At 43.0% G+C, this 63,434-nt stretch overlaps 1 protein-coding gene and 2 long non-coding RNA genes across 5 annotated transcripts; 1 reads left to right on the top strand and 2 right to left on the bottom strand.

Moving 5' to 3' along the window:
- Positions 1-6,125: 6,125 nt before the first annotated feature.
- Positions 6,126-10,978, bottom strand: LOC116546802. Its single transcript, XR_004266845.1, has 2 exons — positions 10,490-10,978; positions 6,126-7,080 (listed from the first exon to the last, which is right to left on the bottom strand). It is a non-coding gene; the product is annotated as an uncharacterized LOC116546802 (long non-coding RNA).
- LOC116546789 lies at positions 10,978-39,085 on the bottom strand. 3 transcript variants are annotated; one of them, XR_004266839.1, is made up of 4 exons: positions 38,867-39,085; positions 38,231-38,657; positions 22,797-22,891; positions 10,978-11,015 (listed from the first exon to the last, which is right to left on the bottom strand). It is a non-coding gene; the product is annotated as an uncharacterized LOC116546789 (long non-coding RNA). The 3 variants fall into 3 exon arrangements; XR_004266842.1 differs by lacking the exon at positions 10,978-11,015 and adding an exon at positions 14,897-15,684; XR_004266837.1 differs by lacking the exon at positions 10,978-11,015 and adding an exon at positions 22,211-22,336.
- On the top strand, positions 21,060-23,835 carry FGFBP1 (fibroblast growth factor binding protein 1). Its single transcript, XM_032272945.1, has 2 exons — positions 21,060-21,254; positions 22,815-23,835. The coding sequence occupies exon 2, from the start codon at positions 22,835-22,837 to the stop codon at positions 23,537-23,539; it is 705 nt and encodes a 234-aa protein (XP_032128836.1). The 5' UTR covers positions 21,060-21,254; positions 22,815-22,834; the 3' UTR covers positions 23,540-23,835.
- Positions 39,086-63,434: the final 24,349 nt, after the last annotated feature.

The following is a 63,434-nucleotide window of genomic DNA, read 5'->3' as shown; positions in this document are numbered from 1 at the left end:
GAATAGTATATATTAATAAGAATAATGCAAGAAGAATATATTAATTATAAACTTTTATTCACCTAATAATAGAGCATCAGAATATATGAAGCAAAAATTGACATAATTAAAAGAAGAAATGGATAGTTTTACAACAATAGTTGAAAATTTCAATACCCATTATCAGGAGCCCAGTATCTCAGTAAAGATAAATACATGGACAATTATGAAAGCTAGTATTACTGTATTGACCATTTCTAACTTCGCTTATGATTTTCTACATGATTTCAGAGACTAACATGCTTAAATATAATCATTAGTCTAAAAACTAGTATTATTGTCACTTTTATTTGTAACTCCACATTTCTTTTGCTCCACAATATAAGAAACTAATGCATTTAAAAACAGTTATTAGTTTAAGTTTTAGGACACACAATGTATATAAAGATGTTGCTTTGTGATATCAACAACTGAAAGTGATGGGGACACAATCGTAAAGGAGTAGAAATATTTGTATGTAATTTAAAGTAAGATGGTACAAATTTAAATGAGTATTATGACTTTAGGAGGTTAATGAAATTTCTGTAGTAATCACAACAAAAATAGCTTTAGAGTATCCACAAAATAAAAAGAGAATTAAAAGATTTTACTACAGTAAATCAAGTAAACACAGAAGAAGGCTGTAATAAAGGAAATTAGGGCCAAAAAAACACTATGTAAAAAGGTATATGTAAAACAGATAGGAAAATGACAGAACTAAATTTCTTATTATCAGTAATTGCTTTAAATGTAATGGATTAAACTTTCCAAAGAACAGAGATTGGTTGAACAGATAAAAAAAATCCATGACACAAATTTATGCTATCTGTGGAGATTCACTTTAGATTCATAGACACAAATAGTTCAAAAGTGAAAAAACTATACATATATACATACATATATATATATATTCTATGCAAATAATAACCAAAAAGATCAAGGAAAATTTTAAAATATGGACAAATAAAAATGAAAACACAATATACCAAAATTTATGGTACTTATTAAAAGCAGCACTAAGAGGAAAATTTATAGCTATAGACTCTTAGATTAAAAAAGAAAGATTTCAAATTAGCAAACTAACCTTTAATTAAAATAAAACCAAAAACTCAAAGCTCAAAGGTAGCAGAATGGAAGGAAACAATAAAGATTAGGGATGAAATAAATGAAATAGAAAACACACGAGGCATGGCTGTTCAAGCCTGTAATCCCAGCACTTTGGGAGGCTGAAGTAGGTGGATCACCTGATCCCAAGAGTTTGAGACCAGCCTGGGCAACACAGTGAAACCCTGTCTTTACTATTACTACTACTAGTAGTAATAATAATACAAAAAATTAGCTAGGCACGGTGGTATGCGCCTGTAGTTCCAGTTACTTGGGGACTGAGGTGGGAGAATTGCCTGAGTCTGGGAAGTCAAGGCTACAGTGAAGCATGATCACACCACCAGACTCCAGCCAGGGTGACAGAGTAAGACCCTGTCTCAGAAGACAAAACAAAACAAACACAAAAATAGAAAACAATAAAAAAAAATCACTGAAATCAAAAGTTGGTTCTATGAAATAATCAACATAATTGACAAACCTTTAGCTAGGTGGAAAAAGACAAGAAGAGAGATGACTCAATTATTAAAATCAGAAAATTTAGTGAAGGTGGAACGCAGTGGAGCATTCCACCTTCAATTCCACAAAAATAAAAATTATTATGGAGAGCAAAATGAGCAATTATACACTAACAAATTAGAGAAATTTTAAATTCCTAGAAAAACAAAATCTACCAAGACTGAATCACAAAGAAATAGGTAAACTGAATATAGCTTTCTATACTAAAGAGATAGAAAGAGTAATAATAATAATAAAAACTTTCTTGACAAAGAAAAGCCTGGATCTGATGTCCAGGTGAATTGTACAAAACATTTAAAAAGACAACACAAATCCCTCTCAAATTTTTCAAATAATTGGAGAAAACAGAACATATTCTACCTTATTGTATGAGGCTAGCATTGCCTTAATACGAAAACCAGAAAAGATATGAAAAATTTAAAAAACTACAGACCAATATTTATTATGAATAATGATGGAAAATCGTCAGCAAATTTCTAGCAAACTGGGTTCAACAATACATTAAAAAGATTACACACCATGACCAACTTGGACTTATTTCTGGAAGTCAAGGATGGTTCAACATATGAAAACCAATCAATATAATACAACACATTAACTGAATGAAGGGAAAAGCTCACACACTAATTTCAACTGATGCAGAGAAAGCATTTGAGAAAAATTAAAAATGTTCATGATAAAATACATTTAAAAAATTAGAAAGAGAAGGTAAGTACCTTAACATAAAAAAAATCCATCTGTGTAAAACACACAGCAGATATCATATGAAATAATCAAACACTGAAAGCTTTTCCTATATAATCAGGGACAAGCTTACAATGCCTGTTTTTACCACTTCTATTCAATATTGTAGTAAAAATTCTATTTGAAGCAATTAGATAAGAAAAAGAAACACAAGCTATCCAAATTGAAAAGGTAGAAGCAAAACTATCTCTATTTGCAGATGATGATTACATGTAGAAAAACCCTAAAGATTTCACAAAAATACTCTGAGAGGCAATAAATGAACTCAGCAAAGCTGCAGAATACTCGTAAATACACACGCACAATAAAAAACCAGTGGCACTTCTGTACACAAACTATGAACAATCTAAAATAAAATTAAAAGAATTCTACATATAATTGCACAAAAAATAAAATACTTAATGAGTTAATGTATTAAGCAGGTGAAATACTTGTAGAGTGAAAACTGGAAAACATTGCTAAAAGATGTTAAAGAAGACCTAATAAAAGATATTCCATATTTATGGCATGGAAGTCTTAATATTGTTAATACGTCAATACTACTCTAAACAATCTATAGATTTGGTGCAGTCTCTTTCAAAATCCCAATGACCTATGTTCTTCTTTTGCAGAAATGGTAAAATTCATATGGAATCTCAAGGAACTCCAAATACCCAAAACAATCTTGAAAAAGAAAAAAAAGCTGGAGGACTTATACTTCCTCATTTCAAAACAGTACAAAACTATAGTGACCAAACACCCGTGGTTGTGGCATAAAGCAGATATACAGACCAAGGAAATCAAATAAAAAGCCGAGAGACATAGCCTTGCACGTACAATGAAATGATTTTCAACAAGGATGCCAAGACTGTTCAATGGGGAAAATATGCTCTTTTCAACAATATGTGCTACAGAAACTGGACATACCAATACAAAAAGAATGAAATCAGCCTCTTCTCATGCACCACATACAAAAACTAACATTAAATGGGTCAACCACCTAAATGTAAAAGCTAAACCTTTAAAACTCTTAGAAGAAAACATAGAGCATAAGCTTCATGACACTGGATTTGCCAATGATTTCTTAAATATGACACCAAAGACCACAGGTAACACAAATAATAATTAAGAAATTGAACTTCATTATGAAATTTTAAAACCTTTGTGTATCAAAAGACACTATCAACAGAGTAAAAAAGAAACCCATAGAATGGGAGAAACTATTTCAAAATCATAGATTTCATAAGGAATTAATATCCAAAATATAAAGACAACTCCACAACAGCAATGAAAACCAAACAGCACAAGACTTATGTAGACATTTCTCTGAAGAAGATATGTAAATGACCAATAAGAACATGAAAAATGTTCAACATCACTGATTATTAAGAAAATCAAAACCACGGCAAGATACCACCTCCCAACCATTAGGATGGCTGCTGTAAAAAAATAGAAAAATTGCAAGAGTTGGCAAGGATGTGAAAAAATTGGGACCCTCGTGCACCCTTGCTGGGAAAGTAAAATGGTATAGCCATTATGAAAAACAATATGGTAGTCCCTCAAAAAGTTAAAGAAAGAACTACTACATTACTACATGATTCAGCAATTTCATGTGTGTATATACCCAAAAGAATTGAGAGTGGGACATTAGTACAGTCATATTTATAGCAACATTATTTACAGTAGGTAAAATGTAGAAGCAACCCAAATGTCCATTGATGAATGAACAGATAAGCAAAACATGATATATACACACAATGAAACATTATTAAGCCTTAATGGCAGATAATTCTGACATACACTACAATGTGGACGAACCAGGGGGACACTATGCTAGATAAAATAAGCCAGTCACAAAAGACAAATACTGCATCATTCCACTGATGTGATGTACCTAGATGAGCCAAAAAATCTTAGAGCCAAAGTAGAATGTTGGTTTCCAGGGACTATGGTGAGGTGAGAATGGGAAGTTAAAGTTTAATGTTTACAGAGGCTTCATTTTAGAAGATTTTTAAAAGAGTTCTTGAAATGAATAGGAATGATGGTTGCATAACAAATGTAAATAATACTACTGAACTGTACACTTAAAATGATTAAGATGGTATACTTTATGATATATGTATTTTATTTGAATTTTAAAGAGAAATTTAAAAAAAGGGAAGTCTTTTCACCAAAAGGTACTGAAATAACAGCATATCCATAAGAAAAATATGAGTATCTACTATTACTTTATACAAAAAGTAAACTGAAATTGGTTTATATACTGAAATGCAAAAGGTGATTTCTCCCCAGTACTGGGGGTGCTCCTTTCCTTCAACAGTGACATAATCTGTTTGTTCTAATTCAGTAACTGCTATATCCATCTTTATTAATCAATTACTCGCCCTCACCCAGGCCTTCCTCATTGAGGGTCACCAATCATGAGGGCTGGGCACAGTAGTAGAAATGGGCCACTGAAAAAGTTCATTAGGGTTCACAAATTCTAGCAATTAATCATGGCCTTCCATATTCAATAACCCAAACAAGGTGGCGGTAGAAGCAACAGATTAGAGTCACCTCTTTGTGTTGTCACTGATGGTGTCACCTAATGATGAAACCAGCGAGGTTTCCCAGATGGTAGAGTTAATTTTAAAAAACAAACAGACAAAAAAACCAGTGGTTGAGATATTTTATGGAGAAATCACGGACATAGAGACCCGATCTCCCTGAATCCCTTCCCCTGTCCTGAATTTCTCAAATATCCTCCTCCAAATGGAGTGTTTCCTCTGAGGAGCAGCTGCATGTAATGCTCACACTGTCTGCTAAAGATGTGTAGGCCACAGTGCAGATAACATCATCTGTCTAGCAATTTTCTCAGCCACATCTTCCAAAGCCTATCTCACCACTTAAAAATGCCACCAAGTTGAGACCAAGGACATGAAATGTGCATTGAGTGTTTTGTCCATTAGCCCACTACTGGGGTCCCACTTGCTGTGAACAGTGTGGCATCACCTAACTACAAGTGAACCAGATACTAAGCAAGGCAGAGAGTAGTGTACGGTGCCACCATGGTGTGGCCAGAATCTTCCAGCTTCACAGAACGGCAACTCCATCATGATAGTTATTGATTACCACTGCATGCCAGTGGCGGCCACCAGGTGGCAGAAGAGGACCAATGTATTGTATTTGCCAGACAAGGGCAGGTCCTACCCCCAGAGCTAAGGATCCCTGTCACCTTTAGAGAGAGATCAACTGCTGAGAGGGACCATAGTCCCCACAGGCCATTTTACTCTCTGTGGCACTCAGGTGAGGCTTAACTTTTGAGCCTATTGTGTTAGTGGCAAGATTACCATCTCCAGTCCAATAATGGATTGAGGCAGTGATGTCGGACACCAGAGCTAGAGGGCCCAGTCACACACTTTGTTCCATGTTGTCTCACCTCATATACATCCTTCCCATGGCATCCACAAGGGCAACAAAAATGTCTCACGAGGCTGCAGTAGTGGGTATCAATAGCTTGTTGCCCCACAGAGGAGTGTCCTTAATATACTAGTCAGTTGTCACCAACCAGGCAGCTTGCTGGCTGTTCCCAACAATAGGTGAGAAGGGCATGTCTTGTTCTTACTAGCACTGATTAAGGTAAAGGTGATGGTTGGGCTATGGGCTCCTCCTGCAGTAGCTCCTCCAGAGTTGTCTCTGGGGCCAGGTGGCTGCTGCCACCAGGTGGACACCAGCACTTTTAGTTTTCAGTAAGCTGAGCCCCAGCATTCTCATGGATTTCTGGCGGGGGTGTTCTCCAGAGGGTCAAAAGCTGACCTTGTGAGTAATCAAGATAGGTACAAGAAGGCTCTAAAGGTGAGGTCCAACTTACTTGTGTAAAGAGAATTACCTATGAGACCAGACTTGCCCCATGAAGTGTTCCACTTCCATTTAATATGAGAAATCTGTGCATTTTCAATTCTGTCTTTAGTACACAAGGGGACCAATGCAAGATGGGAATATCTGGGTGCAATGATAACTAGGAGTTTTCTCTAAGGTTTAGGTGTAGGACAGCAGCGGTATCTCAAGCAGAAGGTAGCAGGGAGCCACACCCTTGAAATCAGTGCCCCAAGGGGTGTGATCTGGGCAGAGGCTGCCTCCCTTTGCTGCAGGCCCCATACAGCATAGATAAAAGTAAGATATACCTGTAGTTCCCAAAAGCCGTGGGGTTTACAGACCCAAATTAGGGGGCTGCCAACATGCCTATTAAACTATTTCCATTGTACCTGCTGCCCAAGTTACTCCCCACCAGGTCCCACCCCACCCTCCAAATAAATTTGGTGACAGATTTTCTTTGTCAGTTTGTACACAGAGCTGACCAAAATACCAGGGTAAGTCATGTTTCACCTGCAAACTCCAAACAGTCCCACTAAGTGCTAGGCTTTCTTTTAAAGTAGTGAGGTCTGTAGAGTGGGTATATTTCCCTTTACTGTCTCAGGAGAGGGTCTTTGAGCCTCTGTCCACATAGCTCCACAGACTTGACTTAGATATCTGGCCTCTGTATCATCTTAGGACTAATGAGCCACTCCTGGGCTTTCCTATAAGGCAGAGTCTACTCCAAAGCAGTTGCCAGCTGTTCTTTATTGGAGCTTATCAGTAGAATCTCATCAATGCAGTGGAATCACATCAGGTTCTGCAAGGAGAAACTCATTCTACATTTTGGTCCCTCTGTTTGTAGCAATATAGGAGAATTTAGTGCCCCTATAGCAGGACAAAAAACAGGTTTAGGAGGTTCGGGTGACCTTTGAGGGAAACTGATTATTGACACTTGGTGCCAAAAAGATTGGTGAAAAGCACTCACTAGCCATGCCCCAGACAGTGTACTGTCAGTTGAGCAGTTGATTTAACTGCAGACACAAAGTTTGCAAGAGTCAGAGCTAGTGCCAACAACTGATTCAATTGGCAATGATCCACTGTGGATGGAAACATCCACTTCAGATTTCCACTGAGACAGAAACAATCTTCTAGTATGTTAAGTCCCTGACTGGTGGGACTTTATTTTTTACAAATAAGGCAAATATTCGTCCAATTAATCAAATGGTGGCATTGACCTATATGATCTCCACTATACATTACTGTACTTACATTCAGCAATTCAAAGGTTATTTGATTTTGGGGGCATTTTGGACACTAGGACAATTATTGACATTTTTCACAATCATCAATCACATCTTCTGTAGAATGCATTTAAGTAATTCCAGATGATGCATAAATTATGGCACCTAACTGCTTTGAATAAAATGGCTAAGAAAAATGTGAGAATAAAACATCCTTTTCTAGGTGATACAGTTTGGCTCTATCGCCCCCAAATCTCAACTCGAATTGTATCTCCCAGAATTTCCATGTGTTGTGGGAGAGACCCAGGGGAGGTAATTGAATCATGGGGGCTGGTCTTTCCTGTGCCATTCTCATGCCAGATGGTAAGTCTCATGAGATCTAATGGGTTTATCAGAGGTTTCCACTTTTGCTTCTTCCTCTTTTTCTCTTGCCACCACCATGTAAGAAGCGCCTTTCATCTCCCACCATGATTCTAAGGCCTCCCCAGCCATGTGGAACTGTAAGTCCAATTAAATCTCTTTTGCTTCCTAGTCTCAAGTACGTCTTTATCAGCAATGTGAAAATTACCTAATACAGTAAATTGGTACCAGTAGAGTGGGGGCATTGCTGAAAAGATACCCAAAAATGTGGAAGCAACTTTGGAATTGGGTAACAGGAAGAGGTTGGAACAATTTGGAGGGCTCAGAAGAACACAGGAAAATGTGGGTAAGTTTGTAGTCCTAGAGACTTATTGAATGGCTTTGCCCAAAATGCTGATAAGCAATATGGACAGTAAAGTCCAGGCTGAGGTGGTCTCAGATGGAAATGAGGAACTTATTAAGAACTGGAGCAAAGGTGACTCTTGTAATGTTTTAGCAAAGAGATTGGTGGCATTTTGCCCCTCCCTTAGAGATTTTTGGAACTTTGAACTTAAGAAAGATGATTTAGAGAATCTGGCAAAAGAAATTTCTAAGCAGCAAAGCATTCAAGAGGTGACTTGGGTGCTGTTAAAGGCATTCAGTTTTAAAAGGGAAGCAGAACATGAAAGTTTGGAAAGTTTGCAGCCTGACTATGCAAACATACACACACAAAAAGCCCAAAAAACAACAACAAAAAAAGCATTTTCTGGGGAGAAATTCAAGCTGGCTACAGAAATTTGTATAAGTAGCAAAGATCCTAATGTTAATTCCCAAGACAATGGGGAAAATGTCTCCAGGCCATGTCAGAGACCTTCAAGGCAGCCCCTCCCATCACAGGCCCAGAGGCCTAGAAGGAAAAGTGGTTTAATGGGCCAGGTCCAGGGTCTCCAAGCTGTGAGCAGCCTAGGGACTTGATGCCCTGTGTCCCAGCCACTGCAGCCATGGCTGAAAGGGGCCAATGTACAGCACAGGGTGTGACTTCAAACAGTGGAAGCATCAAGCTTTGGCAGCTTCCATGTGGTGCTGAGTCTGCAGGTGCACGAAAGTCAAGAACTGAGGTTTGGGAACCTCCACCAAGATTTCAGAAGATGTATGGAAATGCCTGTATGTCCAGGCAAAAGTTTGCTGTAGGGGTGGGGCCCTCGTGGAGAACCTCTGCCAGGGCAGTGCAGAAGGGAAATTTGGGGTTGGAGCCCTCACACAGTGTCCCTACTGGGGCACTGCCTAGTGGAGCTGTGAGAAGAGGGCCACTGTCCTCCAGAACCCAGAATGGTAGATCAACAGCTTGCATCATGCACCTGGAAAAGCTGCAGATACTCAATGTCAGCCCATGAAAGCAGCCAGGGGGGTGGCTGTACCCTGCAAAGCCACAGGGGCGGAGCTGCCCAAGACCATGGGAATCAACCTCTTGCATCAGCGTGACCTGGATAGGAGATAATTTTGGATTGAAAGAAGATAATTTTGAAGCTTCAAAGTTTGATTGCCCATGGGAGTTTGGATTTGCATGGGCCCTGTGACCCCTTCGTTTTAGTCAATTTCTCCCACTTGGAATGGCTGTATTTACCCAATACCTGTACCCCCACTCTATCTAGGAAGTAACTAGTTTGTGTTTGATTTTAGAGGCTCACAGGCAGAAGGAACTTGACTTGTCACAAATGAGACTTCAGACTATGGACTTTTGGGTTAATGCCAAAATGAGTTAAGACTTTGGGGGACTGTTGGGAAGGCATGATTGGTTTTGAAATTCAAGGACATGAGATTTGAGGGGGCAGGAGCGGAATGATATGGTTTGATTATGTCCCCACTGAAATCTCAACTTGAATTATATCTCCCAGAATTCCCATGTGTTGTGGGAGGGACCCAGGGGAAGGTAATTGAATCATGGGTGCTGGTCTTTCCCATGTTATTTTCTCACAAAATCTGATGGTTTTATCAGGGGTTTCCATTTTTGTTTCTTCCTCATTTTCTCTTACCACCACCAGGTAAGAAATGTCTTTTGTCTCCTGCCATGGTTCTGAGGCCTCCCCAGCCATGTGGAACTGTAAGTCCAATTAAACCTCTTTTTCTTTCCAGTCTCAGGTATGTCTTTATCAGCAGCATGAAAATGGACTAATACACTAGGCATAAGAATGACACGATGGACTTTGGGGACTCAGGGGAAAGGGTGGAAAGGGGGTGAGTGATAAGAGCATACAAATTGGGTTCATTGTATACTGCTTGGGAGATGGGTGCACCAGAATCTCACAAATCTAAGTTACTGAAGAACTTACTCATGTAACCAAATACCACCAGTTCCCCCAAAATGTATGGAAATAAGAAAATAAAATCTAAAAAATTATTTGTTGTGTTTCTAATTACTAATATATAACATATTTTTGTGCCCCTACAATGATTACAGTTAATAATCAGCACAAAGGAACTCTTAAAGAACATATTTTGCCTCTAGAACAAGCCTAATGCCGTTCTGTAGGCAGCTGGGAGGTTTTGTAGCTATTCCTTAAGTAATGTATTTGTTACCTACTCATGAAGTCATTAAGTAACTATTGATATCTTAGAAATTAGAGCTGGGAAAGTCTTTAGACCTATTAAATGAGAGCGACTTGTTTTATGTGAGCACATATTCACCATCCCTCTCTAACCTTTGAATTACTCACCCATTGTCTCACACCTTCCTGGAAGTATCTGTTCCCTTTCCTTGTCTCCTTTTCTGTGGTCCTCTCTGTTCCTCAAATCCAAACCAGGTCAGGCTGTGAACTGAAGAGATACCAAGATTTTCCCTGTGCAGCTTTCTGCTGGATTCTTCCTAGAGGAATGTATCAGTTACTGCCAGATTTAGTTTTGGGTTGTGGCATCACTTTTCATCTTTTTCCATCAGAGTAAGAAAAAAAATACTGTACTTTCTTTACAAGAGTGAGAGATCTGGGTCCAACTTTAGCAAACTAGTGCTTGTTGAAATGAAATACCTCAACAAGCTTGAGGGAAGTAATAAAGAAGTCAGTTTCCTCATTTTGATTTCACGTGATAATAATGAGTACTCCTTATGGAGAACTGTCAAGATCTGATGGGGCTGGGCGCAGTGGCTCATGCCTGTAATCCCAGCACTTTGGGAAGCCAACACAGAGGGAGTGCTTGAGTCCAGGAGTTCAGGATCAGGCTGAACAAAATAGCAAGATGCTGTCTCTGAAAATATATATATATATATATATATACATATAATTTTAAAATATCTAATATAGTAATAATACACAGTGAAGGGCTTTGACAATGAAATTGTGCTATGCAGATGCACACTATGATTATATATCAGGTAGAGAGAGGTAAGCTTGATGAAACAGGAAGGAACAACTTCATACATCAGACTGACCTTCCTGGATAAGGTTGCACATGACATCTCCATGGAGTCACAGATGCTTCTGAAAACTGGAAATAGGAGTCTTGCAACCAAATCTGGGAAAGACATGAGCTGAAATCAGCCTGATCACTGCTAAATACGAAATCAGATCACTGCTAATTATGAAAACTTGTCACAACATTTTGTTAGTGTAAGTTCTAAGCCTAAAATAAATTAAGTCATTGAATTCATTCTGATAATTGTTTTAAAGGGAGACTGAAACAGGTCTCTGGCACCCTTTCTGTTTCAGGTTATTTTAATTGAGAAGAAGGGGGACCATGTTACTAAATCAAACCCGCTCCATCAAATTCTCTATCCCTTCCTTTGTCACTCTCAGATGACAGTGTCTCTCTGTAGGGCTTTTTGCCCCATGTTAGAAATGGCGTACAAGTTCTCAGGATGAGCTGGTCAGGGGATGCCTGCACTGCTTTTCCTCTCCCAGTCCCACAGTGGAATGTCATCCCATTGGTCATTCAGGAGTGGCAGCCTGTGTTATCTCAGAGTTTTCTAAGTGGCAATCCCAAAGGACTCCAGAGCGGGGCTGGCTTTGGGCAGGGAGAATAGAGGACATTGGGCTAGAAGGGGAGATGTTGTAGGGGTTCATGAGGCCATTAAATTGGTAGCACATTGCCAGGCACGCTGACTATAATCTCAGTGCTGTGGGATGCCAAAGCAGGAGGATCACCTGAGTCCAGGAGTTGGAGACAAGTCTGGGCAACAAAGCGAGACCCTGTCTCTACAGATAAAACTTAAAACTTAGCTGGGTGTGGTGGCGTGTGCCTATAGTCCTAACTACTCAGAGGGCTGAAGTGGGAGAATCACTGTAACCCGGGAATTCAAAGATGCAGTAAGTTATAATTGTGCCACTGCACTCTGGCCTAGGTGACAGAATGAGACCCTGTCTCTAAAAAACATTTTATTTCTATTTATTTATTTATTTTAAGATAGAGCCTGCCCAGGCTGGGGTGCAGCAGTGCAATCTTGGCTGACTGTGATCTCTGCCTCCCAGGTTTAAGTGATTCTCGTGCTTCAGCCTCCTGAGTAGCTGGGTGACAGGTGCTCATCGCTACCACCATCTAATTTTTTAAATTTTAGTAAAGACGAGGTTTTGCCGTGCTGACCAGGCAGGTCTCAAACTCCTGGCCTCAAGTGATCTGCCCACCTCAGCCTCCCAAAGTGCTGGGGTTACGGGCACAAGCCTCCATACCAGGCCTAAAAAATATTTTAAAAGGAAAATTAAAATGAGTAACATTTAATGTAAATATATGTACAATTCATTTTCAAATGGCAGTATATAGTATTGTAGTAAATAAAATGCAACTGTATTTGAAAGCATTACCAAGATCCCATGTGCTTTCGTGGCACTTTTTTTTTTTTTTTAATGGAGTCTCACTTTGCTGCCCAGGCTTGAGTACAGTGGCACAATCTCAGCTCACTGCAACCTTTATCTCCTGGGTTCAAGTGATTCTCCTGCCTCATCCTCCCATGTAGTTGGGACTATAGGTGCCCACTACCACGCCGGGCTAGTTTTTGTATTTTTAGTAGAGAGGGCTTTTCACCATGTTAGCCAAGCTGGCTTCTAACTCCTGACCTCAGGTGATCCATTTGCCTCGGCCTCCCAAAGTGCTGAATTACAGGTGTGAGCCACTGCATCCAGCCGTGTGGCACTTTTTGATAACAACATAGGTTATATGAATACATTTTTTTGAATCAATGACCTGTTTGGACTCTGGCCCACCAGTCACTATCTGACTGGCCTTGGGTAATCGTTCATTTTCTCCTCTCCATCATGTGGATAATAACAGTACCTGTCTCCTAAGCATGATTCAAGGATTACATGAGATTATCCATGCAAATTGCAAGGAGTAATAGCTCAAGTGGAAGCTTCTGTCACCCTCACCATCACCTTATTTCTCAGTCACACTTTATGAATGAGTGCTGTGATGGGCAGGTCTGCACAGAGTGTGGATGTTGTAAAAGGATCCTTATCCTTGGGAAGATTGGCAGCCCCTGGTCTGGATGAAGCCTAAGGTGAAACCTTGAATGCTCCCCTGCAAAACTCTTTGTTGACCTTATCCATAGCTTCCTCCCAGTCCAGACATTTACATTATAGATTCTCTCCCTTCTGGGGACAGTGCTCTGCTTCTCTGAGAACAGGTGCTCCTCTTCCAGACCCAGCTGCCTGTTTCAGAGGTCTGGGCTGTCCATCAGAGAATCCTGCCCTTTGGCCATGGTTGACAAGTCCAATGGCAGGAATGAGACTCAAGACCGACCAATGGTATCTCTCCCTGGGATTTTTCACACTGCAGGTTGGCTTGGAACTGGTGACACCCATGTTACCCACACAGGAGAGAAAATTAGTCAGAGAAAACAAAGCACAAATGCAGAGAAAACCTGAGGTGATACAAAACCGAGCATGATGGTGACATTCAGGTTCCTTCATCTCCCTGACTGGGTGGTTGTATTCATCATGTGTTTTAATTTTTTCAGCTCATGCTGTTTGGTACCTTTGAGAGCCTTATAAATTCAGGGAGAGACAGACCATCCCTGGGTTAGCTAATTCCTAAAGATACTACAGTATATTTGGAATCATGCCCATCACATGTAAGTCAACCATTCCCTTTATCTAACCCTCACATACCAAACCAGTGTTACCCCTACCCTAAACGTACCCAGAGACAGGACCAGACAGCCAGACCATATGCCCCAGAGCCTGCTGGAATTATTCAGAACAGCACACCCTAGACAGTGTTTTCCATCCAGCCGCAGCTCTCCCTCGGAAACGGTGACCTCGGTGTTCCCTCGCTTCTGCCTTCACCACCTGACCCAAACCTCGTGTTTCCCCTGCTGAAGCCCTGTGTGCTGTGGCACGCCCCTTCTCTTTGGAAATGTAAGTACAGTCATGCTTAGGTATTTAAGGAGGATTACTTCCAGGACCCCAATGGGTATTAAAATTTGCAGATGTTAAGTCCCCCCTATAAAACGGCACAGTATTTGCATATAACCTATGCACATCTTCCTATACACTTTAAGTCATCTCTAGATTACTTACAATACCTAATACAAAATAAGTGCTATGTAAGTCATTGTTATAGTGTATTATTTATTTGTATTATTTTTCACTACTGAATTTTTTATTTTTTTTCCATTTATTTATTTTATTGCATTTTAGGTTTGGGGGTACATGTGAAGAACATGCAAGATTGTTGCATAGGTTGTTTTTATTTTTTAAAATATTTTTGATCTGCAGTTTCATTGAATTCACAAATGTGAAACCTGCAGATATAGAGGTAAGGGAAGGAGGTAACTGTAATACATTTTTTCAATGGCACCAGCCTTTCTGTGTCATCATTCAGTCACCTTCATGAGTTAAAATCCCACAGGTATCCCAGCACTTTGGGAGACCGAGGCGGGTGGATCACGAGGTCAAGAGATCAAGACCATCCTGGTCAACATGGTGAAATCCCGTCTCTACTAAAAATACAAAAAAAAAAAAAAAATTAGCTGGGCACGGTGGCGTGTGCCTGTAATCCCAGCTCCTCAGGAGGCTGAGGCAGGAGAATTGCCTGAACCCAGTAGGCGGAGGTTGCGGTGAGCCGAGATCACGCCATTGCACTCCAGCCTGGGTAACAAGAGTGAAACTCTGTCTCAAAAAAAAAAAAAACCCACAGGTACATTTTGGGACAGTCAAGCAGCCAGCAAGGTGACTCAGTGTTCCATATGGACTGTGCCTCCCACTGCTCTTGGCTCATTAACTGACTGTGCCAACCAGCAAGCTCTACCTGGGAGGGCACTGCCAGCTGGTGGGGTGCCTGTGCTCTGCCTGCTACTGACTGCCTTGTGCCACCTCTGTTGTGCCCTTTCACGGTTTTCTAGCCTAAACTGTGCTGAGGGAAGGACAGCAGATCTAGCCTTGCACAGGTAGTACCATTGGGAGTGAGAGAGGTCCCAAGTGCATACCTTATTAGACCTATTGACCAGGCAGATGTGAGGTTAAGCAGGCAATTTGCACTAATTAGCACAGTAAAGACTTCCTGGAGAAAGCAGGAGCAGGGAGTGGATGTCCCTAGGGTGCTTTGAGGGCACCCAGACTGATGATCTGCCTGCCAAGACCGTAGACAGGGCTCACCCCAGAGCATTGAGGAGCGGGCATTCAGGCCCAGGCACAACTTTCTTCTTGTAACAAATCTTCCCTTACTCTGGTGGACAAAGTCCTGGGCAAGTGAGGTCCTCCTTGAACAGTCCATCAGGGGCTGATATTGACTGCTGGGCCCCTGAGCATTGGGACCCTCTGAAGATACTCACCCATTTGATTCCAAATTTGGACAGACCCATCTCTAATGGTTGGCAGCTAGGTGTAGGTTATCTCCCCATGGCAAACCATGACTCCCAATATTGCTATATGGGCAAATCTCTTTGTTGTTTTGGCCTTGCTGCTATTGTGATTCGTTCCTTGACCTGGTGGGGTGCAAGGGATCACATCCCTGGAGATGGAAGGTCCAATTCTTCATGAAAGAGGAAAAGAGGAGTAAGAATTCCCATCCTGCTCTCCCTGAGATGCCTGGAGATGTTCCTCAGCCTATGAAAGCTTGTCAATCTTCTGGCCAACACGCTTAGGCACTCCTGACACCACAATTTCTCAATAGAAGAGCCTCTTCTTAAAACTCAATTGCCCCCAAATCAGAACTCTGCCATGACTGCCTTCTTGGACGTAGCTCCCAGGCCCTCTGAGGTTACTTGGGACACCCTAGAAAGGGAGGCCTTTGCCCACAGCAGAGGCCATCAGGACCACCAGGAGCTTGTCAGGTAAGCACTCAGTGGCAAAACAAACACAGCAACAAAAAACTGGTATTGAAAGGAGACCAGAAAAGAAAAGTAAAATGTTTAGCCATCTAGAAATGCAACCTATTCTAAAGATTTAATTTATGAGGAAAAAAAAGAAGAGGGAAGGTATTGATTATGCTTTGCATGGGGGCTGTGGCAGGGACCCTGGGCCCTTCCCCTCCTGCTCTCAGCTTTTCTCAAAATTACTCATTCTATCCAATCAACAACTGACAAATATTTCACTCTTACTAATGTGACTAACATGTGCTACTTAATGAAAATAAATCATTCTTTAAAAAATACCCCACATGCACTCATATGTTCATTATGGTACTATTCACAATAGCAAAAGCATGGAATCAACCTGGATGTCCATCAATGGTAAATTGAAAAAAGAAAATGTGGTACATATACACCATGGGATACTATCCATGGAGCCATGAAAAACAATGAATCATTTCCTTTGCAGTAACATGGATGGAGCTGGAGGCTATTATCCTAAGCAAATTAACACAGGAATAGAAAACCAAATGCCATATGCTCTCATTTATAAGAAAAAGGTAAATATTAGGTTAGCATAGACATAAAGATGGCAATAATAGAGCTGGAGACTACTAGAGTGGGGAGAAACGGAGGGGAGCAAGGTCTGAAAAACTACCTATTGGGTTCTATGCTTACTACCTGAGTGACGAGACCATTTGTACAGCAAACCTCAGTGACATGCTATTCGCCCATGTAATAAAGCTGCACATGCACCCTCTGAACCTAAAATAAAAGTTAAGAAATGTGTTAATATTACGTGGTTAATAACAACATTCTTTTTTTTTTTTTTGAGACAGAGTCTTGCTCTGTTGCCCAGGCGAGAGTGCAGTGGCATGATCTTGGCTCATCGCAACCTCCACCTTCTGGGTTCAAGCGATTCTTCTGCCTCAGCCCCCTGAATAGCTGGGACTACAGGTATATGCCACCATGCCAAGCTAATTTTTGTATTTTTAGTAGAGATGGGGTTTCACCATATTGGCCAGGCTGGTCTCAAACTCCTAACCTGGTGATCCACCCGCCTCCTAAGTGCTGGGATTACAGGTGTGAGCTACTGCGCCCGGACATAACAACATTCTTTCTGAGGTAAATAAACTTAGTTGGTTTTCACCTCGCAATCACACCCGGTATGATAGAATCCACACTTAACTATCTCTTCATTATCTAAAGAAATAAAACTTTTGTTGTCCTGAACAAGAATCCTGAAATCTCATGACGAATGAGCATGTTAAATTTGGAGAGCAAATTTTCTTGAGTAGGTCTAAGATTAATGCTTTTTGCCAGATAAATTAGATTTTACTGATGTTTATTTCACTAATTTCCTTATTCCCTGATAATAAATATTTTAATGCACATTATTTGCCCAACAAATTAATATTACTTTAGTGCAGCAGCTCAGCATTTGCTATGTCTTTTTATAACGTTACCTTTGAAGGAAGGGTTGAGTTTTGACGACTTTGGCCTGGTGGTAAGTTTGGCACAGTTAAGATTTATCTCAGAACCAAATTGCATCCATTCATATAATCTCTGGTGACTACATAAATAGGGCCAGGCCTCTAGGTCCAGAAGCTCCGTGGGAGTAACAGGCATGAGAGTAAAATCAGCTTCTGAATTTCACATCCCCAACTGATGACCAGACATGCATTCAATTACCAGCCTTACCCAGTGTGTTTTTACCAATTTTGTTCAGACTTCTTTTCACACTCCCAAATGATGAGAAGAATAACATGATCCTAATCTAACCAGAAAACACCAATTTCCAAATGAGAAACATTCTCAAAACACCTAACCAGTTCTTCTGCAAACTGCCATAGTCAGCAAAAACAAGCAACACCTGAGAAACAGTCATAGCCAAGAAGAACCCAAAAAGTCATGATCAGTAAATACAACATGGTGTTGAAGCAGGAGCAGCCACGAGAAACAGACCTCTCGGACACCGAACTAGGAAGGAAGAGGTGATTTATTCGTCCTGGAACAAGGCGACATAGTTGTCTAAGCCAAGCTCGTCTAACAAAGAGAAGCTCTACCTTTATATAGGCTTACAACTCTAGATATTACACGTGAAAGGGCCTTGGGCTTACAGCCTTAGAAATTACATGTGAAAGGGTCTTGGGTTTATAGTTTTAGAAATTTCATGTGAAAGGGTCTTGGTCCATAGAGTAGGCGTGGGGTGGGGATTTGATCTTGTTAAATAAAACAGTGCCATCCGGAAAGATTCCCCCATACTATGCCCGCTGTCTATAGGAAGATGATTTAGGAGGTGCTCGTTGGCCAGCCTTTTCTTCTACTGAAATGCAGTGTGGAAGTCAAGAGAGAGGTGATCATAGATGCTTGGGTCTCTTTCCTCACTGTCATGTTGGGATCCTGGACAGAAAAAGAACATTAGGAGTTGAAAATTTAAGTCTACACAAAACCTGCAGGTAAATGTTTATAGCAGCTCTATTCATCATTGTCAAAATTTAGAAGCATCTAAAATGTCCTAAATGAATGAATAAATGAACTCTGGTACATTCAATCAATGGAATTTTAGTAGCAGGTGAAATAAAGGGACTTGGATATATTCAATCATTGGAATTTTATCAACACTTAAAAGAAATGTGCTATCAAGTTATAAAAAACAAAGAGAACCCTTAAGTGCATATTACTAAGTTAAAAAGTCAATATATAAAGACTACATATTGTAAGATTCCAACTATATGACATTCTTAAAAAGACAAAACTATGGAGACAGTAAAAGGATCAGCAGTTGTCAGGGGTTGAGGGGACGGAGTGGTAAGTAGGCAAAATACAGAGGATTTTTAGGGCAGTTAAACTATTCTGTTTGGTAGCATAGTGGTGGGTATTGTCATTATACCTTTCTTAATTAATTGAGATTAACATGTCATGATACATTTCTCAAAACCCAGAGAATGTACAGCACTTAGAGTGAACCTAATGGAAACAATGGGCATTGGGTGATAATGACATGTTAATCATGGTAAATGTACTACTCTGGTTCACGATGTTGAAGGTAGGGGAGACTGCCTGCGTGTGGGGAGGTGTGCATAGGACTTTTGATACTTTCCACTCAACTGTGCTATGAACCTAAAACTACTCAAAAAATGAAGTCTGTCAATAATAATTAAAAATATAGAACAATAGGTAAATCCTAAGCAAGTCTGAATAAAGTACGGACTTCAATTGATAATAATGTATCAATATGTGTTAATTAGTTGTGACTGATGTATCATAGTAATGTAACAGATAAACAGGGAACCCAGGTGAGAAGTGGAACGATAACTATCTTTGCAACTCTCTGTAAATCTAAAAGGATTCTAAAACTTTTTTAAAAAATTAAAAAGGGAAGGTATGAAGGGACGGAGAGAGGAGAGTTCCACAATTTCCCAATGTATGGGTGCATTGCCTCATTTGTGTCTAGAATAATAGCAGTGACTTCCAGATAATTCTTCTCTAATTATGTGTCAGACACTGTGCTTGGGCCCCCTTGGCTCCACATCTGTCCCACAAGGACCTGAGCAGACTTTCTGCCTGGAGTTCTTGTGAAATGGGCCTTTGTGTACTCATGACTAGGAGTTACAGAGCCCCTTGGTCCTGGGAGCATGGGGAGGTGGAAGAGCCTGAACCTACAGGAACGTGCTATGCACTGCATGGCTGGGGCTCCACGTCCTCTGCAGTCTCCCCAGAGCCACTGGAAAAGGAACTCGTTTCCTAAGCTCATGGAGATGTGAAGAAAGCTTGGGGAAACAGCCTCAGCACAGAGCCTCGCATGATGTAAGCTCATTAGAGGAAGCGTGCGTTTCTCCCCGTGGACATCCATAACAGCGTGGGTGGTGTAGGGAGGATCAGGAGCCAGTGACACCAACAGAGAGGGGCTGGCATTGGAGCCTGGCCTGAAGGATGAGGTGGTGTGTGCCAGGTGGAGCGGGACAGGAAGGGGAGCCCAAGGACAGGGAACAGCAGAGGCAAAGGCAGGCAGTGGGAATGGGCACGGAGCATCTGGAAATGGTGGGACAGGGTTTCACTGTGGCCAGATTGCAGTGTGTGTGTTTGTACGTGTGTGTCTGTATCTCTGTGTATGCATCAGTGTTGCTGTGTGTGTCTGTGTGTGTGATTCTGTGTGTGTATGCTGATGAGTATGTGTGTTTGTGCATGTGTCTGTGTCAGTGTGTGGGTCTCTGTGTGTCTATGACTGTGTTTCAGTGTGTGTCTTTGAGTGTGTTTGAGTGTGTGTCAGTGTGTGTTTGTGTATGTCTTCATAGGTGTGTCAGTGTCTATGTGTGTGTCGGGGCGTGTGTACCTGGAAATGAGGTTGGGATGGCAGGACGAGCCAAGGAGGCAACTGCCCCACAGCCTGCTCTGATGCTGTGCCGCTGAGTCTAGTAGGGAAAGAGCAAAGCAGACGCTGGAAAGGGAGTCACATGAAGGAGAAGGGCCCTGGGAGCCAGTGGGGAGTATTTGGTGTCACCTGGCAAAGCTCAGAGAACCATTAAGACCCTCCTATGAGGCAAAATGATTCTGCTCCACTTTATGATAATAGCTTAGCCCAGTAAGAATTCCCGGATTCTACCAGGCCCTGAGAGGCTGGGAAAGAGGGAATTTTTAACATAAATTTCCCTACTGCTAGAATTAGGAAATCCTCTGTTTATGCAGTCACTTCAGATGCTAACAGGAGCTCAGACACTAAGAAGGCTTCCGCAGCTTCAGTCACCCATTCGACAAATATTTATTGAGAGTGGCAGGCAGGAAGAGATGAGACCATGGATGTAGAGAAGCTCACATTCAATCATGAGATCCCCCTTTTCCTGACTCTGTGAACTTGGACAAGCTATTGCATATCTCCAGTTACATATTACTAAGTAAAAAAGTACTATTTTTACATTTTTTTTTTTACCCAGAGTAAACAGGGAAGAGCCTAGAGGAAGCATTTAATGGCGCAGGTAACCCGCCTTTTCACTGGATTACATCCAGCACTTTCCCTGCAGGAACGGGCTCCCTCGGAGGGGTGTGGCTGGGAGGAGCTGTGAGTAAGGTGTCAAAGTAACTGTTATAAAAACCCAGTCAGCCTGGCTCCTGTTGAAGAGTCCACCCCCTTGCACGCTACCTGAGACAGTTGCAGCCTGCAATTCGTTCCTGGGATCGCACTGGACCTGTGTGCTCCGAACAAGGTAAGAGCCTTGCTCCTTTAACAGCTTTATTACATGCCACTGCTTCTCACTCCCCTGAGGGTCTGGAGTTCTTTGGGCCTGCATCCCATCATGGGCAGGTTGGGGGCTGAGCCCCAGGGCTGTGAGAAATGGCTGGGTGTCCCTTGGGCATATCTAGCCTCCTCTTCACTATTTATTGCTGTTCTCTGCCCTTTCATGATTGCCTTTCTCCTCGTTAACCCTAGAAGGAGGCCAGCTTCTAAGGTAGAAATCAGATCAGGATCATTTCCTGGGCCTGCCTGCCTCTTTTTATAAAAATTCTGTGTTTTGTTTTAAATGGAGCACAAATAATATAAATCATCTTATCATCATGCATTATATCAAACTAAATTGGCATCGTTCATAGTTGTTTTTCTTATTCTTTGCCAATGTTTTTAAAGGGCAGAGTAAACATGAAAAGCAAAAGGGATCAACCAGGGTGACAGAAAGGAATAAGGAGATTAATCTGACTACCCATACCAGCTTTGAGACTTGCCCACTATGAGATCCTGAGCAATTTATTTACCTGTCTGAGCCTTAAGAGTCAGCTGTCACCTGGAATGACATACTAATAGTTACTTAGAAGGGCTGTTGTGTGGACTTAACAAGATGGGAATCAAACCCAGGACCAGTACTTAGCACACAAGAGGCGTCGTATAGAAATGGACTTCTCTTCTGCTATTAAGCATGGGTTTTTATTGTGCACATGATCAGATCTGTGCAATTCAGTGTGACATTGATGTTCATCCTATTGGTTCAATGATTTCTCATGATCCGTGTCTTCGATCTTGCGGTGTGAACTATCCGGTTGAAATTCATCTCTCTCCACCCTGGTTCACTTTGCCCAGGCACATCAAACAACCTCCCCACCTCATGCCTTTCCTTTGGCTCTTACTTCCTCCCAAAAAGCTCCCCCACCCCCACAACCCCACCCACCACACCCAAACCCCAGGCATGTTCAACTCTGGGTCAACGTCACCTTCCATAGTGGTTACCACATCCTTTCTCATTTTGGGCATTTGTGTCCATATGGAGTTGTGAAATAGAAATCCAGCCCTTTGGAGCTGGAAGAGAGTTTGGAGCAGTAGCTTGTTTCAGATTAAGTTGAGGCAGAGATGATGGGATAGATTCCCTAATCGATGCCATTTAAATTCTCTCAAAGAGTGGCTTCTAAGCTCTCTCAAACCTGAGGTTTCTTGTTCGTGGTAATATCTTCAACACCTACTCTAGTGCTCAATAAATGCTTGTTGAATGAGTGAATGAAAGAATGAGGAGTGAGCAAGTACAGGAGTCGACGAGTGCATAAATGAGAAATGAGAGTTCGTGAGGCTCCAAAGAGTGGTAGTTTTGTGACACTCAAAACTCAAGTCAAGTGGAAATGTGAGTAGACAGGCTGCTTGTCTAGTGCCTCTAGGAGCCAGAAGCATTCTTGGTTTACTCCGAAATCAGGCAGATACCTGTCAGGGTGGAGGGAGGCCAGTGTGTAGTCCTGCACAGCCGAACTGCTGCCTGCCACTGACTCACCTGCCTTTTGTCAAACAGGTGCCCGCCCAGCTGCAGCCATGAGGATCTGTAGCCTCACCCTGCTCTCTTTCCTCCTACTGGCTGCTCAGGTGCTCCTGGTGGAGGGGGAGAAAAAAGTGAAGAATGGGCTTCACAGCAAAGCAGTCTCAGAACAAAAGGACACTCTGGGCAACACCCAGATTAAGCAGAGAAGGAGGCCTGGGAACAAAGGCAAGTTTGTCACCAAAGACCAAGCCAGCTGCAGATGGGCTGTGACTGAGCAGGAGGAGGGCATCTCTCTCAAGGTCGAGTGCACTCGATTGGACCATGAATTTTCCTGTGTCTTTGCTGGCAATCCAACCTCGTGCCTAAAGCTCAAGGCCCAGAGAGTCTATTGGAAACAAATTGCCCGGAATCTGCGCTCACAGAAAGACATCTGTAGATATCCCAAGACAGCCGTGAAAACCAGAGTGTGCAGAGAGGATTTTCCAGAATCCAGTCTTAAGCTAGTGAGCTCCACTCTACTTGGCAGCACAAAGCCCAGGAAGGAAAAAACAGAGATGTCCCCCAAGGAGCACATCAAGGACAAAGAGACCACCCCCTCTAGCCCAGCAGTGACCCAGACCGTGATCACCAAAGCTCCCGAGTGTACGGAGGACCCAGATGTGGCAAACCAGAGGAAGACTGCCCTGGACTTCTGCGGAGAGAGTTGGAGCTCTCTCTGCACATTCTTCCTCAGAATGATTCAGGACACGTCATGCTAATGAGGTCAAAAGAGAACGGATTCTCTTAAGCGATGTCATGTCATAAGTCCCTCTATATGCTATAAAGCTCTCTACAGTCCCCAACAGATAGGAAGTTTTGTGCTACGTGAGTGCAACAAAATATTTAAACAGATTTTGTAATTTTTGCTTTTGTGTTTTGGAATTTGCTTTATTTTTCTTGGATGTGATAAGTCTTTGAGCTGAATGAGCCAGAGTGATAATTTCAGTGCGAAGAACTTTCTGCTTAATTAACAAAGATAATAAAATTCTGGATGTTTTTCAGAAATACATTCAAACATTGCTTGGTTTCTCTGTGTCTGGTCCCAAATAAACTCATAAAGCCATCCCCATATATTAATGGAAAAACTATCTAAAAAGCAACTTCCAGTTCCCGACCCTTCCCAAGTTCTCTTTCCAGAATCGTTTATGTTTTTATCCATTGATCTGTGGTGTTTTGTGCTTGTTGAAGTGTAGTAATTAGGATCCCTATTTTCAGGTGGGACATCTGGTGCATGTTGTGATTAAATCACTTGTCAGGGACTCATAGATGGTAAGAGGGGAGGTAGGATTGGAACCCAGAAGTTCTGACAGCTGAATCTGCAGGGTTGAGGGACCTCCCCTACTGACTCATGTCAGAGCTGCCCATTCCCTCCCCTATCTGCAGGACCCTTGCCTTGCAGAGTGCATTTTTGGAGAAGAAATGAGCTTCATTTCTTCATTCTTGGAGAAGAAAACCCTAGTTAAGCACAGTGCCCATGATAAGGGCTGTAAAGGAAGCGGGAGAGAGCTACAAGGAAAACCGGAGAGAGGAGGCAGAAGATCTGGGCTTGAGCAGAGCAGGGAAGGTAATACGGGAGCTGGATTTTGGAAAGAGTATCTGTATAAATAAAATGGGGCAAAGTGGAGGCACTTTAGGTATTTGATAACATGAATGAAAGTGAGTAGATGGGAAGTTCCAGATTCTGGGAGAGGTCAGGCGGCTGGGAGGGGATGGGAAACAGGAATGGGACTACCGTTCTTCATTTATATGTTAGTATAAAGGATCTGAAAGTTTTATTTTAAGAGCTGAGGAGAGAGGATGAACTGTCCCCGGTGCCTTGTCACAATTCCACAGCCAGGGAAAAGGGGAGCAGAAGTTGATGAAAGCACAGTTCTTTAGCATGTCTGATGGTGGCAGGGAGGAATGGCAGGTGGGGTAGAAGGAAAGCCTTTTACATTCACCAACCTACCGGGATGTACACTGAGAATGTCAAAGGTCAATCCACAGTGCCACAGCCTCAGAGTGACATTTGGATGTCATCATCATCATCATCAATAAAACTAACACTTACCTGTTTTTATGGGTTTTTTTTTTTTTTTTTTTGAGATAGTCTCACTCTGTTGCCCAGCCTGGAGTGTAGTGGCATGATCTTAGCTCACTGCAACTTCTGCCTCCTGGGTTCAAGCAATTCTCCTGCCTCAGCCTCCTGAGTAGCTGTGACTACAGGCGCATGCCACCATGCCCAGCTGATTTTTTGCATTTTTAGTGGAGACAGGGCTTCACAGTGTTAGACAGGATGGTCTAGATCAAGGTGGGTGGAACACTTATCTCTGAACTGCTATGAGGAAGCACCGTGCTGCGTTCCCCACGGATGGTGCGTTTATTCACTTACTCAACATATAACTTACAGAGCACTGACTCATGCCAGACTGGGTTCTAGGTGCCAGAGATACAGCAATGGATGTACAAGAGATGAGTGCTCTGCCCTCATGGAACTTAGCAGTGGGGAAAGTGATGATGAGCACATGATTACACGTGAGTTAGAGAAGACTATTAAAGCAAGGGACGAGGAAAAGTGATTGAGGGTAATGAGCTTTAGATGGGGTGCTCAGGAATAGCCTCTCTGTGGAGGTGACTTTTGAGCCTAGATCTAAAAAGAGGGATCAAGCCAGGAGACACTCTTCAGTAAGAATATTCCAAACAGAGGGACTAGTCAGAACAACTGCCCTGAAATTGTGGTTAATTTACTTATTCCATCCTATCTGCTTCTTCTCTATGCGAGGAACTCTTCCAGAGGCAAGAAATGGCAACAAAAAAAAAGAGAAAAAAAATCCCTGTCTTCATGGCACTTCTATTCCCATGACAGGGATCATGCTTGGCATGTTCAAGAAATGTCCAAGAGGGTGGTGCCATTCATTGTAGGATGCAGGATGGGGCCTGGGTCCTGACCTGTGAACTCTGCACCAACTCCAAGAGCTCTGAAGCAACATTCCAGACTCTCCCCAAGATCCTTCAAGCCAAACAAAGAAAGGATATTTTCCCTTAAGGTCTACACTGGTTCTCAACCCGGTGGCCCCCTCCTCTACAGATATAACTTAATATAACATGCCCCTGAGATAGAAAACGACTGGTATTCTCTAGGAATCGTAAAACAGTCATCAGGTTTGCTCTGGGCTGGCATGAAAATTGGAGAACAGACCCAAAGCCTTCTTAAACTCCTCCAGGCCGTCAGTTGGTGGTTCTAGTTCACTCCTGGCCTCTGACCACTGGCAGAACTGGAAGGAGTTTTGCCTCCACCATGGACGGTAAGCTGGATATGGCCTCAAGGTTTGCTTCTGCTGATAGATAACCAGTCTCAGGGCCAATTATTTAATCTTCTGAGCAGAAATGAGCTCATCGTGACCATGGGATCATGAAACCCATACACTGTTAAGAGTCCTGAAACACTGACATTGGTCAATATCTCTGAATCTCTTAATACTATGCCAATAGTTAGATAACAGGTATTCAACACAACTGACAATTTCAAGTCCACAGCAGGAGACTGAATTGTAGAAGAAAGTCAAAATTCCCAATGAAAACTCTCTAACTGTGGAGCTTTTTGTTTTCTTTGTTTCTGTAGTGCAAGTGTCCAGAAGCTACTCTTATGGATCACTGACTATGTGCCAGTGGTTTTGCTCCATTGTTCCAGGAATCCCCCACAACCCCGTGTGGTAGGAGTCTCACCCTCATTTTCTAGATGAAGAAACGGAGGCTGAGAGACACTGAAGAACCTGCCTGGGGTTACGAAGTTATGAAATGGCAGAGCCTATAATGAGAATCCCTGACCGGAAGGTCCTAAGCCCTTTCTGCCTCTGAAGTGTGTGATTTTCTTCACTCAGTGACAGAAGAGTGACATTTATGGTCTCTGGATGTGGGCCAGACCTGACAATGAACAAGAGCCCTCAGTCCTTTCCCCATGTATATCCTCTTCTTTGTCTGTACAGAGAGAAAATTCTAGAAGTGAATGCTTCCATTGTATTCAGCCTCCCATCATAGTCACATGCTGAGGGGACATTTTTAGAACACAGTAAAAATAAATACGTAAATAGAGCCTCCACAGACTTTACATTGACTTCTTTTTTTTTTTTTTTTTTTGAGATGGAGTTTCGCTCTTGTCACCCAGGCTGGAGTGCAATGGCGCCAACTCAGCTCACTGCAACCTCTGCCTCCTGGGTTCAATTTCCTGCCTCAGCCTCCCGAGTAGCTGGGATTACAGGCACCTGCACCACTCCCAGCTGATTTTTGTGTTTTTCGTAGAGACAGGGTTTCACCATGTTGGTCAGGCTGGTCTCGAACCCCTGACCTCAGGTGATCCACCCGCCTCAGCAGCCAAAGTTCTGAGATTACAGGCATGAACCACTGTGCCTGACTACTTTGATTTCTATTCAACTTACTGCTATATATTGTCTCCTTAAGAACTTTCTGGACGTGAAGTAGAAAAGCCACCTTTCTCTGTGTGTGTGGACTTTAAGATATGACTTGTTTTGACAGCAAAAGATGGAAATTTTTAGGTAGGTAAGATGTGCTGAAGACTGGCATGTCTGTATCCCCTGAAGCCTCTCAGAAGTGGGAATGTCTCTCTTCTCTTATAAAACTGCCTCTCAGCAGAGAGAGGGAGTCTTCCCTCCAGCATCGCAGCTAATTGTGGTAACTGACAATCACATCAGTGCTGACTTGAATCTCTGGAATCCAATGTATCTCACCTAGCCTCCTTCCCCAGCCTCTCCCCTAAGTTGTTTTTGGCAGAACCAGCAAAGAATGCCAAAGTGTTTGGAGTTGAAATCTTTCAAGCAGATATGACGCTAGCCACCTCTGATGTGTTAGTTTTGGTAATTGCTGTGTACAATGCTCACCTTGAAATGTCTCACTCAAAAGTATTTCATGCAGAAATATGCAAGAAAATCCTTATGAGACTCCCTCTGAAGAATGGGAGGAATAGGGAGAAATTTCTAGAAGTAGGCTGACTTGGGACCTTGAGGTGGGCCATCCAGGGGAAGTTTCCATAGCTGAAAATGTATTATTATTATTATTTTTTTTAAGAACGAGAGAAAGGAAGAAAAAGAATAAAAAAAAGAAAAAGAATAAAGGAAAGGAAGAAAGAGGAAGAGGGAGAGAGAACAGGGGTGTTGCTTTATTGCCCCGGCTAGAATGCAGTCTAAAACTGGGTATGCCTGTAATTGTGTTTAATAATAGAGACATAAAAAAAAATGAGGGAAGAAAATAATTAACAAGCAGCCAACCAATATTTCATTTAAACCTGTAAGTACGTGTGATGTAGTATTGATAAGAGTGTATATTTTGTGTATTTAAAGTGGAGAGTTCTATGAATGTTAATTAAGTCTACTTGTTCTGGATCTGAGTTCAAGTCCTGGATATCGATGTTAACATTCTGTCTCATTGATCTATCTGAAAATGTATTATATGGTTTGGCTGTGCGGCCCCCCCCCCCCACCCAATCTCATCTTGAATTGTAGCTCCCATAAGTCCCACATGTCATGGGAGGGACCCAATAGGGGGTAATTGAATCATGAGGGGCAGGTCTTTCCCATGCTGTTCTCATGATATGAGCAAGTCTGATGAGAGCTGATGGTTTTTTAAAGGGTAGTTCCCTCCGCAAGCTCTCCCTTGCCTGCAGCCATGTAAGACACGACTTTGCTCCTCATTTGCCTTCCACCGTGTTTGTGAGACCTCCCTAGCCATATGGAACTGCAATTTTATTAAACCTCTTGCCTTTATAAATTACCCAGCCTCACATATGTCTTTATTAGCAGCGTGAGAACAGACTAATACAATGTGGGTAATAACACAGCAGACATGAAATCTATCTTGTCCACCACCAAATCCCTGATGCTCAGAGCATGCCCAGCACACAGTGGATCCTCCATAAATACTGGTTGAGTGCATGAAAGAGAAGGAGAGAAATCACTGCGGGGACAATGATTATGGGCTCCAGAGTAAAAGAATAGTGACCAGGGACAAGTTATTTTATCTTACACTTTCCATTTATAAAATGAGTCTGGAATATGTATCCAATAAGAACTATTCATAATCAAAATCCAACTCTTGGTCCTTACACATAGATATTCTCATCAAATGTTTGTTATAAGTAAGTAAATGAAAGAACCAATTCTCTGACAGAGGAGATAAGAAGGCAATGTTCTAGAAAAGCTACACCAGACTCAAGATAGGGCATGCCATGGACCTGCCTGTGAGATGGAGCCTGGCTGTGTGCAGCACGATTATGGGGTTCCTAAAGCCTCTGCCCAGTGGGCCTTAAGAACCCCATGCTCATGAGCTGCACAGAAGCGCTTTCCGTGAAGGGAGAAGATGAAAAAAAGCTGGCGCTTATGGGCAGCCTCTGCGACTTTCTTAACCTGACTTCCAGCTCACTTCCTACAGGCTCCTCCTGCTCAGGCTCCTGGGCAGCTGGTTGCCCTGGAGACCCTTCTTTGGGTACAGAGGCCCCCATCTTTACTGCTCTTAGATCTTGGTGCTCAGGGGAGCCACTGATAAGAATCAGGTTGCCACTTGCTGAGGGCGCTGAGTGAGCAGAGAATGAATCTGTTTCACTTCCCACTCTATTCTCAGCACCCACCCAGTGCGTGGCAGCTGCTCAATAAACCTCAGAGGTTACAGAAGGGTTTCTCAACCTCGGCACTGTTGACAGTTTGGACTGATAATTCCCTGTAGTAGAGAGCAGCGTGTTCATGCTATGATGTTGAGTAGCATCCCTGGCCCTTAGGCCCTAGATAAGTGTAGCAACCTTCCCACTGTTACGACAAACAAAAATGTCTCCAGAAGTTGCTAAATGCCCCCTGGGGACAAAACTACCTACAGTGGAGAACAACTGGACTGCGGTGAAGTTGTGGCACACTCACAATTCACTTCGGCTCCTTCAACAGTGTATGTCCTGCTGTGGAGGGGGAAAGAGAGAAGCGTAAAGATCTGAATCCTGTAAACAATTTAATCCACACTTGAGAGAGCAGATGGGGGTTTGCTGCTTTTCAATCTGTCTCTGGTCTTCCAGTGTTCAAAAATATGTATTTTATTTTTGTTCTACATGCAAACCAATGACTTTATCTGGTACCCAACAAAAGAAAGGTTGTTAAAGGTAATTTTGACTAAAATACATTTTTACAAACATAAGCACTGCCTCCAGAACCTGACTGCCAGGCACAAGGTGATTTAGTGGTGGCACATTTGTTACCAAATGCTGTCAGAACCATTATTCAAAGTAAAGCAACACCCCCTACTGACATCGAAAAGAGCCAAGGTGAGTGACGTCATGGGAGACTCCCGAAATATGTAGGACCACCCAAACCTGAAGGTGCAACCTCCTTCTACACCCACTCCCATTAACACAACTGTTAATTTAGTTCCTGGAATTGTCTTTCCTGGAACTGAGTATGAAGTTTGCTCTAAACCAAGTATTGGTAGCCCCAAGGTAAGCTGGGGCTTGGCAAAGGCAGGTGTCTAAGGATCCAGATGGGCCATCCTGGCATATGTGCCAATGTTGTTGGAAAAGCCCAAAGCCAACCCCTTGGACTCTGGGCAACCAGGCAGGGCAAGGTGGGGAGGGGAGTGGCCATGGCTTCAGAGCAGAAGCAGGTGTGGGGACCAGACAGGACAAAAGATTCCTAGCCAGCATTTATTAGGTGCTTCCTGCCTGCTAGAGGCAGTGGTTCCTAGCCCTGGTTGCCGGTTAAAATCACTTGGGGAACTTTAGAAAATTCTGATGCCCAGGCTGCATCCCAGAGCAGTCCTATCAGAACTGTAGGAGTGAACAGCTCAGGAGTTTTTAAAGCACCCCAAGTGATCGCAATACGCAGCCAAGGTGGAGGTCCACTCCTCTGGGAACTGTTCAAACTGCTTTCCCTGCATTAGCTCATTTCATCCTCAACACCCATTATTGTCAAGACTGTCCAGGGACCAGGATTGTAAGGAGTTTTGTCACTTTCCAGGGTCACAGAGTTTGTAGGAGCAGAGCCTGGAACCACCCCACGTAGCTGTGCTCTCAAGCACTCACACAGAGGAGTCTGCAGGGGAAGAAGCCCAGGCAGTGGAATGAGCAGGGCCTTGGGATTGAAATCTATTCTACCTTTCCATGGTCTGGGGAGGCCTTGGGCTGTCATTTCGTTTCTCCAAATGTCTTAGCCTTCTTGTCTGTGCGTTGGAGGAACGCTATCACCTCTGCATAGTACAGGGAGGATTCAGTGAGATGAAGTTTATGAAGTGCCTGACAACATTTCTGGGACATACCCAGCTTGATCATTTATTAGACTACATTGCCAAAAATGGGTCAGCAGGTAGAAAGGCAGATATTGAAAAGGATCATCAAGATACATTGACATGCTGGACTGGGCTCAGTGGCTTAAGCCTGTAATCCAGCACTTTGGGAGGCCGAGGTGGGTGGATCACCAGAGGTCAGGAGTTTGAGACCAGCCTGTCCAATGTAATGAAATCCTGTCTACTAAAAATACAAAAATTAGCTGGGCGTGGTGGCACACACCTCTAATCCCAGCTACTCAGGAGGCTGAGGCAGGAGAATCGCTTAAACCCAGGAGGCGGAGGTTGCAGTGAGCCAAGGTTGCAGTGAGCTGAGATCGCGTCACTACACTCCAGCCTGGGTGACAGAGCAAGACTCCATCTCAAAAAAAAAAAAAAATCATCTCCAAGGTCTAAGATTTTGCTTTTGGAAAACAGGGTTTTTTTGGAATTGTTTTTTTCTTTTCTTTTTTTTTTTTGATACAGGATCTCACTCTGTCACCCAGGCTGGAGTACAGCCTGAGACAGGGTCTCACTCTGTCACCCAGGCTGGAGTACAGAGGTGGCACATTCACAGCAGCTCACTGCAGCTTCTAACTCCTAGACTCAAGTGATCTTCCTGCCTCAGCCTCCTGAGTAGACAGGACTACAGGCCTGCACCACCACACCCAGTTAATTTTTTTTTTTTTTAGAGATGGGGTCTCACGGTATTGCCCAGAGTGGTCTCAAACTCCTGGCCTCAAGCAAGCCTACCGCCTAGGCCTCCCAAAAAGCTGGGATTACTGGCATCAGCCACTGTACGTGGCCAGAGAACAATTTTTATTATTGAAAATGTCAAACATTTATTAAGTAAAGAGGACCAGAGTAATGAATGCCATTGTATTTCTCATACAGCTCAAACAGCTCTTAGCTTATGGCCAATTTTGTTGCATCTACACGAGATCGCATTTATTCCCACTCCCTGGACTGTTTTGAAACAAATTCCAGAGGGCATATCATTTCATTCGTGAGTATTTCAACACATATCTCTCAAAGATAAGGCAAAAGCATGCATGTTTAAAACTCTTGGGATAGACTGCCAAACTACCTGCCAAAAAATATGCAACAATTTCCATTCCCACCAACAGTATAAGAATGTGGCCATTCTCCTTGTCAACCCCATGTACATCAGTTCAGTGTCCAGTTAAGAAGGGGTGAGCAAATGAGACAAAACTAAAACAGACAGTTCAACAGAGGTGATTAAAAATGGGAAACCAGGCTGGGCACGGTGGCTCATACCTGTAATCTCAGTACTTTGGGAGGCCGAGGTGGGTGCATCATCTGAGGTCAGGATTTCAAGACCAGCCTGGCCAACATGGTGAAACCTTGTCTCTACTAAAAATACAAATATTAGCTGGACCTGGGGGCAGGCACTTGTAATCCCAGCTACTCATGAGGCTGAGGCAGGGGGAATTGCTTAAACCCAAGAGGCAGAGGTTGCAGTGAGCTGAGATCATGCCATTGCACTCCAGCCTGGGCGACAAGAGTGAAATTCCATCTCAAGAAAATAAATAAATAAAATAAAAAATAAAAATGAGAAACTAGTTACAAAGATATTGGAAAAGCTAAAAGGACAGCCTGGGCACAATGGAGCAATCCAGTAGCCAGAAGTTTCCCACGGGGAGCCCCAGGGCTGGAAAGACAAATGGAGGAGGTGGGGTTGCTAAAGCCTAGGGGCCAGGGCACCCAGCTGGAGCCAGGACACCCTGGCAGGGCGGCTGCTGCTACAATGGAACCCTGGAGGGAGGAACAACCCCAGGGACACTGGAGACACAGTGCCTGCTGAAAATGCCACCAGAAACAGAGAAGCAATGTCTTGGCTTCTTCCCTCCCTCTGCTCCTACTGGCCACACCTAATCAGAAGCAGTGAGCAGGGGAGCCTGAAAAATGAGTTTGTGTCCACAGCCTCACCCCAACGCCATACAAAGCAATGGGGAGAGTGTTGGGGGGTGGATCTGAGGGCCCACAGGGCAGTGATGAGCACTCTGAGCATTGCTCCTTTAGTTTAGCTTTTTAAATGAATATGATCTTTCCTGGACCAAAATATTCTTTAAGTCAGGAGGGAAGGCATGAGTGTAGACTACAGCGAGAGAAGACACACTATTGGGGAGAATGCAAATGAGAACAACCCATTTTCATAAGAATCTGTCAGTAGCTCTCTAAGTTTAAAATCACAATCCAGGCCGGGAGTGGTGGCTCATGCCTATAATCTCAGCATGTTGGGAAGCTGAGGCAGGTGGATTGCTCTGAGCCCAGGAGTTTGAGACCAGCCTGGGAAACATGGTGAAGCCTCATCTGTACAAAAAGTACAAAAAATTAGCTGGGCATGATGGCACACACCTATAGTCCCATCTACTCGGGAGTGCGAGGTAGAAGGATTGCTTGAACCCAGGAGTTAGAAGCTGCAGTGAGTTAACATTGTGCTGCAACTGCATTCCAGCCTAGATGGCAGCACTAAACCCTGTCTCAATAAATAAATAAATTTAATTAATTATTAGTTAATTAATTAAGTTTTAAGAATAAAATCACAATCCCTTCCAGAGATTTATGCTATGCACATCACAAAGATGTGTGTGTGTGAAGATGTTCATGATGACATTGCTTTTCTTCTTCTTTTTTAACTTTTATTATTTACAGTACTAACGACTGGAAGCAATGAGTGTACTCACTCCTAGGAGCTGACTAAAAAACATGAATGAGTTAGCTGTGATGATTTCTAAGAGAAATCTAAGCTAAATAAATGAAGGTTAAAAAAAACAGTGTGAGTTTCGTGTGTCCACATGTTTATAAATTAATGCATATGTACAATCTTTCTCAAATGGTATACAATTGCTTTTCAGATCCCTGGCAACAGGAGTCGCCTTTGCGGAGAGGAAGCAGAAGACTGGGATAAGAGAATGACCTATGTGCCCCCACTACTTTGAAAATCTGTTCACTCCCCTTTGTATTAGGCTAATCATATGAAATCACGAATATTTTATGATTTTTGACTCATCAAACAACAATTTCATATGGTTCAAACTCTTATTCCTTTATTAATTAAAAAGAAGCTGATTTTCAGAAGACCATCGGGAAGAGCTGCAATTAGCAGCGCATTTGGAGTTGGCTTTTCTAATAAGGCAAGAATGTGACACAGTAATATATGATTCCATGTTCCCCCAGAATTACATTAGAAAAAATAGGATGAAGTCCCATGAGCTCAAATCTTCCAGAAGAATTACCATCCCAGGATGTCATCCTGCTTCTCAACACAATATTGGCATTCAAAGCAGCTCAAAACAAAGGCATGCTAGGAAGGCAGATGGGGGGGCGGGGGATTTCATGAGCTCCAAGTACTGCTGAGGGCCCAGAACAAACCCAAACTAGGAGGCAGAGGGCTAGCCTGAGCAAAGGCTTAGAGGTGAGGAAAAGCAAGCCTCCTGCAGAGAAACCCAAGCAGAAGCAGGAGGGTGCTGCTGGGATGCAACACCTGAGGACAGAATTGGGAAGCACAAAGAAGAGAGTTTTAGCAGGAAGCAAACACAGCACACAGGGTGGCTGAGGAGTGTTAATGGGGGACCTATTAGTGAGGATACAGGCAGAGTTAAGGGAAACCTGTAAGGTCTTTTGGGCTGACTGATGGCACCATGGACCCTATGGTGACCCCTGTGACCCTCATGTGCACCTCTGGAGGGCCTTCCAGAATTAGAAAACCTGAAGTAACTGGAAGACCACGAAAAGTGGAACAATCAACCCCTGTGGTGACTAACTAACTTGAGACATTCTTCTATTGTTTCTTATTCCTGCCTCAATTGATATGGCCATTGGTCTTTGTAACCGACCTTGGTCAACCTTGTGACTCCAGACCCTACAACTCCCTCCCAGCTTGCAAAAAACCACCCTAAACTGTAACTTTCCACAGCCTACTCCAAACTTATAAAACCTTCTCCTATCCCACCACCCTCCACTGACTCTCTTTTTGGACTCAGCCTGCCCGCACCCAGGTGAATAAAGAGCCATGTTTCTCACACAGAGCCTGTTTGGGGGGTTTCTTCATTCAGAGCATGTGTTTTAACGACACCAACAATGGGTTATGAGACACCTGGGCTAGCAAATACAAGCCCAGGAGCCATCACCTCCCCTAGATCAAAAGAGGCAAAGACGAGGACCAGAACTCAAAAGAGAATGGTGGCTGTGCCTTTAATACTAGGGACCCCCTCCTGCTACCACCACCACACACCACTGGAGGTGGAGCTTCTGGTAGAGGAACATAGGCTGGGTTGACATGGAGGCAAGATAATAAATATCCCAGCTATGTTTTCCTCCTGCCTTCTGATATCCTTCTCATGCCTCGCAATGGCCAAATGCATCCAGAAGGCAGAGGGCTCAGCTGAGGCAGTCGGTGGAGGTCAGCCCTCCAGGTCAGAGAGGTAGAGAACAGTGGTGAGTGAGTCCAGAAAGACAGGTGGAGAATACCCAGCACTTCTGGTTAAGGAGTTGACACTTTATTGCATCAGTGTCAGGGTTCCATTGAGGGGTTTTAGGTATGGAGGCAACATGGTCAGATACAGATTTTAATAAAGACCTCTCTGGCAGCAATTCAGTAGACAGAGCTATGGGCCAGAAACGATGAGCCCAGGAGACCAACAGGGCCAGAAAAATAAGGGCCAAGGTGGGAGATGGTGAGGAGCTGAATGGGGCATGAGGTAGAAGGAGATAGAACTTACCCAGGGAGAGATGACAAGGAGCTGAAAAGGAAGTAACAGAAAGGACACAATGAGTTTCAACTTTGATTTTTTAAAAAATTTGAGAGGTCTTAGTGAAACAACAGGCAGGCTTCGTATTTGTGTAATCAACTGAATTTTAGTGCCAACAACTGAGATTAAAAATAAAAATGCAGGGCTGAACGTGAAGGCTTACACCTGTAATCCAAGCACTTTGGTAGGCCAAGTCAGGCAGATCTCTTCAGCTCACAAGCTTGAGACCAGCCTGGGCAAGATGGCAAAACCCTGTCTCTACAAAAAATACAAAAAATTTAGCCAGGGCTGGTGCCATGTGCCAGTAGTCTCAGCTGTGCGAGTGCAAAGCTGAGGTGGAAGGATGGCTTGAGCCTGGGAGGCAGAGGTTTCAATGAGTCTAGATCGTACCACTGCATTCCAGCCTGTGCAACAGAGCCAGAGCTTGTCTCAAAAGAAATAAATAAAAATAAAAAAATTAAAATACAAAAGGAGCAAAAACGATGTTTAGAGAATGGTGACTGATGAGTTTTGTTTGGGATAAGTTGAGTTTGTAGGATATCCAAGTGTAAATGTCTAACAGACATTCAATTTGAGTCCAAATATTGAGTGGTCTCTGTCTGGAGATTTGGAAATTAAAACCACCAGTAGGCTGGGTGAGGTGCCTCACTCCTGTAATCCCAGCACTTTTGGAGGCTGAGGCAGGCAGATCATCTGAGGTCAGGAGTTTGCGACTAGCCTGGCCAACATGATGAAACCTTATCTCTACTAAAAATACAAACATTAGCTGGCCAAGGTGGCACATGCCTGTAATCCCAGCTAATCAGGAGGCTGAGGCAAGAGAATCATTTGAACCTAAGAGGCAGAGGTTGCAGTAAGCCAAGACTGTCCCATTGCATTCCAGCCTGGGTGACAAGAGTGAAACTCTGTCTCAAAAATAAATAGATAAAGCCACCAGAGGGTAAATTCTAGTTAAAACCCTGAAAGTAATGAGATGTCCTAGGGAGAAGGAGAATCTAGGAAAGTAGACAGGTTGTCTGGGAGCACCAGCACTGCGGAGTGAAAGGAAGAAGAAATCTACAAAGCTATAGACAAGGAATGAAAGACCAGAGAAGACAAGAAAGAAGCTTCCTGGGAGCAGAGGCTGGAGTGTTCAATAGCCTTAAATATGGTGGTAAATAAGAGACAAAGAACATCTTCTGCTTAGAACTGTGAAAGGAAAATATCTTGGGCCCCCAAAATCGCTAAGCTAAAGGGAAAGTTGAAGCCAGAAACTGCTCAGGTTAAACCAGCCTCCCATTCTATTCAAACTCACCCTCTGCTCACTGAGATAGATGCATATTCTGATGGCCTCCTTTGGAAAGGCTTATCAGAAACTCAAGAGAATGCAGCCATTTGTCTCTCACATACCTGTGACCGGGAAACCCCCTCCTTGCCTCGAGTTGTCCTCAATTTTCTGGACAGAATCAATGTACATCTTACATATACTGAAAAGGAAGTAACAGAAAGGACACAAATGAGATTAAACTTTGATTTTCTTTTTTTAATTGAGGGTGCTCCCACCTCCTCACCCGGGCTAGCAACTACAAGATTTATGTCTCAAATCTCCCTAAATGTACAAAACCAAGCTGTGCCCCAATCGCCTTGGGCACATGTTATCAGGACTCCCTGAGGCTGTGTCATGGGTGTGCATCCTCGACTTTGGCAAAATAAACTTTCTAAATTAACTGAGACCTGTCTCAAATTTTCGAGGTTCACAGGACTTCGGAGGTTGTAGGTGACTTTGGAAAGAGCAGTTATGACTCTCTTGGTGGATGGATTACTGGGGGTTGAGGTGTGAAGCGAAGGTAAAGTAGGCATTGAAGATATAGATTACTCTGTTTAGAAGTCTGGATAAGGATGGAGAAGGGTAGGATGATGTTTCTCCTAGGTATCATCCTAGGCTAGTGCATGAGTGTTACGGTTTTAAGGGAACATATAGAAGGAGAAATGGATGATGCTGCAGAAGAGGGAATATCATGAAGCCCAGACCTGGAGGGGCCAAGAGGGCACGGATCCTGGCACTCTCTGTGCTCTTATTGCCTGATCACTTGTCCATCCCCTACATCCCTCTACCAGTCAGGGAGCTCCGTATCTGCTGTGCTGAGAGTGTTGACTGGCACACGGCCATGCTAAATCCTTACTTGCTGAGTGAATGAATAAGTGATGGTAGAGTGGATAGTCAGAGATATAAGTCCAGACAGAAGGAATGCACCTTTGGCAAAGCTTCTGTAACTTGCACAAGATGGCCAAGGTCTAAAACATGACATCTCCAGCCAGATAATTGTCTATAGTAAGGAAATAATCAAGATTTACCTTACAGATACATACCCAGCAAGCAAAACCTCCAAACAGAGCAGGTTAAAAGAAGACCTCTATAGTGAGGGTTGCTGGATTAAAATCAGTGAAGCTGGAAACTGACAAGCTTCATGTTTAAATTAATTGGGCACTTGAATAGGACTGATTTTTATTAGTTCATTTAATTTGGCTTAAGATCTTGCTTTTTATCTGGGGCAGAGATGGAGTTAGATTCTGTCTTGAGACTTTTTCAAGTTTTCAGTTTACTTTTTATCCCAGAGTGACTAAGGGTTTAGCCACTTGCAAAGAAAGCAGAGGAAGGGAATTTTGCTTTACTTGATCAAGGTCTCTGAGGGCTGGAGTCTCCATTACTCATCCCTCCTAACTGGCAACAGGAATACTTGGGTCCGCAGTAGGCTGGATAGACAGGGAAGTCAGTGCATGGCATTGTGAGAAGCTGCTGGAAAGCAAAACAGGGAAAATAGTAACTTAGGGAAGGGAGTGAGGGTAAATGAGGAAAGCAAAGAATTGGTATTTCTTTTACCAACCAAGTTACCAGTAACTTGAAAGAGCAAAATGCACTCACACCTTGGATCCCAGCCCCACGCTTTCCTTAAATTTGGGCAAATCTCCATGAACCTTATTTGTGAAATGGGAACATGTTACCACTGTAAGGTTTCCAATGGAAGGTCCCAGGTGGTGAATCTGTATGGGTCTGTGCAACTTCAATTCTTGCCTCTTCTGGAGAAAGAATTCGACAGAGTGGCATTACGCAGAAAAAGAGGCAAAGGCAAGTTTCAGAGCGGGAGTAAGTTTATTTAATGCTTTAGAACAGGAAACGAAGGAAAGTACACTTGGAAGAGACCCAAGTGGGCCCTGAGGTCAAGTGCAACGTTTAACCTTGATTCTAGGACTTTACAGGCTGGAGTGCAGTGGTACTATCTCAGCTCACTGCAACCTCCGCCTCCCTGTTTCAAGCGATTCTTCTGCCTCAGCCTCCCACTGGCACCCACATTCAATTAACATTTTGGTGCGAAAGATGTGGACTATCAGGAAATGATCTCTCTCTGGTGTTGGCTGCCAATTTATCACTTTTAGAGAGGAAATGTGATAATTGCTAAGCGGTCACCCAAAATTCTTAGTAGGTAGTGGGAGAGCCCTCTGCTGCCCCTCTTATACCTGTCTAACTACCTGTAACAAAATCATTTAATTAAAACTTAATTATCCTCTATAATGTGCCACATACTGTTCCAGGCACTTGAAGTATATCAGTGAAAAGTAATTCCCCTTCTTCAGGATGTGTTGGGGAATAAATGAGATCGTGCATGTAGAATTACCTGATGATGATCTGTAAAAGGTGCTGAATTGGAGGTAACTGCCATGGTGATGGTGGTTCTCATACGTAGAAAAGAATGATACAAGGGTGGTAGTATACTGATGGTTGATAGTCTCACTTGTCATCAGGGCTGTGAGCTCTCTGAAGCAAGCTGGGGACCATTGTGGAGTTCTGTTAAGTAAGCAACCACTAGGAAGGGGCCCCAGGTAGGGCAGAGACCCAGGTGGGGAAGAACAATGAACAATTGTACTTTAGGAGATGGCTAATCGCAAAAACCCCACCAAAATAGCTCCCACCAGCCCCTGCTTCTTTACAGAAAGCCCCTTCTCTGCTGTTGCTGCCTGTTGCAACCTTGCAACATATTTTTATACTTTCTCTAATAAATCTGCCTTTCTTTACCTATGACTGTTTTAGTAAATGTACCACCTGTGAAGTCCACCCTGACCCCCACGATAGCCATGTCTGCCTTATGAATCTCTCTGAATTCCTGGCACAGCACATGGTGTATAAATATGTGGTCATCAGTAAGAAATCATTCTCAACCAATTATTGCCAATTAAGTTATGTATCCCTTTAAAGTTCATATTCTTCAGCTATAAACATGCAGCATCCTAGGGCCTTTCTGACAACTAGAGAAGTTCCAAGGTGCTGGGTGCAATATGTGGCCCACAGAGGTGATTGGAAAACCTAACCAGTTTCCTACTGGTCACCTCCTATTGCAGATTCGGCCCAGTTTCATTTACTCACCTAGTATTCACAAGAGGGTGTCTCCAGAGCTCCTCCAGTGGTCCCCAGTGTGTACAGAAGAGGGGATAGGCACATTGATCAGAAGGGGCAAGTGCCCAGAGCCACTCATCCAAGGAGAGACTGAGCTGGGGCTGGGCCAAGCTGAGGGAGGGATGTAGGAGGCTGGTCAATGCCCTCAAGGAATATCTAGTGTAATGTAGGAGATAAGCCACTCACAGCTGAAACACTTAAATCCACTGTGGCTGATTAAGCGTCAAGTACTGGCAGGGTACCAAGTGGGGAAAGTAGAACAAGAATGAGGGAGGAGCCTGCATGGAAGAGCTGAAATCTCAGCTGGGTTTTGAGTGCTATAAGAGGAGGAGACAGGGAGGGATTTATAATCAGAGAAAACAGCATGAGCAAGGGCTTAGAGGTGACAGTGGGTGTGGCCAATCCAGGGGACAAAGAGGAGAGCCGGACTGTGGGAAAGAACCAAGGTTACCTGACCAAGTCCCTGTTGCGTGCCTGTCAGGGCTTTCTATCCTAGTTTCTTTCACCCCTTCCACAAACTTGTGAGACAGATTTTGTCATTGTTGCCATCTTAAAGACTGGAAAACTAGGACTCCTTGGGGTATGACAAAGCTGGAATTTGATCCAGATCTAACAACAAAACCCTTGTGCTTTTCACTCTGCCTAGGTGTCTTCCTGCACAGTGCAATAGGGGCTTCATTGGTGACAAGATCTCCCACGGGAATTTGGGAGATCCCAGTTCTACCTCTGAATAGCTGAGAATCTGGGCAAGTGATTTAGTCACTCTCGCCCTCCTTCCCTCCTCTACAATACGGGACAGTAATAATTCCTATTAAATAAGAGGAACAGCAGTTCCTGCTACAGTTGACCCTTGAATAATGGAGGGGTTAGGGGAGCAAACCCCAGTGCACTCAGACTTTTGACTGTCCTAAAACTTAATAACCTACTCTTAACCAGAAGCTTTACCAATAACCTAAACGGTCAATTAACACATGTTTTGTATGTCATATGTATTATACACTGTATTCTTACAATAAAGTTAGCAAGAGAAAAGAAAATGTTATAAGAAAAGGAAGAGAAAATACATTTGCAGTACTCTACTGTATTTTTTGATTCTGTAAGTTTACAAGATGAACAATCAATCTAAAATGGCAGCAACTACAGCTGCAGACCTCAGCTGATGGTCCATATCTAGCAATTCAAGATCTTGTATGTCAACTTGTGACTTTGCTTTTTGGAAGTACTTCCAGCGTCACTATAAGGCACTGCCTTTGTATGGGTGCCATGGTGTTATTCAAGATTTAGGGTATTGCACTTAACACAATGAAAAATTCTTGAGAACCACATGAGAAGACTATTTACTGCAATAAGCAAATTGCTAGAGGGATGAACTCACGTGGAGTTGATCAGTGTCACAAGGCATTTTAAGTAGATACTCACAACCCTTGATCTCACTGTAATAGCAGCTTTCAGTGACTAAAAATTATTACAGTAATACATATAGTATGTGCTGCAGCTAACTTTATGTAGTTATGATCTAATACTGAATCTTTATCTACATTTCTCTTGACTGAATGGCACCATGTACGGTCTGTAAGTGTGTGTGTAAATTTTGATAAATTTTAATTTTTATAATAGGTTTGTGTACATGTGGTAATAAATGATAAAATAGATTAATATCTACATATATTTTATGCATTCACAACATACTTAACTTTTTCTAAATTCTCTGTATTTTTAGGCTACATGGTTCATCTGCAAGTTTTTTCAAATGTCACAAACCTCCAAAAAATTTTCTGATATACTTATTGAAAAGAAATCCACACATAAGTGGACCTGGATGGTTCAAAGCTGTGTAGTTTAAGGGTTAGCTGTATATGCCTGTCTCTGATCGGTCCTGTTTCAGATCAGCCTTGTCTCAGATTAGCCCTGTCTCAGATCAGCCCGGGAGAAAGGGGGTGTTCCTCTGTGGGTTCTCACACCAGGACCTGGGCAAATGGAATGCTGTGGTCACTTTACCTGTGGAAAAGAAGGAGCATGGCAAATCAGCATGGCTTCTGAAGCTTCCACCCAGTGACATGCTCATTTCCACCTCTTTGGCCAATACCAAGCCAGGGGCTACACTCAAGGGGGTCGACAAGTCCCAATTACTATAAATCTGGATGGGAGAAAACTGAAAATATTAATGATCATATGTAATATTCTGAATGTTTTGCAAGAGTTTTTACATACCTGAGTTCTTTTCATCTTTAGAACTCCCTGTGAGTTTTCAGATCTCAGGATGAAGAAATCAGATGTGATTGTAAGCAAGGGGGGAGGAGTTCCTTAAGGTTTCTGAGGAGAGAGGGATAGAAGCACTGAAGTTCAATAAGTCAATGAGAGCTATAATCAAAGTGCTGATGAAGATCAATGACAGTGGTAAAAGAACGCAAAATACATTTGCAGTGGGAGAATCTGCAAACATGGGAGCTGCAGGAAAGATAATGGAGTTGAGGCAGGAGAATAAGGAATTAGAGGAACCAAGGGTTAAGGCATAAGCAAAAGAATAACAGGTGCAGCAAGTTCTAGGCAAAGCTGGGCAGCATACAGGCCCCATCCTCACTCCTGTGATAAGGAGACAGAAGCTTCCACTACAGCCTCTGACTGGTCGCAGGCCAAACCTTCATAGGGGTGTTACCACATTTCTATAGCTTAATAAAAACCCTAAAGAACACTGTAATCATGGCTCTTGAGCCACTTGCTCGAGCCTCCTCCCACACCGTGGAGTGTACTTTTGCTTCAATAAATCTGCGCTTTCATTGCTTCTTTCAGTGCTTCATTCTTTTGTTGGTTGGTTTGTGAGTTTTGTTCAATTCTTTGTTCAATGCACGGATAACCTGAATGACTCACAGTCAAGACTTTCCATCAGGTAACAGAATGATCCAGGTACAACCTGACTTAGGATGCTAGCGATGGAAAGAAATGGCACATTCTGTAGAGACAATTTTATGCAATAAACACTAATTTTGAGTACTCACTTTCTGCCAAGCATTGTGCACTCCAAGTACAGAGATAGATAAGAACAGTTTTACTGCCGAGGCACCTCCGGTTCTTGTGGATGAGACAAATGTGAACTCACTGTGTCTCGCCTTCCATGGGCAGCCTCTCTTCCCATTCTGTATCCATCTCAGAGAAAGACCCAACATTGAGTTGCATCCCCAACAACATCCCATTAATGTGTGGTCTCTATTTTTCTGAAGATGTGGAGAGACTTAGGATGCTATGTGGCACACTCCACAGCAAAATGCATTACCAATTCCTGTCCATTCACTGTGGATAGCTCAGAAAAAGTCAGAAATGACTCAAACTAACCAACTCTACACCTGCTTACCCCGTCTTGACCATTTCTTCCTGCAAAAAAGGCGCCTGCCACAGTGTCTTCCTGCTCCCCCTGCCTCCTGGTGCTTCTCCAGGTGCCCAAGTGGTGTGGGACACCTCTCCTCTTGTTACTGTCCCACCCTGAGTGGTGTGGCATTCCCCCTCCTGCAAGGAACTGTGAATAGCAAACTATTTCTTCAATGGCGGTCATCTCCTGGTCTGTTGGCCTCACCATACCCAAAGAATACAATAAAACCTTTGTACAGAGGGCCCAAAACAACGTATCCAATTCTGAATGCTGCTTAGTTTTGCCTTGGATGGGAAGGAGAGGTCTCTGACTTGTCTGGATCTTTTGGTTTCCTGAAACTTCACTGGGATTAACAGAATTAAAGTAAGACCTGGGGCAGAGAGGTGAGTCATTGACAGTTTGGCAGGTCCTAAGACAGAATTAATATTTGTGCATGTTTCCCATATGCTGTGTTTTTTTGGTAAATTTTGTCAGTATCCTAAGCCTATGAACACTTTTTTCACAAAATGCAACAGCCTTCTTCCTTCCTTCCTCTCTCCCTCCCTCCCTTCCTCCTTCCTTCCTTCCTCCCTCCCTCCTTCCTTCTTTCCTCCCTCTCTCTTCTTTCTTTCTTTTGAAGTCTTGCTCTGTTGCCCAGGCTGGAGTGCAGTGGCATGCTCTCGGCTCACCACAACCTCTCCCTCCCAGGTTCAAGCGATTCTCTTGCCTCAGCTTCCTGAGTAGCTGGGATTACAGGAGCACACCACCACACTCAGCTAATTTTTGTATTTTTAGTAGAGACAGAGTTTCACCATGTTGGTCAGGCTGGTCTCAAACTCCTGACCTTGTGATCTGCCAGCCTCGGCCTCCCAAAGTTCTGGGGTGAGCCACCACATCTGGCCTCCCATAACCTCTCAAAGCAAGATATTAATTATGCAAGATGGGGAACATCTTTTATATGTTCCCTATGAAATTTGTTCCCTTTTAAGAATTTTATCTGAAAATTGATTACACGTCTCTACTTTCTGATGTGACTTTCGTTCAAAAGGGACATGTATAGTCCATAGACAGGCAACCAAAAGGAGATTTACAGTCATTGTGAAGGCCCAACATATGCAATCATCTTTCAGCAGAACGTATGTACTTCAGTGTCCAAATGACAATTTTGATGGCTTAAAAGACATTTGTCTTATTTCTTTCCAGTTTTTTGGAAAGTTGTAGCAATGCTAATTTTTATTAGTATAATTAACAGTCAGATGCCTTGACTGATTCTTTACCATCCTCATTTACAGATGAGGCAAAGAAAGGTTGGTGAAACTAAGCATCCTAAGATTTATGACTAGAAAATAATGGAGCTGGGATTTGAAGCCTGATTTCTCAACCTCATGTCTATGCCAAAAAGGTAACATTATCAGGTTGGTGACTTGTGGATGACTGGCGTGCTATTGAGTTTCACCAAAAACAAGGCTCATTTGTAATGCTGTTGGAACAAAGTGGAATGCTCCTAAAACTGACAGAATAGTACAGAGTCAAGCTCCAGCTGGTTTCTATGACACACTTCCTGATACAACAAAACACCATATCATTGCTCATTTAGGGAGAGCTGGTTGGTTGGTTTGTATTTACCCAAATGTCATGAATATCAGCTTTTCGCCAGAGTTGTCTGATTAAGCACTTGTCCCTTATTTAGTACCAGCTGTGTTCTGAAGTCTAGTGACCTAGAGCCATGTGCATCTTTGCCTCAGAAATATCTTCCACAAAGTCGCCTTGAGAGATTAATTTCATACACAATTCTACACTGAACTATGGCAAATCTGGTGCAGTATTCACATAACTATAAGCCCTCCCTGCTTTCTAGTATAATAAGCCTTGGTTATGAAGCCAGGAGTGTGGGTTCTATTCTCAGGCTTTCTGCAAACAAGATGTAACCAAGAGCAAGTCATTTAATTTTTATGTACCTTAATTTCAGTCAGTTCACTTAGAAACCACTCCCTGAGGTCCTACTAAACGCCAGGCACCAGGTTAGGTCACACATCATAGGTGTTAAAAATGGAGATTTTGAAACCAGACAGACCTGTCTACAGTCCATGGATAGGCAACCAAAGAAGATTTACAGTCATTGTGAAGGTCCAACATATACAATCATCTTTCAGCAGAACGTATGAACTTCAGTGTCCAAATAACTGTTTTGATGGTTTTGAAGCCAGACAGGCCTGGGTTTATATTCCAGCCCATGACCTCACAAATTGTGTGAACATGGGCCAGCCACATCCGTTCTCTAACCCTCTGTTGATGAAATTAGTGTTGTTGAATGGATTAGAGGAGGGAATCGTACTAAGAGAATGCAGAAAGTTCCAATTGCCTTCTCCTGCTTCCTCTTACAAAGGCTCTGCTGAGACTATTGCTATACTTAAATACATGTGCTCGATAGCACAGAATTCAAAGAAGGGAATTCCTGATAGAGTGATCAATTGTCCCTGTTTGTCCAAGACTGGGGATCAGAACATCCAGAGCACAGGACTTTCAGAGCACTGGTTAAGTCCTGTGCAAGCCAGAATGAAGTGGTCACCCTAACTTCTGGGTTGCTGAAAACTCTCAAGCTGTGAAATCCCACAAAGCATGATAACAAAGGGGTTAACTTGCTAAGTCTCTTTCCCTGGGCAAGGAAACAGTTAACCTGCTTTTCAACTTATTTATCTCACAGAAGTCTCAGGATCCTTTGAAACTGTAGGCTCCTTCCTTCCTTGCCAAGTGTTGGTTTCATTTATTTGAAACTGTCATAGTTTCCAATTCCTCCTTGTTCTTCCTGTGAAACCTAAACAACACCCAACAGCCTTTAGGGAAAGAAGCAGAGAGAAACCCAATGTTTTGTTCACTTGACGTGTCATCTCTAACAGACACAAAATTGTGTTCGCACTCCGGTGGCTTGTGGCCAATGAGAGTTTGTGGTAAAACCATCTTCACTGAGGACCAGAGCTGCTTGGGAACTTGAGTTTGGAAAGTGTGTCCTTCCTTGGGGGAGGTCAAATGATCCAGCTCCTGAAACCTGCTGCTCCTCTCCTTGGCTTATGCATGGCCATCTTCTCCTGGGTCCTCGCAAGTCATCCCTCAGTCTTTACCGGTGTCCCAATCTCCCCTTCTTAGAAAGCCATCAGTCATATTGGATTAAGGCCCATTCTAATGTCCTCATTTTTACAAATTACCTCTTCAAAGGCCCCAGCTCTGAATACAATTGTATCCTGAGGACTTCAGAATAGGAAATACTGGGAAGCACAATTCAGACGATAATACATGGTTCAACAATTCCAGCAGAGCAAAAGATACAACATGAAAACAAAAGCAGTTTTTCTCTTTCCCATGGCTCTCCACACAGGGAGCCACAGCTAACAGTGTCTTAGGATTCTTCCTCCCCAAACCCACTCACTTAATTTATATGCATAGACATTCTCATGTCTGCCACCATGAAAATCATGTAGGGAAATGGGACTGTAATTTTTACAGAGTTTTACATCTTGCTTTGTCCACTTAACAATATATCCTGGTTATCTTCAGATATCGACATATAAATCTGTCTTGTTCTGCATGGGCTGCAGAGCCTTCCAGCACAGAGATTTCCAGCACTTTATTTAATTTGGCTCCTGTGGATGAAAACTTGGCTCACTTCCTATATTTTTACTATAAGGATGCAGAGAACATCGTTGTATGCTTATCTGGGCAGACTCTCACAAGTAAACTCGGAGAATAAGTTCCTCGTGGGTGGACTGCTGGATCAAGGGATCGGGCAGCCTTCATTTTGGTGGTTTGTGTCAAATCTCTGCCTTGTTTATGCTCCTACCAAGAGTGGAGGAGGGAACTCATTTCCTGAGACTAATATCCATGTTGTGTATCATAAATTCCTCTCCCAAGCTGATGGGTGTTAACTCATCTAAAATCATCATTGTAAGCTCTTTGTGATACCTTGGTGCCTCCTGTCCCTCCAGGTGTTTTGACAGTCACTTCCTTCTGGATTCCTGACTGCTCTGCTGCCTTTTTTACGCCACCACAGTTGCCTGCATGCATCGACTTAGCTGTGAGTTCCTGAAGGGCATAGAAATGTCTGCTTCACCTCTAATGCCTGGATCTTAGTGAGTGTTCCTTAAAGTTTAGTGAATTGCAGATTGACTGCTGGGGTCCGTTGTTAGCCTTACAATTCTGTGAATCTATGTTGGAGATGGTATTTTATTCATGTGTGTTTCCCTAAGCCTGAACACAGCACCTGACCCAGATGGGGTATTTAAGAAAAGTTTCCAGAAGGGAGCATGTCCTCAGATGATGAACTGACTCTGCTTGTTTTGTCTCTGCTGCTGAGGGCAGGGGCGCTGAAGTTGCAGAGAAGGCAGTTGAGATAGGAAAGCATGGTCCAATGGCAGAGGCACTTTTTGCTCTGCGGAAGTGAAGTATCAGATCGAGTATAAAATTAACACCAAGACAAAAGTATGCCAAATTGCAGGGCCTTTTTGCCGGCGGCCACGGAGGACTCATGTCTCTCCAACCCGTGGCCCTGAGCTCAGGGAGAGCAGAGTTTTTAAGCTGGAAAACCACATCCTGGTTTTTGGGACCAAGAGGGTGAGGGGATGCAGGGCAAGCAGCTTTACAGAAGCTTGTTCTGGCAACTACCGATAAGCAAAGGCCAGCAATTCTGGCAGCTACTGATAAGAGAAGGCAAGCAGTTTTACATAGTGGGCATTTCCAGAGCAAGCCAGCAGTTTTTTATTTACAGAAGCCAAGGTCAGCAGTTATGGCGAGGAGCATGGGGTAGCCGTTACAACTTATTTTTGGAAAAACCGCTTTGTCTTATATAAAATGGCGCTGCTCAGTTTCTAACTCTAGGCCAACTATAGCACAGAAGCTGTACTCAGAGGGTCTTCAGACCAGCCACCTCTCCCAAGGCATCCTGGGAGAGGGCCGAACCCGCCAGTCAGAGGTGGTGGTGGAGTACATATGGCCTGCCAACTGAAGAATGTCAAGGTTCATAAATCTGGAAAGGAGAGCTTTTTCTCAAAAACAATCGCTGCCTGCAGAGTGGCCATTCTGACAGCTGGGGAAGCACAGTCTGTCACCAAAAGCCAACAACAAACACCTTAAGGCAGAGGCAAGGGGAACAGGAATTTATGCTGAGCATGGAAGCTGAACATGTATATTCTGTAAGCTGTAGGAGTCACAAATACTTACAAAAGGAGGAATAGGCACAGTTGAGCTTCATGCCACTTCTTGAGTCCCATGTACAAAAAAAAGGTGGCAGTGCTAGCATGATCCGAGGGTGGAGTTTTGGGCCATCTGATGTCAAAAGGTGAAACAGAGGACACAAAAACCCTTTATGGGCATTCTCCACAGACTGGTTAGAACCACTTCATGGTCAATAGTCTTTTATTGGGCAAAAAAGGAGGGGCAGCATCAGGCAGTTAGTTGACAGTAGTGTGAGGTCTTTTGAAAGGGCTGGTTTCTGTTTAGTCCTTAGGGGAGAAAGGCTCATGGTGGTTTATGAGGAAGGAGGCGTAAGGAGGTGTGCTCAGCCTCCTATCCTGTCATACCTGAGAACTCAGTCTTCAAAGTTGGGGTCTCCTTGCCCAAGATGTTTTATTCAGTCAGTTGAGGGGCTTAGAATGTAATTCGTATTTCTTAGGCTTCATTGTCACAGGCAGGCCTCCTTGACTGGGACCACTAGGTGGGGAGGTGGCACCTCTCTGATGTCTCAGTGTCCACCAAAGTAGAGATGGCTTCCCTCACTTGGCAAGCCAGTACTTTGATTTTGTTTTTTCATTGTAAAACTTTAGAAACTCACTTAAGGAGGCTGAGGCAGGTAGACTGCTTGAGTCCAGAAGTTCAAGATCAGCCTTAGCAACATGGCGAAATCCTGTATTTACAAAAAACACAAAAAATGAGCCGGGTGTGATGTCCCATGCCTGCAGTTCCACTTGCTTGGGAGGTTAAGACGAGAGGATCACCTGAGGCCACGCTGAAGCTGCAGTGAGTGAAGATCATGCCGCTGTAATCAAGCCTAGGTGGCAGAGTGACACCCTCTCTAAAAAAATTTTTTAAGTAAAAAAATAAACTTCAGAAACTTCAGGATACCTGGGCAGACACCGAGTATGCCTTTCTTACCTATCAAATACATTGCTAAGTAATGTTTAACTCTTACCTGCACTGCTTCAAGCCTTCCACTGAAAATGGTGTTCTTGGCAAGTTTGGAAAAGTCCTGGGCCCAAGCTATCAGGAAGTTATATTTTGCGTATGGTCCATGGCCAAGCTCTCTGGGATCAATCAGGTGACTACTTCATGTGGTGACAATCAGGAAGAAAGTAGATTATCCTGTTATTTCTTTGTTAAGGCAGAACATGTCTGTCCATAGTATAACACAATCATTATTCTCTTATTTCATTCAAGACATTGAGGAGAAATTTTTGTTTCTACTAAAACCTCACAATACAGCTTGGATGCATGTCCCTGCCCAAATCTCATGTTGAAATGTAATCCCCAATATTGGCAGTGGGCCCTGGTGGGAGGTGATTGGATCACAGGGTGGATTTCTTATAAATGATTTAGCACCACCCCCTTGGTATTGTCCTCGAGATAGTGAGTGAGTTCTCCTGAGATCTGGTTGTTAAAAAGTGTATGTCACCTCCTCCCTCACCCTTTTGCTCCTGCACTGGTTGTGCGACAGGCCTCCTCATTCTTGACCTTCTGCCATAATTGTAAGTTTCCTAAGGACTCCTCAGAAGCCAGGCAGATGCCACCATCATGCTTCCTGTACAGTCTGCAGAACAGTGAGTCAATTAAACCTCTCCTCTTTATAAATTACCCAGTCTTGGGCATTCCTTTATAGCCATAGAACAGACTAATGCACTTCATAAGAAAGCAAGCCAGCAGTCTCCAAACAGGTTTTGAACAAGAGCTTACAATGTGTCAATGTGCACTTTTCTCTTCCTAGGTGTAGGAAGTAGAAAAGTTCCTTTTTAACGTTTCTTTTCTTGTTATAAGTGTGCCAATAACTTTGTTAAGCACTATCCTATGTAGCTGTTAGGCATGACATGCTTACAGGCATGTAGTACATTCTATGTCCTTGCACTTTGACCAGAATGTCTGAGCTGGACATGTTCATGCACATGTCCCAGCTCTCCATTGCTTTTACCTGTTTAGAAAAGTTTTAAGTTATTAGCCAGTCGGGTTTTAGTTTAGATTGTGAGGTCTGACTCCAGCCAGTGGAGATCAGATACTGCAGTAAGCATGACCCCAAATGCATAAGGGATAAAGTCGTGTGTGTTCCTTTGTTCATTGTACTCTCATGGTACAATGGCTAGCAAGGGTACCCTTCCTGCAGTCCAGGAAGTAAAAATTTTGTTGCTAAAAGATCCTTTGTCTCAGTGCTAATTTTTCTTTGCAGCACCGAGCATCTATTTCCAACACTAGGTGTAGGGTAATGGGTATCTTCTGGGGACACCCAGACCTTGATGTAGCTTTGCTGAAGGACAACAGACAGTGGTCTCAGCTCATTGATTAGAGAGGCTGTATAATTGAACTCCTCATTTCCATTACCGCCCTGGACTTCTCTGTTGGCCTGCCCTGGGCAGCCTGCAACACCCGAAATTCTAGTGAGGAAAGAGAAGACTGAAGCAGTGTGTTAGTTTCCCATGGCTGCTGTGACAAATTACCTCAAACGTAATGGCTTAAAACAACACAAATATATTCTTTTACAATTCTGGAGGTCAGAAGGCCAACAAGGTCTCACAAAAGTAAAGTCAAGGTGTTAGCAAGATACATTCCTTTCTGGAGGCTCTCGGAAAGAACCCACTAATTCGCCTGATTCCTCTTCTAGAGGGCATTCACATTCCTTGGCTTGTGGCTTCTTCTTGAATCTTCAAAGTCAACATCATTTCATATCTCTGACCATCCTTCCTTCCATAGTCACATTTCCCTCCAGCCACAGCTAAGAAAGGGTCTCCTTTCTTTTAATGATAAATGCGACTATTACTGGGTCCACCTGTATAACCCACGATGCTCACTCCATTTTAAGATTCTTAATGTTGACATATCTACTAATTCCCTTTTGCTGTGTAAGGTAATCACAGGTTCCAGAAATTCAGATGTGAGCATCTTGGAGGCAGGGGCATTTTTCTGCCTACCATAGGCAGGGACTCTCTTGCTTTGGTTTATTGTCAGTTTCGTATATACACATTGGTGGTGATGAGTGTCTTTGGGTATATGAAGTCATAGGTATTCACAATTTTCTGATTTTATTGTAGATGGAAAGATACTGAATTGAAATAAAATGGAAATATTTTTCAAATGGCTCCACTTTATTTGGTTTAGGGAGTTACCTATTTTACTATTTGACATCCAGGACACTTACAACCTTTATTTAGAAGAGTTAGCACAAAGCAGAAATGTTTGGCAGAAAATGAATTGGAAATGAAATTCAAGCAGACCAAGACAAAGCAAAACAAAGCCACACATTCTAAAACAAACGAGCTGTTTGCATTGTGGTCTGGGGACTTCCTGAAAGTCTCTCAGACCCTTTCAGGGGTTTCTAAAGTCACAACTACTGTCCTAATATACTAAGATTTTTTGTCTCTTTTACTGTCTCTCCGTCCAGAGTCACCAGTGGAGTCTTCCAGAAGCTACAGTGGTATCATGACAGATTGGATGCAGAGGCAATAAAACCCAGCTGGCTTTCATTAAAGCAGACACTAAAGAGATTTGCAGATAGGTGTGGTGGTTCATGCCTATAATCCCTGCACTTTGGGAGGCTCAGGCAGGCAGATCATGAGGTCAGGAGTTTGAGACCAGCCTGGTCAACATAATGAAACCCCGTCTCCACTAAAAATTCAAAAATTTAGGCGGATGTGGTGGTAGGCACCTGTAATCCCAGCTACTCAGGAGGCTGAGGCAGGAGAATTGCTTGAACCCTGGAGGTGGAGGTTGTAGTGAGCTGAGATGGAGCCATTGCTCTCCAGCCTAGGTGACAGTGCAAGATTTCGTCTCAAAAAAATAAAGAAATAAATACTAAGAGATTTGCAAATATGTGAATCAATGTTGATATTCTAGTTACCTTTGGTGTTGGAAAATATAGTTATTTTTCATAAAACTGTTTCTGTAAACATGTCATGAGTTTACTATTGTTTTAAAATAATGTTTTCTTTTTATTTTCTCAGTTTTAATTTCTAATACAGTAACTATTAACAGCCATAACTCACAGAAACAGAAATTTTTGGAGTTCCCACTAATTTTTGAGACTGTAAAGGGGTCCAGAGGTCAAAAGTTTTGAGACCCCTGTGGCAGGCAGTCAAGAGGCAGGGTCACCTCCTGTATCCAAAGCAATCTGGAGATGACTGGGCTGGCCTGGTCGGAGCTACCAGCAGGAAGAGCCTACCCTTCCTAGGCTGCCAGTAGAACAATTCAGAGGGAGTGGGCAGTTTGGACCCCTTTCTAAATTTCTGACTCAGTGATTCAGTGACATTAGAAATTCAAGGCCGAGTGCCGTGGCTCATGCCTGTAATCTCAGACTGTTAGCAGGCCCAGGCAGGAGGATTGCTTGCACTCAGGAGTTCAAGACCAGCTTTGGCAACATAGTGAGACTTCGTCTCTACAAATATTTAAAAAATTAGCTAGGTGTGGTGACATGCACCTATAGACCCAGCTCCTCAGGAAGCTGAGGTAGGAGGATCACTGGAGCCCGGGAGACAGAGGCTGCAGTGAGCTATGATGGTGCTGCTGCATTCCAGCCTGGGCAACAGAGTGACCCCTGTCTCAAAACATTAAATAAAATAATAAAATAAAATAAAAATAAATAAGAAATTCAAGACAAGCAGGCTTGAAGGGTAGGATTGGGAGTGTGGCTTTTCAGGCAGATGGAGGCTGAGGTCTGTGTGGGCTCCTTGTCACCAACTATAACGCAAAAAATTAGTTTGAAGTCCTCAAGAAAATCTGGGATAAATAAGAAGATGCTTATTCATGGAATTTATATTCCTTTAAAAAAAAAAAAAAGGATGGGAGTGGTTCATTTCTTTTCAAGACAAGGGGCTGAGGCTGGGAAGCCTGACTTTGTCACTTACCGACTGCAGCAAGGGGATAGTTCTTACCTCTCTGCGCCCCCCTTCTCCTTACCTATAAAGTAGGAATTTAAAGCATGCAATGAACCCAACCCCACACGGGGGCCCGGTACTTAGCAGATAGGTCAATACATGGCCCTTTGTAAGGAGGGAAGTGAAAGCTCCTTTGAAGGTGGCCATCTCTTTGTCAGGAAACCTTTCTCATTCTTTCTAAATTCACTTTCTCACCACCACCCCCCCCCGCCCCCTGCAGACTTAGTCACCCGCTTGGCAGCCAGCGGCTGGGGCTTGGTTGCTCGCACACTTGCCTAAACACACCTGAGGGAAAAGGAAACTGGGCCAGCGGTGTGACGCACCCTGCGGAGAGGAGGGCCCAGAGGCCAGAGGCCAGCCCCGCCCGGACCCGCCCGTCGCCTTATGTCGCCCGATGCGCGCGGGGCCAATCAGCGGGGCCGCGGTCCCTCGGCAGGCACCTGGCTCGCAATTGCCCCAGCGAGCGGGCAGGTCCAGGGTGCGATCCCCCGGCTCCACCTCCTCCCCTGCTCCAGCTGGAGCCGGCTCCGAGCCTTCACCTTCAGCCCTGTCCTCGCTGGCCCATTTCATTTCTTTTTTTTAAAAAAAATAAATTTTATTTTATTTTTTTTTTATTGCATTTTAGGTTTTGGGGTACATGTGAAGAACATGCAAGATTGTTGCATAGATACACACATGGCAGTGTGATTTGCTGCCTTCCTCCCTTTCACCTATATCTGGCATTTCTGCCCATGCTATCTCTCCCCACCTCTCCACCGCCCCCCCCCCACGTCCCTCCCCCATTTCCCCCCAACAGACCCCAGTGTGTAGTGCTCCCCTCCCTGTGTCCATGTGTTCTCATTGTTCAACACCCGCCTATGAGTGAGAACATGCGGTGTTTCTTTCGTGGGTTCCAAACCTTAAAGGGCGGGTACCTCTACTCCTAACTGGGGATGGGGGAGGGAAAGCACGGCTTTAAAAAAACAAACAAACAACAAACAAAAAAGAAACAAGAGTTAGGCTTAGACTAGCTTTAATTTTTTTTTTTTAATTTTCCCTAAGACCCAAACTGTCTTTTTTGGCTTCACTGGCAAAGGTCGTCACATGGAATAGGAAATGAGGCCTGGGCAAGATCAGCTGGTTCGTTGTGAAAATAGTGGAAGTGGGGTGTCATGGCCAAGGCCCCAAAGGTGTGGCTGCCAGGCCACCCCCGTGCAATTACACCATGAGTGTCCTTAGATCAAGGAGCTTCATCTGACTTGGATTCCCCCCTCTAGGATGCACATTCTAGAGGAAGATGTAATGCCTCTCTTAAATACTAATAATTTGTTCAGATCTATGGAGCGCTTATAAAATTGCAGGCATCCTGCTAAAACGCTTTTGCACTGTTACCTTGTTTAGTTTTCTCTGAGAGGTTTGCATCGTTGTCCCCAATTTGCAGAGGAGGAAACTGAGTTCGGAGAGGGTGGTTTAACACAACGAGTAGGGGTAGCCCAGAAGCAAAGCCCTGGATGGGACCACTCCGCATTTGTATCCCTCTTAACCCCTAAAGGATCAGTTGACATTCAACAGAGACTCAAACTTGAACACGCCAGTTTCCTGGGCAGAGGATGTGAAAATAGAATGAGGGAAAATACCTATTTAATGGTGACCGTACAACTCACTCTGTCTCCATAGCTCCCCCTCAGAAAATCCCATGATTGATTTACTCATTCATTCAACAAACATGTGGAGCCAGGCAGTACAGCAATCAGACAAAAATCCTAGTGGAATGGGGAAACCAGCAATGAACAATAAATGTAAGAAAATCATTTAATTATACAGCAAAGTAAGTGCTATGAGAGAAAGCAGAGCATTAGGAGAAATTGAGAATGTAGGGGAGGCAAAAGCAGATTGCCGTTTTAAATAGGGTTTTCATGGTACAATTCATTGAGACGGCAGCCAGAATGTGAACTTGCTGATATCTTGGGAAAGAGTTTGCCCTGTGGAAGGAATGGCTAATGCAATAATTCTGAGGCTGGAGTATGTCTGGAGCAACAAGGAAGGTTGGAGGGACAGCAGGGAAAGAGTGGTACGATGGAGGTCAGGGTAAGGTCATGACCCATAGGATCTTGTGGGTCATTGTAAAGACTGACCTTCACCCTGGGTAGCATGTGAGGCCATTGGAGGAGTGATGTTACTCAACTTTCATCTCAAACAGGTTACTCTACTGCTATGCTGAGAATAGCATGCAGGATATCAAGAGTGAGAAAACCAGTTAAGAGGTATTTCCAGCAATCCAGCTGAGAGACCGTGGTGGCATTGACCAAGGTGGGAGCAGTGAAGGTGGAAAGAAGATCTGGATTATGGATATATGTGAAGCTTGTATCAATAGAATTTGGAGATGGACTCACATGGGTTATGAACAAGAGCAGCCAAATATGGTCTGAAGGTCTAACCAAACTCAAAGAATGGAGCTAGCATCACCTGAGACAGGAAATGCTGTAGAAGGAATGTTGGTGGTGGAGATTAGGAGTTCATTGTTTTTTCTCAGCAATTGGGTAAACAAGTGATAAGGCAGGACCACATTTGGTGTGGGGTGTATTAGTCCAGTTTCATACTGTTATGAAGAAATACCTGAGACTGGGTAATTCATAAAGAAAAAGAGATTTAATGAACTCACACTTCTGCATGGCTTGGGAGGCCTCATAATCATGGTGGAAGGTGAAGAAGGAACAAAGGCACATTTTACATGGTGACAGGCAAGAGAACATGTGCAGAGTAACTGCCCTTTATAAAACCATCAGGTCTACTGAGACTGATTCACTATCATAAGAACAGCATGGGAAAACCTGCCCCCTTTGATTTAATTACCTCCCAATGAGTCCCTCCCACAACATGTGGGGATTATGGGAACTATAATTCAAGATGAGATTTGGGTGGGGACATAGCCAAACATATCAAGAGGCTTTCCTCACATTCCAGCACCCTGTTCCATCATGTTGATTGGACTCCCACACCTCCATGCCCTGACTTCTATGATCCCCTGTGACTACAGTTTCCTTTCTGCCACCACTGCTGGGTGCATTTCTACTTATCTGTAAAATCTTAGAAAAATGGTACCTTCCTATGAATCCTCTGATTACACCCAAGCCTCACTGCCATGAACAGCCTCAGTCCCTGTAATCTATGACATCCAACTGGACACTTGATTATCTGCATTCATTTGTGGTTCACCAATTCCTTGAAGTTTGTCAGCTATCTTTCTTAAAAGATCAGTGCTTACACTTTATCTAAGGCATCTCATAGTTTTGGCTCATTATGAGACATTGATTGAGCTTCTTTTATACGCTGTGGTGATTGGCCATTGCCACATCAGATGGGAACCACAGATTTGGAATCATTCAGCATTTCTCTAGGTCAAAGCTCTTTTCATCAGATGAGAAACTGAAGTCCCAGAGAGTGGAAATATATCCAGGATGAGGACATAGAAGCTCTGGTTTTTAGACCAGCTCTCTTTCCCCTATATTCACAAACCTTGAGTCCTGGGCAAAAGGCACCTATAAAAACAGACTCCAGACTGGGCATGGTGGCTAACACCTGCAATCCCAGCACTTTGGAAGGTTGAGCTGGGCGGATCACTTGAGGTCAGGAGTTTGTGATCAGCCTGTCCAACCCTGTCTCTACTAAAAATACAAAAAGAATAGCCAGGCATGGTGGCACGCCTGTAATCCCAGCCACTTGGGAGGCTGAGGCAGGAGAATCACTTGAACCAAGGAGGCAGAGGTTGCAGTGAGCTGAGATTGTCACTGCATTTCAGCCTGGGAGACAAAGGAGACTCCATCTCAAAAAAAAAAAAAACAAAAAAATAGACTCCAGTTTAAGACTCTTATTGCTTAAGAGGGGGTACAAAAGAGACTGTTTTAAAACAGGCACTCTCCTACTCTGTGGGTAGTAGCATAATTACCACAATCTCTTTAGAAAGCAATTTAGCAATGTCTATTCAAACTTTTAAATAAGCCAACCCTCTAACCCAGCAGATCCATTTCTGGATATTTGCCCTAAAATACACTCAGACGTGCGGTAAGTGACATGCATGCAACATTAGTTATTGCAGCAATGTTTGTAATAGTGAAAGCTGGAAACAACCTAAAAGAACATTAATAGGGAAGTGGCAAAATAAATCATAGATTTTCATCTAAGATTTGCCATTGTGAAAAGGATGCAGAAGATTCCCCAAGGGGGAAAGGCAAAATACAGAACAGTGTGTGTACAAGACGGTCTCATTTGTATAAGAAAAATATGGATTTTCTTCCAGTAATCTATTGTGTATAACGTTTGTTATATACACAATTGTGTATACCGTTTGTTATAAATAAAATTGTGTATACTGTTTGTTATATACACAATAGATTACTGGAAGGAAATCCATATTTTTCTTATACAAATGAGACCGTCTTGTACACACACTGTTCTGTATTTTGCCTTTCCCCCTTGGGGAATCTTCTGCATCCTTTTCACAATGGCAAATCTTAGATGAAAATCTATGATTTATCTTGCCACTTCCCTATTAATGTTCTTTTAGGTTGTTTCCAGCTTTCATTTGTTATATACACATAGATTACCGGAAAGAAATGTAACTTTCTTTAAAGTAGCTCTTTAAAGGAAGAGAACTGGAGAGAAAGTCTTTTTACTTTATACACATTTGTATTAAAATTTTTTAACGTTCATGTATTGCCTTTTTAATAAAAAATTGTCATCAAAACCTCCGTATAATTTAAGTACTAAATATTGCAAAATAAAAGTTGGTAAATAGGTGTTGCTACTCACCTTTCCCTTGCCTTTGACCAGGAGGAGTAAATCCATCATCCCTGAGAAAGGAAATCTGTCAATAACCACTTCCCTTAGGAAATTCACCCACTTTGACTGTCACCTGAGTGTTCATTTTTGCTGATGACTTTTGACTAATTGGAAAATGACTCTGCCAGTGAAGTGTCCCTGAGAGGGCAGCTTCAGAAGGGGATCAAGAAAATGACCCTCCATCTGAGAAAATTAGCCTCCACCTGTTATCTCTCATCTGGTTGTTCAGGGCTGAGCTCCAGCTTGTGCAAGTGTGAATCACCCACTTCTGAATGGCAAATATGGCAGCTGCCAGGCCTGACTTAATGAATCAGAATCTCTGGTGTGAGGCTCTGACAGTTACATTTTTTAATCCCCTCCCTGCTACTTCTAGGTAGCTCTGAGACCCACAGCTTGGTTAACTGCCTCCCTCTCCAATTTACATTTAAACCTCCTGAATTTGGCTTCACTAAAAGATGACAGTTTCCTAATGGACTTCTTGGCGTGATGACATAAAAGTATCCCCTATGAAGCTGGAGGCAGAATACTGCTCAGCCCCCCACAAAGATGTCCATGTTCTAATTCCTGGAACCTACATATATGTTATCTTCTATGACCAAAGAAAATTTCCAGATGAAGGTAAGGTACTTGAGATGGGGATAGCATCTTGAATATCTAGTTGGGCTCAATCTAATTACATGAGCTCCTAAAAGAGAAGACCCTTTCCCAGCTGTAGTCAGAGGAAAATGTGACTATGGACAAAGAGAGGCAATGGTGCTGGCTTTAAAGATGGAAGATGCGGCCACAACCAAGGAATGTAGGTGGCTTTTAAAAGATAAAAAACTCATGGAAACAGATTATCCCCTGAAACTCCTAGAAAAGAACATGCTGATTTTTGTCCACTGAAACCTGTGTAGGGCTTCTAGCTACTCAGAAGGCTGAGACAGGAGGATAGCTTAAGTCCAGGAGGCTAAGGCTGCAGTAATTCATGTTTCCAGTACTGTACTCCAGCCTGGGTGACAGAACAAAACCCTGTCTCCAAAAAATAAGAAGCAGAAGAAGAGAAGAAGAAGCGGAAGCGAAAATGGAAGCAGCAGCAGCAGCAGCAGCAGAAGGAGAAGAGGATGAGGAGAAGGAGAAGGAGAAGGATGAGGAAGAAGAGAATGAGGAGGAGAAGAAGGAAGAGGAAGAAGAAGAGAAGAAGAAGAAAGAAGAAGCAGCAGACATGGCATGGCAGGATTGAGAGAATTTATTCCCAATCAGAGAATAAATTTGTGTGAGATGATAAATTTGTCTTGTTTTAGGCCACTAAATTTGTGATACTATGTTACAATGGTAACAGGAAACTAATATAGAAATATTTTGGGCAAAAGTGTTCAATGTGAATCTACAATTACAAGAAATACAAGGACTACAGTGATGACTTAAATGATATCAGAGAGAAATAACCAGGGCCGGGTATGGTGGCTCATGCCTATAATTCCAGCACTTTGGAAAACCAAGGTGGGTGCATTGCTTGAGTACAGGAGTTTAAGACCATCCTGGGCAACATGGCAAAACCCCATCACAACAAAAAATATGAAAAATTGGCCAAGCATAGTGGTGCAAGCCTGTAATCACAGCTTCTCAGGAGCCTGAGGCAAGAAGATCTCTTGAGACCAGGAAGCGGAGGTTACAGTGAGCTGAGGTCATGCCATTGCACTCCAGCCTGGGTGACAGAACAAAACCCTGTCTCAAGAAAAAAAAATAAAAGAGAGACAAAAGAAAGAAACATCCAGGCAAACTAAGATTGTAGCATGTTACTGAAGAAGCCAAATCTTAGTTTGGCTTTATAGACTGGCAGATTATTCACAAAGCAATGCTAAGCATTAAAAATCCGAGAGGGTCTGCTTTGGATGAAAATAGACAAAGGAGACATAACCAAAAGCAATGTATGATACTTGATTAGATTCTAATAAAACAGCCTATAAAACACATTCTTTTTTAATAAGAAAAAAAACACATTTTTCTCCAGCAAATGGAGAAATTTGAATATAGTCATGATAGCAGATTACATCATAGAATTATTGTTAATATTCTTAGTTATGATAATATGGTTAGTAGAAGAATGTTATTATTCCTAGGAAATACTTGCTGGAATAGTTAGGGGAAGATACTGTAGTGTCTGCAGCTTACTGGAGAAAAGGAAGGAAGGAAGGAAAAAGGAAGGGAGGAAGGGAGGAAGGAGGGAGGAAAAGGAATGAAGAAGGAGAAATAGAGAGTAAAGAAAGAGAAAGAAATAAAATATACATGGCAAAATGTTGACTCCTGTTTAATCAGACTGAAGTGATTCTGGGAGGTCATTGCATAATCTTTCCATTTTTCTTATATTTTAAAACATTCATAGCAAGACTTGGAGACCTGACCTAGTGGAGAATTTGAAGACAGAAGAATGGATCCTGAATCACCTGCCTTGCAGATACTGTAGATGGGTTGATCTTTGTGTATCAGATTTTGCAGTGGCTTTAATTCATGTCTTCATTCATTTATGTATCCTTCTGGGCACGTACTTATCAAATACACATTAAGTATCTCTTCTAATCTGGTTCAACTTTTACATAACAAAGTTGTGAATTGTTTTTCAGTTGCCATCGGCCCCAGGTTAAACGTCACAGAACCTGAGCGTGCCCAGATCAACCAAGTGTGCAACCATGCCTGTTCTCAGACTGAGAGCAGAGACTGCATTAAGAAGTGGACACCGGGAAGATGTGGTGGCTCACTACTGTAATCCCAACACTTTGGGAGGTCGAGGTGGTAGGATCACTTGAGCCTGGGAGTTTGAGATCAGCCTGGGCAACATAGCAAGACCTTGTTTCTACAAAATAAAAAATTAACTGGGTGTGGTGGCACACACCTATGGCCCCAGCTACTCAATAGGCTGAGGCAAGAGCATTATTTGAGCCCAGGAGGAGAGGGTGCAGCAAGCCATGGACATGCCACTGGGTTCCAGCCTGGGAAAGAGAGCAAGACCCTGTCTGGAAAGAAGAAGGAGAAGGAAAAGGAGAAGGAGAGGAAGAAGAAGAAAAGAAGAAACAGAGGATCCAACCAGATTGAGTCCTGGCATTATCCCATGGCAGAACTCAATCAGATCATCACCTCATTGCAAGATGCAATCAGATCATACCTCGTTACTTTATGCTTATAAAACCTGATCCAACCCCCAGCTCAGAGAGACAGATTTGAGCATTTCCTTCTGTCTTCTTGCTAGTTGACTTGCAATAAAGCTTTTCTTTCCTCTAACGTCTGTGCCATGGTGTTGGCCTCTATGTGCATTGGGCAGTAAGCCCATTGATTGCTCATTCACATTTTATGCCCAAAGAGATCACATGGAAAGGACACCTCCCATGGGAAGAGAATGATCAGGTTGATATTTCCTGCTAACCCCTAGGCAATTGGCTAACCTTGAGTAAAGAAGAACCATTTCAAGTGACAGCAGGTCAGGTCGGAAGATATCTTTGCAGCACAAACTTTTCTGGGGACCATTGAGTGGCAAAAGGGAAAAGAGAGGAATGGGAAAGAACTCCTCACCCTCACCCCAATTACTTTGAAATGCAAGTTTGAAAAGTTGTGTTTTGCTTTAATCCCAGGATACATCAAGCTGGGCACTTGACCTAAAGACCATTCAACTTTTAGAGCAGGACAAAATCATCCATTCTTCCATTTAACTAATATTTGTTGAACTCCTATCATTTGTCAGGAGCTGATCTTGATGCTCATAGTAGAGAAAACAAAGCTTCCACCCTCATGGAGTTTATATTATTTTTGAGGATGGAGATGGAGAAAAAATAAAAAAGCTAACCTCATAATGTCATGCAGTTGTAATTACTACAAAAACAGACAAAGAAAAACGGGGTGTAGAGAGCCCAGGGGCTCTTGCGGATAGAGTAGCTGGCAGTGGCTTTCTAAGAAGCTGACCTTTCAGCAGAGACCAGAGTGAAGAGAAAATGTGCCTTGTGGACAGATGTCTTGGGAAGAGGAACAGTGTAAGTGGAGTTCCTTGTGGAGAATGTTCTTGATGTATTCAAGCAAGGGGACAGAGTGGTAGGAGAGGGAGCAGGAGAAGAGGAAAAGAGGTTGTGATATAATAAATATGTTTCTTAAAATAGCCTTTGTTTAGGGCTTCTAGCCCAGAGCTCCCAAACTATTTAGAATTTCCTGAGTAATCGGGTAGAGAAGAATGTCTTTCACTATTTTTAAGGGTCCCTTTTGCCCATTTTGTCTCAGTTTATGCTAATGAGACAACTCTTGGAGGACCCCTGGATAGCTTCAAGATGCGAGCTGGTCACCAGAAAAACTAAGCCTTTGTTATAAGCTTGGAGTTTTCAACCAACCTCGGAGAAGGGAGAGAGGTGGAGACTGAGTTCAATCTCCAATGGCCAATAATTTAATCAACCATATCTGCATCATGAAATCTCCCTAAAAACCCCTAAATGATGAGTTGAGGGATTTCCAAGTTGGCAAACATGTCCATGTGCCAAGAGGATGGTGTACCTCAACCCCATGGAAACAGAGATTTCTGCAATTGGGACCTCATCCTATGTACCTCTTCATCTGGCTATTTATTTGCCCCCTTTTATAATCAATTTTAATAGTAAGTAGAATATTGGCCTGAGTTTTGTGAGTCATTTTCCAAATTACTGAACCTGACCTGAGGCAGGGGGAGGGTGATGGAAAGCCTTAACTTTGTAGCCAAGTTGGGAGAAACGTAACTGGTTATGTGCAATTGGCATCTCAGATGAGGGCAGCCTTGGGAAACTAAACCCTTAAGCCTGTGGAGTCAGAGACTTACTCCAGGTAATTTATGTAATTGAATTGTAGGACTCTCAG

Source organism: Sapajus apella, unplaced genomic scaffold (genome assembly GCF_009761245.1).
Source record: "Sapajus apella isolate SASKATOON/1434 unplaced genomic scaffold, GSC_monkey_1.0 scaffold5, whole genome shotgun sequence".
NCBI classification, from domain to species: domain Eukaryota; kingdom Metazoa; phylum Chordata; class Mammalia; order Primates; family Cebidae; genus Sapajus; species Sapajus apella.
Note: the sequence above shows the minus strand (reverse complement) of the source record. Positions and strands in the feature narration are given on the sequence as shown.

What these genes read in the sequence shown, in the direction of transcription:
- FGFBP1 (XM_032272945.1), top strand. Translation starts at nt 22,835, where the DNA reads ATGAGGATCTGTAGCCTCACCCTGCTCTCTTTCCTCCTACTGGCTGCT.